General features: G+C 36.8%; 4 protein-coding genes across 6 annotated transcripts; 1 reads left to right on the plus strand and 3 right to left on the minus strand.

The window, feature by feature from the left end:
- Positions 1 to 123: 123 nt before the first annotated feature.
- On the minus strand, positions 124 to 6,477 carry LOC140804247 (autophagy-related protein 18f-like). Of its 2 annotated transcripts, XM_073160136.1 has the most exons (9): positions 5,913 to 6,477; positions 5,538 to 5,827; positions 3,718 to 4,173; positions 3,194 to 3,622; positions 2,656 to 2,892; positions 1,713 to 2,528; positions 1,449 to 1,615; positions 844 to 1,155; positions 124 to 353 (listed from the first exon to the last, which is right to left on the minus strand). In XM_073160136.1, exons 2-8 carry the CDS (start codon positions 5,745 to 5,747, stop codon positions 846 to 848), a joined length of 2,625 nt encoding a protein of 874 aa, XP_073016237.1. In that variant the 5' UTR covers positions 5,748 to 5,827; positions 5,913 to 6,477; the 3' UTR covers positions 124 to 353; positions 844 to 845. The 2 variants fall into 2 exon arrangements, with proteins under 2 accessions (XP_073016237.1, XP_073016238.1); XM_073160137.1 differs by lacking the exons at positions 5,538 to 5,827; positions 5,913 to 6,477 and adding an exon at positions 5,194 to 5,521.
- An 11,220-nt stretch (positions 6,478 to 17,697) lies between these two features.
- Positions 17,698 to 19,514, minus strand: LOC140805283 (uncharacterized). The gene has a single exon (XM_073161538.1). The coding sequence runs from the start codon at positions 19,434 to 19,436 to the stop codon at positions 18,024 to 18,026; it is 1,413 nt and encodes a 470-aa protein (XP_073017639.1). The 5' UTR covers positions 19,437 to 19,514; the 3' UTR covers positions 17,698 to 18,023.
- A 9,280-nt stretch (positions 19,515 to 28,794) lies between these two features.
- Positions 28,795 to 29,936, plus strand: LOC140805347 (uncharacterized). The gene is made up of 3 exons (XM_073161623.1): positions 28,795 to 29,169; positions 29,669 to 29,763; positions 29,900 to 29,936. The coding sequence occupies exons 1-3, from the start codon at positions 28,795 to 28,797 to the stop codon at positions 29,934 to 29,936; spliced, it is 507 nt and encodes a 168-aa protein (XP_073017724.1).
- A 1,435-nt stretch (positions 29,937 to 31,371) lies between these two features.
- Positions 31,372 to 60,735, minus strand: LOC140804893 (uncharacterized). Of its 2 annotated transcripts, none has more exons than XM_073161050.1 (17): positions 60,547 to 60,735; positions 60,355 to 60,418; positions 59,902 to 60,010; positions 59,565 to 59,627; positions 59,332 to 59,432; positions 57,836 to 57,902; positions 57,662 to 57,733; positions 56,864 to 57,025; positions 55,720 to 55,793; positions 55,536 to 55,630; positions 54,934 to 55,041; positions 48,362 to 48,459; positions 47,782 to 47,919; positions 47,330 to 47,377; positions 32,611 to 32,725; positions 32,339 to 32,439; positions 31,372 to 31,673 (listed from the first exon to the last, which is right to left on the minus strand). In XM_073161050.1, the coding sequence occupies exons 1-17, from the start codon at positions 60,614 to 60,616 to the stop codon at positions 31,587 to 31,589; spliced, it is 1,572 nt and encodes a 523-aa protein (XP_073017151.1). In that variant the 5' UTR covers positions 60,617 to 60,735; the 3' UTR covers positions 31,372 to 31,586. The 2 variants fall into 2 exon arrangements, with proteins under 2 accessions (XP_073017151.1, XP_073017150.1); XM_073161049.1 differs by having other exon boundaries at positions 55,536 to 55,633.
- Between the last annotated feature and the right edge of the window lie 4,265 nt (positions 60,736 to 65,000).

The following is a 65,000-nucleotide window of genomic DNA, read 5'->3' on the forward strand; positions in this document are numbered from 1 at the left end:
TAAATTTATCGAAGAAATATAGAGATGAATAAGAAGAATTAGGTCTACAGTATCCATTTGCAAATTTCCCAATTTATTACATAAATTTCCGTGCAGACAAACAAAGGTCACTGCTACATCAGAGACAGATAATTAGTGTAAGATGCTCAGATTATTTACATACATCTGTTCAGTGGATCTTATTAATATTCTCGCCTTTTATTTACAGAATGTCACAGAAGAACCAACAACAAACAAACTAATGCACACTACTGTCAAATCATATTCAAAACCAAAGTTTCACTCACTTCTTTCTCTATACATTCTTCCAAAGAACGACCGACCCTCCAAGAGAATAAAAGAATATCTTCAACCTGCAAAGACATAGGAAACTGGATATCACTCCATTGAACATGAAAAAAGAAGAGATCGACATAAAATTTGGGCGCTGCATGTCTATTTATTATAAGTGAGTGACTGAAAAACCGGGGCACAATAATTCGGTTAAATATATGCCACCTCCCAATCCGCGAAGGGGTCCCTCTATAGTGGTTCCTACGCGGTCTACTCCCTTCTCCAAAGCCACGGGTTTTCTAAAAGTTGGGTCGTGACACATAAGGACATGCAACATTAAGGCCGTGAAGATCTATAATCAACTCGTCTTTTAACCACATTTTATAATCAAGAATCAGCGAGGGAGGGAGTGTAGATTATTAACTTTAAAAACAATTACATTGCCGACAATCTTCTACTATTATACATGGTCAGCCAACCTTCTACTATTATACATGGTCAAGAGAAGCATCATGATGACATATAATGGTTAAAAGTGAACGTTTGAATCAGGGCCCCTGGAGGAATTACCTTTAGTCAAACTCATCATGCTCTAGGCTTGACTTCAGAGAATTCTCCTCAATATTTACAGTATCAAGCTGAGTGTTTGATATTGGGCTACTGTTAGTATTTACAAAGCCGCAGCTTGTATCAGTGATCAAGTGAGGACCAAAGTGCCCTGCTTCATCAGCATCATTGTCCGATTGATTCACAAAATGCCGACCACTGGGCATGGGTTCAAGAGAACAAGAACCCTGGCTGCAGGAAAGTTTGCCATCCTCGGAGGCCTCAAGTCCCTGATAGTGCAAGTGTCCACTGTCGACACTATTCATCAGAGGAATCCTGGATGATCAGAAACACCAACTGTAAGATCAATCTCACACTATTTATCAAAAAATTAAATTATAATCAAGAAGCAACGAAATGATTTAAACAAAAACAAGGAGGGTAGGACATGTTGAGTGCCAAAAACAATCAGATTGTAACAAACTACACTTTCAGCCACAAACAAGTTTCCCCAGTTCTGGGAACGAAAACGCCATAATTCACGTGACAAACATAATGCATGTCCAATCACAAGTAACCACTATAATATATTCTCACCCAGAAAATGTTTGTCAAACATCTCAACATACCTCCCATGTCGAATTTTGGGAGCTTGAAGATAATCGAAAACCGGAACCAAGTTTTTTGACCTTGCTTCAATAATACGAGTGGGAAACTTTTCAAGTTCAATCTCTCCACCACGGGTATTTTCTTCATCAACATAATAGCCATTAGCCACGATTGACAGAAAATTTATCTGTCCAAAGTAGTACAAAAAAAGGAAATCAGAGATCCAAATGATTTTTCAAAAACGCAGTCACAGCATTCTTGACTTCCGATAGATGATTAAATACCTCAGATCTCCCCCACAATGGATTTTGGCTTTGATGCATCTGGAGCTCGGCTTCAGATATATGCATATGGTGCAGATTCCTTTCTTCAGTTGCAAACTTGCTTATGACATTAGAACGTAAACTATTTTCTTGTTTCATTCTTTCCGGGTATACTTTACTGCTACTTGAATTTCCATTTTCACCATAGAAGTCAAAATTATCTTCTCGCTCCTTATGATTCTGCCTTTGACAAATATTCCACTTTTGGATTGCATCAATCACTAATCTTGCATCACAATCAAGACCAGATTCACCAGTGACATTTGATCCAGGTAAAGACATCATACCACTAAAAGCAGGAGAAAGTTGAAGAGCATATTGGATCAACGAACCAGAAGGAGAGAAAACAAGTAGATAATAACACTTCTTCATTGAACTCGCATCTGTACATGTATCATTGCCTTTGCAGTTGTGAAAGGCTGATGCAATTGTTCCAGAGAGAGAGCTCACCCGTCCAGTTGCAACTGCAGCAGCACCACTAACTGTGCTTCTCCAACCATTGTTTCCATTCCGTATTCGGCTAACAGCGGAAAGTGTAACCGGAGATCCAGACACACAAAAGCTCTGTGGAGTTAGCACCTGCAATCCTGAATTTTGCGATCCATGAACGGCAGGCATTGTCATCAGGCTGGAGGCAGTATTTCTGGCACTAAGACAAGCATCAGAAGGTACAGCACAATTGCCCGAAGGTGAGATAGCAAAAAGGTGGCTTGTCCCTCTAGATGAACTGATCATAATCCATTGGCTGTCCATACTAAAACTAATGTCTTGTATAACCTGAAATAGACAACCAAACAAAAGATCTAAATTACTAATAAAAGAAAAAAATATGTGATCTTAGAAATAATTTTTCCCATCGACAACGAAAGTCAGGTAGAGGAAACAGAAAACAATGAAATCATACAGCATTTGTGAAACCGCGCTGCAGCCTGTAAAGATGGGCATAAGATGATTCGTGTGCACATCTTGAGGAACCCCCAGAAAGTCCAGGCAGTATGCGAAACACATTTATGTTGTGCCCCTGAACTGAAGCTGTCACTAAAAGAGTGCCACTGGGATCAAAGCACAATGATAAAATAGGACTCTTATGAGCCCTAAACTGCGTTATCACGGTTTTGCTGACTATGTCTCTGACAATCACCTGATTAACATAGTGACAGAATGAGATCCGCCAAACATTAAACTAAAAGTGTATAGATGTAAAAACAAACGAGAGGACACAGAGACCACTGACCCATTCAAGGTAGTAAAAAGTAAAAACCCATAGCACAAATCAATACCGAGGTTTAGAAGATTAAATGATATAAATTATAGAGTAACAAAACCGTTATCCCATTAAAGTTTTATCAAGGAATAAATTTCAAGTACAATAAATCATAGATATAATAGGGGTCAACAATCTGCAAAATAGTTCACTGAGCATTTGATGAAATACAGCATACCATGCCAACATTGTCAGCATCTGGCATATGTCCATTCGCAATACCATGTAACTTCAGTCTAGAAGCCCCTGATTGGCAATTGTTGCCTTCAGATGACAGTTCAGCATAGTACCTTGATATCTTCTTATAACCCATGTCCCCTAAAGTCATAAAACCAGCAGCAAGTTGCTTGCTTGACTCTTTTGCATAATGTCCAACAAGGCTTCCATTTGAAGCAGAATTAGGGAAAGTAGCCGAGGGAGCAAGTTGTTGTGGACTCACACGACCAGATTCTGAAATCGCAACTTGACTCCCACTATAAGCCATCCACCGGGGACCCACTGCAAGGGGCCCAAATCCTATATTTCCAGCTCCATAACTCCCAGTAACAACAGGATTCGTAAGGATCGTATACTCTCTCTCTAAGGTAGCGGCGTCAAAGCAATGTATCTGCAAGAGAAGTGAACTATTGTCCAAAAAAGGAAGCAAAAAACTTGAAACTGAATAAACTGCCCCCTCAACAACATCGATAGAGGCCTGCATACCTGACTCCACTGTAAAACAGCAACAACTCGAGAGCTGCATCGTACTAAATGAACAACTGATCTAAACCTTAAAAGATGTACATATGACTGAGATCTCAAGGAATAAAACCAAATGACAGTTGGCACAGAACTATCATTAAGCTGCCAATGGACGGCCCCATTAAAAGGAGTAACTGATCCCTCCTGAACACTATTACCGCCAGAAAAGGATCCATCAGCACAAATAATCAGTAGTGGGCGGCTTTCCGTAAACTTATCCACAGATTGCTTTGATGCCACTGGTTGTGGTACCATCTGCAAGAATGAAACTGGGCCATCATTTCTGGAGACTAGGCTGTGTACATTGTCCGCTTTTTCGACATCCCAAACCTGGAAGCCATAACTGTATCCCAGCAAGAGTACTTTCCTCGTGATACCTCTTTCAAATTCTATTTTGTCAAAGCCAGCCCAGGATACCTTTAAAAGGACAGGATGACGCAGTTGAGTCAGCTCAACCAAAAAGATCCGCAATAATTATAAGCAAAGAAACACGAGAATATGAGACAAAAGAATGCTAGGAAAACAGTATTAAAATAGGCTACATCAATCATAGATATGATAGTCATGAGTTTATGATTTAAGGCTAAAAGCTTCAGACCACAAGAGATCCATTTGGCTGCAACACAGTGGTAATGCTAGCGTAAGTTCGCTTAAAATCAGCAGAAAACGTATAACCGGTGTTCCAAAATTGGCCTACACGTCTAGTGCCTAGGCTGATCCGCACCAAAAAAGTGCTACTCGGCCAGCCTAGGCGGCTAGGCAGACTTAGGTGGACTTAGGAGACCTTAGGCGGCCGAAAATTAATTTTTTTGCGGCTTTTTTTGAATTTTTTTTTGTTTAAGAAAATGAAAAGTAACATTTTTATGGACCCTAAACCAAAGTCCAAAAAGAAATGCGATTTGTTGGTTTAACAGTAACACACCAAACTTAATTTTATTATGTTGATACCATGGAATCCGCCTAGCAATAGCTGTAAACTGTTAATAACAACTTTGCAAACAAAACTCCAATAGAAGTTGCAGAATGACGAGAAGTTTATAAATGAAGAAATGAATGAAAGTGCAACCTGAACCAACAACTACGCGAAACAATTCTCTTGGTCACATTAAAACCAAGAATTCCAGTATGTAATTCAGTTGAAGCACAATAGAAAAGACTATATGAACTAGGTCTAAAACTCATATCAATCACGAAAAGAACGAGAATCATTTAAAGATCACAGACCCAAACGAAATCCATTGACTCCAGCAATTGTAGTATGTAATTAATAACCATTTAATCAGCAAGACATTTTTTCATATAAACAAATGTCTACATATGAAAAATCCCTGCTTGTTTAACCAAGGAATGGTCAACGCAACCACCACATGCGAAAACATACAATATACAATTCTGTATTAACTATTAATGTCTCAACAGTGAATCAGTAAAACACACCTGTAAAACGAAACTTCATGCACATTGGTCCATTACCTAGCATTAAGAGGTCTCCAATTGACAAATATAAATGAAAGAATGTACAGAGAGATTATTTTGTTTCTGTTTTCCAGTAGCAGTTAACTCGCTCAATGTGGCTTCAAGAACAAATATAATGCCCTAGTAGTTACGCAGATATTATATATCAGAATCCCATTCTGAAATAGCCCTCAGACATCAACTTCCAGCTAGTCATGCATTCAATTCGACATTCAGAATGCCACCAAACATGAAACGTGTCACAACATCTTTCATCATTAATTCAAATCACAGTTGATGTGAACAGGAGGTATTTACAGCCTCACCTGCTCGGAGTTTGTCTCAAAATCCTTTTCTACAGCAGCAGATGCAGCAGACCTCACGGAGGATGCCATGGTCGATGCACCCGAAGAAACAATCCTCAGGTAGCTTGAAATAGCTTTAAACGAGTTGGGAATAATCCCATTATTCCCTTTTCCCTGACGTGGCACGACTGCTCCACCATCACTACCACTTCTCTGGATATCACTCCTCATTCCGAAACTACAAAGCTATACAGCAATGATCAAAGCCACAAAAGCACCACACCACACTGATCTGATCAGCCTTCTCGCTTCTTCAATAAACATAACCCCAAGATAATATGCCCCTCCTACTATATTAACATTTAATATCCAACAAAATCAAAGCTTTCAACTTACATGTATCCGCAACCTTAGCTTCCAACTCAAAAGCCATCCATAACCACAACGGTTTGATTACACTTGCAACGCTTTAGTCTTCTTTTTTCCCCTATATATTTTCAGTCTTCGCGTTTCCACACTAATCACACCACCACAACTAAAAACGACACGAATAAAAAAAAATGTGTAATTCTCTAGGTTCGGATTATGTGAATCTCATCCAATAGTAATACACATCAACAAAATTCCTCAAAAAAATAACTCCTTTTTTGTATGTATTTCCGTTCGCGGTATCTATTTTCCTATCATAAACAAAAGCGCAAAACCTAACTTCAAAAGAAGGCACGCAAAACAAATTAATGAAAAAAATTTACACAAGCTAAGAACAAATTATTATTATACAAAGTTTACGCTACAAATTGAATCAATCAAGAATCTTAAAGGGTTCCATGAAATTAAAATTTTTAGGGCTCCGATGCTTATACACACCGATTGCTTATATATATAACATGTATAGACAGAGGGAGATGTACGTATCGATGTATGTATAATTATAGAGAGAGAGAGAGATATTGATACATCCCATGATGGATCGGTGCTGGGATATACCCATCATATCTCCTTGCTTCATAACTTTTTAATATTTTTAATTTAATTTTTTTAAATAAAATTAAATTAATTTTAAATAATAATTATATTTATATTTGATCGTAATAGATTATTGAATATGTCTCTTATAAGGCAATCTCAAATACTTATTTTCGTAAGACAAATCAATCTGATCAATCTTAAAGTGAAAATTATTTTTTTAAACAAATTTTTTTTATGAAATTGTTAGAGTTTAAGATTCGTTTTACAAAATTGACCTGTGAAACTATCTTACGCAAATTTTGTCCTAAATGATTATTGTACGATATATATTCGTGATATCAGCATTATTATATAATATGAAATTCTATATATAAAAAATTATCTTGATTACAAAAATATTTATCAAAAAAATATTATGTGATCGTATCCGAACTACTTACTTTTAATTTTTTATACATATGTTACTTAGCATAAAAAAATTAACACATACTAATTTATAATATTACTATTTATTTATTTAAAAAATAGCACAAAATAGGATATTCTTCTGCGCTAAGAAATGCACACCTAATTCCTTTGTGATATAAGTTTTGGGTCTGAGTCCAAGTCTATAAAAAGCAGTGGAGAATGTTCTCAAATCTACTATTATGGTCTTTTTTTGTGGGGACTCGGACGTTAATTCATTTCTTAATCATCTTTCGGAATAAATAGATCAATTAAATAAACTGGTTCTAAATTTTTTTTAAATACATAAGTGAGGAACATTAGATAATCTATTTTATATAAACATCCTGAGTAAAGTACAAGTCTTGTACAATATACATTCATATCAAACTAAGGTTCAACAACTACATATCTAGTGCTGAAACAAATTCTACTTCTGAGCCCGGATCTCCACGCTAATCTCGATCTCTCATCCTTTTCTCGACCCTGATTTTGTCCCACCTGTTGTCATGTACACATACAAACACAACAACAGTCGGATAACTCTGGTGAGAATATAATTCCCAGTATAAACCAAGTATACATGCATTTCATATAAACATATATAAAAGCATATAACAGTTATCAATAACATGTGTCAAAATCTGAAAGACATGAATCGATATAAAGCTGTAAATCAAACTCGATAACTCTTAATCTCTGACTCGACTCAGATCTAGTCTAGGGATCTCGGTTCCCGGACGTTGGCACATTATATCGAATATCTGCAATAAGAGACGATCTACTCCTAAGCACATCGATATAAACCAAACATCCAGTGTCTTGGCACCTCTGCCAAAGACTCGTTCTCGATATCTATCTTCTATTCTCTGCTTTTCTATAATTCAATAGAATAAGGATATTCATTCAAAGAATACAAAGGTATTAAAACAATAACAAGTAAGTATGTGATTTTAGGAAACTTAAGTCGAATCTAACTCGAGTCGTATCTCCCGGTTTAACATTGATTTATACCTTTATTTTTGTCGATCTGACGAAGTTGAAGTCTTGAATTCGAAACTGTCAACACTCAAACTGGCAATAACATTCGAAATATACAATATCAATATTCCATTCAAACAAGACATCTCAATCTTATCAAATTTTGACGGCATAACGGTACAATCTCGAAATACCGGTAATACAATATCAATAGACATCAATCTCAACAACTCATAATCAATAACAAACTCAATCTGATACCAAATCTGTATAATCTCAATCAAATCAAATATGAAAAATCATAACAATTTCATACGGTATCTGTTCCTCGATCCGTATTCGATTATATTCTTATCAGAATCTCAAGAACACCATATCTTAATCATATATGATTTCCCCAACAATATATTTTTGAACCATAACAAAACATAAGGAAACTTAGGTCCTTTTTGTACTGCACGTCTCGCGCATATGCGCGACCCGCAATGGCGCATATGCGCGAGACCTACTGGTCTCGGCATTCATGAGTTCTTCTGCTCGCGCATATGCGCGAGGTCCTCTGTCATACTCGTGCATATGCGCGCTTCGTCTCGCGCATATGCGTGAGGTGTTCTGTCCTCTCACATCACAATACACATGCTAACTCAAATCGTGCCTCAGAGTGGTCCTTCTATAATCGCGACAAGTCATAAATTAATAATCTCAGATTAACAGGATATAAATCTCAGGCATTACATTCCTAGACCCATGGTCCGACCTATTTTTGAGCAAGTCGATAATTAAGTTCACTAAAAAGAGATGGAAATGGCTGCAACTTCCGAGTGGAAAGCTATATTGCAGCATTTGATGAATGAAGTGTAATGTCAAGAGTTGTGGGATATTGATATAGATGAAATAATATTTGAGGAGGAACGTAGGAGGTAACGAGGAAATAGAGTTGCAATTGGCGGATCTAATTTTAGCTCCGGATCATATGAAAGATCGATAGCCGGAGACAAATGGTTCATAAAGCTGGAATAGATTAGAAGTATTGTAAGGTCCAAAATACGATATTGTACTTCAACTGCGTGAAAATCTAGGGAAAATAGAAAATAACTAATTAAATAATTTTAATGGCTTGAATTAATTATGGTGTGCATGATTATATGTTTAAATTATGATTTTCTGTTAGAATTCATAAAACCATGTTTTAAAGGTTATACGAGACGCGATCGAGGAACGGAGACCGGGGCCATACGAGGGAAAATATTTTATTAAATAATTATCTTTAATTTTTTTAAATGTGTGACGTATTTTAAATGAAATTTTCGAAAATGAGTTGTTTTAAGGTATTTTTATACGCAGAGTCGTATTTTAAATGGGAAATCGATTTTCGATAAAAATAGGAACTTTTTGAGAACTCGGCTAATAATTTCACAAAATTTCCTTAACCAAATATTTTAAATATTAACTAATGGACTTAATGAGCCTAATATACAAGGTTAATGACCTAAGCTTGCACCATGTGTTTTAATCAAAATAAAAGCCCTAAAACCCTACACACAACCCCATAACCTCACGCCCCCTTCACCTATTAGCACTAGGACTCTTCCATCAGCACTCACCACACACACCACACGAGATTTTGAAGGAGGAAGTCACATTTTTTAAGGAAAATTCAGCAAGGTTCCATCTTCGCCAACGTTCCTCGCATCGCAAGTTGTTTTTCGTGTGAAAAATATGCAAAGGCACGCCTTAATCTTTTTTCAAATATCTTTCATACCATATTATGTATATTTGATTATCCTTGCATGAAAATTATGATGCACTATTTTTATTTTTGTTTTTATGGCTTTATATGCATAAAATTAGAGTTTTCTTTTTTAAAAACATTTCCTAATGATGCAAAAAGGGGATGACATGGTAGGAGAAAGTGAAGGGATATTTTTCCGCATGTTTAAGGACCCTTAGGAGCATGTTCAAAGGCTGGACAAGGAGGGCAACTAAGTTGAACAAAAATTGTATTTTTGTGGACTAGGGTTTCGGCTAGGGCACCCTTGAGAGCCATGACCTTAGCTGTTGTTAGGGCGTGACCAGGAGACCCAAGGGGTCCCTAGGGTGGCTGCACGATGGTTGGTCTGATAGCTAGGGTGATTGCGTGAGCTTGGGGCCGTGCATGTCTTGGGGGTTGCGGCTTTGGAGGCTGCGTGTGCAAGGGTAGTAGAGGTTGTTCTAGGAGGTTGCTAAGGTCTTGGTCGTGGTCCTAGGATGGGTATCTAGGGGCTGGACATGGTGGCTAAGGGGCTGGAGTCGAGGCAAGCTCGAGACGAACCAATTAGGGCTAGGGTTTTGTGCAGAAAATTCCAAGAGGTTCCTAGGCTGGTATATGGGTCTTAATTGGCTTGATTTGAGTTGCATATGGTGTAGTTAGCTGTTATTAAGATTTTGTTCAAGTTTTGTTAAGTTTTGAGTCAATACGAGTCAGAACCAGGATGTACGTATAAGTTTAAATATGAATTGGGAAATAAGTCGATAAGCTTGAGTTTATGTTTAAGAAATATTTGTGGGTATATTTTAAGGTGTCATGTTAAGTTTGGATGGATTTGGGTCGTCGTTTTAAGTTCTAAGGATAAATTGAGAAAGTTAGGGTTTCAGAGGCAAAACGGTCATTTTATACCTGAAAAATGTTAGACGTCTTGGCAGTGCCTTGAATGTTGTAATAAATGTTAAAATATTTATGGATTTTTATGATAAAATGTTAATGCTAAAAGACATGTTGCATGCTTGGTTTAAAAGAAAAAATGATTTATATGTGAATGAATTTTTATAAGTGATGAAAATATGAAAACTTGAAGGAGGTGAATTGATTATGAATAATACGATGATACGATGATATGTAAGGCCAATGCTCAGTTGATGGGTGAGAGTGTCGCTGATGTCCCCACCGCCCAATACCATGGTAATACATAGATGGATCCATCGACCTACATCTAATATGAAAGTCACAACTAAGGATCTGAATTCAATAAAAAGGGAAAAGTATACGTATATGATGAAATGAAATATGATATGATATGTTGAAAGGAAAATGTTTAAAGTTTATGTTCATGAAAAGATATTTTCTTAAAAGTATTTTCATTGTTGCTTTTGAATGTATATGTAGTACTTATTATCATGATTAAGGTTTGCTGAGTTAATAGACTCACTAAGTGTGATCGATGCAGACGAGCTTGATATTTGATGGAGGTCTTGACGGTTGAACTAGTTGTAATGAAGGTGCACACAACCCGAGGACCGTCGTTAGTTTTCCGCAAATAAAATTATGTTTATGATTTAAGATTGTTTTAAAGATTTTATGTCTTATATGATTTTGAGAGGTTTTTGAGAGGATGTTAGTGGTATGATCATTTTGGAAATAATGTTAGCTTAGGGTTAATTGACATTTATGATTTTATGTTTTGTATACGTTCTTTTGGATTTTCAAATAATAGGATTGGCTGGTTTAATTTAATTGGTGCAAAGGTATTTTTTTTAAAAAAATATTAGTATACATGTGTACATGTTCGGCTGAAGAGCTTTATAGAAAAAAAATCTAGTATATTTTAAAGTAAACGAGTAGTAAACGTTTCAAGTATTGTACGAAGTAGGCTAGATGGCAACTTAGGTTAATTTTTGTCATGTTGACTTATAAGAAGTTTCAGTAAATAAGTGAGGAATAAGCTTTTAACCCATTCTTTGCTGAAATTTGTAAATAATGATGGAGCATTTTTAAATAAATAAAAATGATTGCTCATGAAATCCGTTATAGTTGTGTATTTTAAGAAGAATATTTGTTGTATTGGTTGGCCAAATTGATAATAAAGTGAAGTGGCCAAATTGATAATAAAGTGAAGTTTGTTTATCACATATCTTGAAACTTGGGGAGTATTGTTTGAAAAATGTTGTTTAAATGTTGGTTGGTAACAAACGGTGTTGAACTGCAATGTTTGCATCAATGTTGGAGAAAAAAAGTTTTTTGCCGTTTGTTTAGTTTTTTGAAAATTTTGTCAGAGTTTCCTTTGTAAATGTAATATGCCAAAAATTTAAATACCTGTAAATAAATCCCAAGCAGCATATATAATGTTAACAACATGTTTCCAAGAACAAAGTTTGGCTTTCAAGCAATTTTTCCAAATCTACATATCAAAAAAGACAATTGTCAAATCATGACAAACAAGTGTAAAAAAGTACACCTATGGTCCCTAGCTTACATATTTTATTTTCTTTCAATGTGTATGACAATCCATATGTTTATGTTCAGCCGCTTGCAAATATATTCATCCAAACTTGGTAATTTTCTTTTGGATTGGCAAGCGGCACTATCATGATGATTTTTCATCTCCATTGGTTTTTAAGGTACTTTCTTACATTAGTCTTTAAGATTCTAAAATCCTCGGTTTCTTCAACTATGTTTCCTGCAAAATAAATGAGAACCGAATGAGAAATAATGAAATGTTAATCAACAAAACTATGAATGCTCAAATAGTAATGCAATATAACAAAGTGGAACCAAGATGTAAGATGGCCAAGAGAATAGAAGTTGGGCGATTTGTACGTACCCCCTTTCCATCTTCTGAATCCACCAGAGTATGCCATCTCAATCAAAGCTACTTCACATGGTGCTAGATACTAATTTGGATCAAGGAAGAGTAACTTATGTAGTTGTGTTCCCCATAGGAATTGATTTAGAAAGGTTTTCCGTGCTCTTAAAGTTTTTCAAGTCCAAGAACGAGTCAAATTACTGAAAGAAGAATTTTCTTGAAGAAAATTAATGCTTGGTGTAGATCACCCTGACATGATTAAAGGAATCCCAAAATGATTCTAGTGTATGAAAAGTTTTTGGAAAAGAATCCATATTGGTGAGATAAGGTGGTTTTGCTGCAACTTATAGTGCCAACGAGTATTGACGTTCCGAAATATCTAAAGTTTACAAATCTGGTTCACGAGATGGTCGAGCATATCAACGGTATATTTGGAACTTTGACTACTGTTCCAATTCATCATCTGGACCGATCTCTTGACTTTCATGCTTTGTGTGTGCTACATGTTGTCATTGATGAGGTACTTGTCACTTCTTTGCGAGATGGAATGAATCTTGCAAGTTTTGAGTTTATTGCTTGCCAAAGTTTCAGAAAAGAAGATCTTATCCTCATTAAATTTGTTGGAGCATCACAACCCATTAGTGCTGGTGCATTCTTGTAAGCCCGTGGAATATTACATAAGTTGCACGAGCTATAGGCCAAGTTCTGAATATGCACACCGAGGAAGCATGTAACGTCCCGAAAATTTGAAAATCCACGTGAACCACGTGCATGCAAGTTATTAAATTTCTTAGGTATTTTATTAAATTATATTAAAGCATTAAATGCATGTTTATTTCATGAATTTGTGTGTTAATTCATGATTTATTTAAAATTCATGCATTATGATTTTTAAGTTGCATTTCGCGCTCGAACGAAGAACGGAGATCGGAAAATTATCAAGAAAATTATTTTTATTACATGATTAATTTTATTAATTAATATAAGGTATTTTAAAGGTATTTTTTAAGAAATGAGCTTTGTTGGGTATTTCTACCCGTCAAAGCATAATATTTAACGGTACGTAAATTTTATTGAATCGAGGGACTTTTTGAGGGTTCAGCTAATATTTTCAAAAACTTTCTAACAAAAATATTTTTGAGTGTCTTTGGATTTTATGGGCCTACTTTTAAGTTTATTGAGCTTAAAATCTTTTAATTCTTTTAATTTAAAATAAAGGCCCATTAACATAATTGTTAACTATTTAAATAATACATTGACCCTAAACCCATTATCCCCCTCCCCACTAGCCGACACCTTCCCCCTTCCCCAATCAATCCTCTCGGTTTTTCAGGTCCTTTCTACAGCCAAGCTTCGGTGATCACTTTTTGCAAAGAAGAAAATTCTCCGGCTTTATTCCCGACGCTCGTTCTTCGTTTATCTTGCTGACATATTTACCAGGCACGCCATGTATCATTATTTTTGCATTATTCACGCCATATATCAGCTGTTGTGTGTGCATTAGTCTAAGAAATTCTTTTCTTAATTGCATGTCTTAATTGTTGTGCACGATTTGCATAAAGCTTGTGCTTTTATATGATTGCACACTCACGTTTTTTATTACCAATGTGCAAGGGGCTGCCGAGATTGATTCCTAAGGGGCTGAAAAACGTCATTGCTTAAAAAAAATTAGGCTGGAGTCGAGACTTGGGGAGATCGGTTGTAGGCCGTGAGTTGTTGTCAAGGAAAGGCTCGGGTTTGGCTAGTGTGAAGGCTATGGGTGTGGCAGCCGTACATGGCTCGATCTTGGCCAAGAATCTGACCCACTTAGGCCGTGAGCTTCTGGCCTTGGTTCAGTAGGCGATGGGTGTTTGTTGTAGGATGTGGGGCTCGGCATGGCAAGATCAAAGACATTGTGGTGTGCTGCGATGCATGGGCTCGATCCAAGCTGTGTTTCAGACCTTGTAGAGTCTAGTAAGATGTTAGGAAGGAGCCGTGAGTGTATGGTCGAGGGGGAGGCTCGATCCTTGGAAGCATAACGTGAAACGAGATGGAGGTGTTGGATTTCGGTCGGCTTCTGCACGTGGTTGGTGCAGCAGTTGTAGCCTGTAGGAGTCGTTTTTGCTTAGTTATGAAGGGTCATTAGGGTCCTAATGGTGAGCCTTAAAGGTTGTACTGGTGGTGGTAGAAGGAGGGACCGAAATGTTTGAGAATTGTGACCATGTGTTGCATTATGTTTGTAGAAATGGGAATAGCCGAGGATGATGTCCAGCAGCTTTGTGGTCCTTTAGGAAATGTTTAAGGGTTGGGTCTTGATGTTTTAGGACCTTTTAAGAATTTTTAAGATATGACCAAAAGTTGGGAAAAATTGGGTAAGTTTCGAGTTGATTCAGGTTAAAACTGGGACACCGATGCAAGTTGTAAAACGAATCAGTTAAGTTCTGATTTTGGCTCGAGTTTACGTCTAGGAATGCTTATAAAAATGTTTCGGGACATTTTAAGGAGTTTGATAAGCTTCGGGTCAATTCTAGAGGTCCAGATGTAAAATGGTAATTTGTGGGTTTCTAGGGGCAAAATGGTTATTTTGCATCCAGGGTGAAATTTTGGTATTGGCAGCGCTCTGAGCACAAATTTATGATATTCTAAATGTTTATGCATCATGTTTACGATTTTTACACAATTTTGATAAATACGTCGCATGCTTGGTTTAAAAGAAAAGCTATGCATGTTTTATTAAATGGTGGATATGATGTTATTTTAAGGATGATGATTGGTTGTGACTGACGATGTATATGTATATGTATATGATGACATGAGATATGATAAGCTGATGCTCGGGCTCAGTGGACGGGTAATGCTATCGCTGATGTCCACCGCCGCCCGGTACTGTGGTTATACGTAGATGGATCCATCGATAGAGCTGATACGAAAGTCACAACTAATGAACTGAATTCAATTAAAAAGAAAATTTATACGTTTATGATGACATAAGATGACATGATTTGATACGTTATGATTTTACATGACACATTTATGTTCATGTTTTTAAGTTCATGAAAGTTATATTGAGTAAGATATTTTTCACTGTTGTGTGCCTGTATATGTACTCGTTATTCCTGGTACAGGTGTGTTGAGTCTTTAGACTCACTAGGACTGTGTGATCCAGGTGAGTTCGATTCTGAGGAGACTGGAGGTGCTGAACTCTGAGTAGGCAGCTCTGGTGCGCTTACATGACCCGAGGACCGCGTGTTTTTTTTCATTCGATTATGAGTTTTTGAGAGGAGTTAAACATTTTTATATGTTGATGGTATTACGAATTTTACTAGTTCATGTTTACGTTGATTTTGGAGGATGTTTGTTATTTTTAAAAGTGCGCTATTGTTATTGGAAAATAAATACGATTATTTTAAATTTTATTTTGTAATAGTGATCTTTATAAAAAAAATATTTTCGCTTTCAAAAACGAATAGACGTTTCAAAGCCGCTTTGTTGAGGTGCAAGCAGTGGATATTACAAAGGGAGCTGATATTGAAAGAATATTGAGATAGATAGTTCACAGCAAGAAAATATGAGATATACATGCTTCATTTGCACTCATACAAATCATTGAACACCTTAAATGCAAATGTAAGTGGAGTTTACCAATTTATTGGCGTATATGAGGGAGATCGAATCTAGATATCCTGGGAAGGCAAGGTCGCTCCACGACAAGTAGGAGAAGTTTGATTCTTGCTGGACTTGTAGGCGCAACCACCACCGAGAAACAAGACTATACAAGAGTGTGATAAAGAAAGACGTGAACTCGGGCTTAAAAAAAGAAAAGAAGAAATGTGCAAACAGAGGTTTCTTGGAATAACAGGAAAGAAATTTGAAAATAGATGAAATAAAGAAAGCTAACATATAATGAAGAGTTTAAAGATGGTGACAGAAATATGAGAGTGTTTCGTGAGGAAAAGGGAATTTGAAAAGGACATGGTAAGAAACAAGTATTTCTCACTACAAATGGGTTGCACTGATGAACCTTAGGTTGAGAAACACAAGACGTATAAGGGGGTTTAGGGAATGCACTCGCATTTAATTTGTTGAAGGAAGAACATGTGTTCCAACCATCAACTCATCATCAGGTGAGTCATTCCTCTCAACTATCGAATTTTACTCTGCGCTCATATTTGAATCGTTGAATAATTGAACGCAACAAAACAATTTAAACATAGCCAAATTGGCCCAATGGGCCGAAGTAACCAAATTGCCCAAATGGGCCAAATTGGACAACGGCCCAAATTGGTTAAGGAGGTAGTTGTTTAGCCCGAATCTTTTGAAACTCACTAGCAATGAAAGCTCTTAAAATATGAAGAGCACAGTGGACAAACTCGTGAAAGGATCATTTGATGACCACGATGGGAGAAGTTGATCAACGATCGATGATCCACGATGAACGATCGTGGGAGATGACCAAACTGTTTGGTGGAGTGAAACAAAAGCTGAGATGAAGAATCAGAAAAGTTTCACGATAAGCATTCAACAAAAAGCATCAGCAAAGCTTCTTCAAATTCTCTCAATAGTTTATCTGTTTTTTTTTTCAATTTTCATCATTCTAGTATTTTTAGATTTTGACATATTTCTCCAACTTTTTTGTACAAAACCTATTTCAATTTTTTTTTTCAACTCAAAAAGCTTTGTTTCATAATTTAATAAATGTTATTTTCAGTATATAAACCCATCCGTAAACACCTTAATGTTTTAATTTACTAGAAAAAATTTAATAAATTGTCCCTCAATATATATCATCATCCAAGCTTCTCACTTAATAACAAATCCATTGATTTATTTGACTAAACTTAGTTAATAGTGGATTTTAAATTCTCAACTAGTATTTTCAAATTATTGAGGCTGATTTTAAATACACTTTAATATAAAGTTTTTTCAAATACTTCTTTCAAATATTTTCTCAAATAAAAATCCATTAATCCAAATACGAGCTTAAGTTGATATCCTAAGCCTCTTGGAATATGATTCAGAATCACGAAGATTGATAAAAGATTACATATAAGTTGTAAACATCTTTTAGCTTAATGATGAGTGAATTGGTAGGCATGCCTTGAGCAATTGAGCAACGCACGATCAAGCACCAACCGACCTGAACAAACAGTTCGAGGTCAATATTTCAATTAGAAACTTGAAGTTGGATGGCCATGCACACAATTTCCTCTACGGCAATTAGGCTTCATCCAAGAAATATGGAAGTGAAATTCGGTTGTAGATATCTTTCATTTCTCAGCATAAGCAACCTGGCCAACTATAAAACTAGGCCAGCTCTCTTCGGGGGACAAAAATAACATAAGATGGGCTTAATTTAATTATGTTATGTTCCTCTAGGAGATCACTCCATGCCTTCAAAATTATTGGATCGCATAATTTCTTGTTTTGTTGATCCAGTGACTGAAATTTGGTCACATTTCACATTATTTTGGACCTTTGCAGCCTACAACAAATACCTCTATGATGGTAAGAACCACCATTATCATCAAATTCCAGTTTCGCATGGCTCGAATTCAACAGAAAAGTTCATGTGAAGTTACTCACAAGAACTAACAACATCAGTCAAGATCCCAGTGACACCTTCATGATTAAAACATGATTCCGAAACAAGGATTTCCCATGATTCCGAATTTAATCTCATTTTCCGTCTCTCCATCTCCTCCAAAACAAAGCATGCATCATTCACTTCCCCACAACGGATCAAACCAATAACCAAAGAGCAAAATGTTTCGAGCCGTGGGATATGGTTACTGCACAACATTGCATTCAAAACCTTCAAACCACCAACGAAATCTCCTATTCTGCAGAAACCATCCACCACCATTCTGTAGGTGGCTGCATTAGGTTCGCACCCTTTAATTTGCATATCAACCAAATATTTATAGGCTTCCAAAGCCGCACCTTCTTTACACAAACTATTGATCAAGATGTTATACATAACAACATCCGGTTTGATCCTTCTTTTCTTCATCTCAACAAGTAAACCTTTAGCTTCATTGGTTAATCGTCTTGTGGCAAGATCACTCATCAAAACGCCGTAATTAACTAGCTCTACTTTACATCCTTGGTATTCCATATCGAACATCATTTTCTTTGCCTCCTTGAACTTCCCTGAATTACATAAACCTTCCATTAACAAAGCATAAGTAACCGCGTTACCTCTCTTCCCTTTCCTCACCATATCCTCGAAAAAAATCTGGGCGTCATCAACATCACCCCTTTTGCACAGAAAACCAATCTGAGAGTTGTAAGTCACGACAGTAGGCTCCAACTCTCGTTCAAGCATTTTATCAAACACTTGCCTAGCCTTCTCCCATTCACCCTTCCCCAGCCACAATTTGATCATTATATTGAACGAAACTGGATTCAACTTGAAACCCATCTTTGAACCATCCTTAAAGAAGTCCACAGCTTCACAAACCCGGTCATTCACCACAAAAACATTCAACATCGTATTAAAAGACTGAATTGTACGCACACAATTGAACGACCTTCCCAACTCCCGGAACAAGCCAACGGCTTTATCGACCAACTGGGCTTTCCCATAATGCCGCATCAGCGCGATGAAAAGAGCCTCTTGACATTTTATATCGCGAGCTTGAAGAAAATTCAAAACAGTATCGACAGACTCGAACTTTTTCACGCGAGCAAGCTTGTAGATGATTGAAGCATAAGAAGGGTAGTCGAGACAGTAGCCCATTTCATAGTATCGATGGAACGTGGAAAGCGCTTCGTCCGGATCTTGACATTGCTTGATTTGGTCGAGAAATGGAATGGCTTCACGAAGTTGGTTTCTCGTAGGCTTGTGAGGCCGTGGTTGCTTGAGGAGTTTCTTACGCAAACCGCCATACGCGTGAGAAGATTGAGAATACGGGCAATTGAAGTTTCTGCTGTGGTGATGTATGGAAGTTCGTAATCTGAGCGAGAAAGCTTTTAGACGGGAATTCATTGCAGTATCAATTCCAAGTTTTCGACACGCTCTTCAAATGATAATCAAGAGCCAAAAAGCAAAGTGATTCTTCAATTCTTTTTTTTTTTAAAAAAAAAAAAAAATTCAAAGTGATTCTTTAAAGCTTTTTTTTAATTATTATTTTTAACCCCAAATTCTGATTGTATTCAGTTAAGAAATTATTTATGATTCTTCGAAAATTCTTCGAAAATGGAGAAAATATCATTGACTAATATCCATGAAAAATAAATGAACATTACATCCCTATGTTCTTAAACTTTCATTAAAAAACCTCTCTATGTACCCAAATTTTGTTTAAAAAAGTGAAACAAAAATAAATTTTATTTTTATAAAAATTTAAACTAAATAAAAATTCAAAAAAATTATATTTTGATTATTTATCACTATTCGTTTTTTCGTAAAAATAATTGGTTTGATAAATAATAATTTTTTTTAAAAAAATAAGTCGATTGATGGTTGTAAGACCAAATGCTTGTTGTTTTATCAAATGTTGCAGCTTGTAATAACAATAAAGCTCAAATATTTTAAATTAACACAATAACTCAAACGACAATTCAATTCTTCTCCTAGTAGGGCCAATTATTACACCCCGACAATTTCTTTTCCAACAATTGAACTTCTAACAATCAATTAAAATTGAACATGTGATCTTATCTCTGATATCAATTGTAGAACCAAATGCTTGGCGTTTTACTGAAAATTATAACTTTTGCTAACTGTGCAACTCAGATATTTTAAACTAGTAAAAAAGCTCAAGCTCCATATTTAGATTGTTCTCCCAGTAAGGATGTTAGAATCTCATTCTCTTTTAGATAGCCTTAAAATTCAATACTCAAATAGTTTGCTCCTCTATCATATCGAAGTTTTTGAATATTTTTTTCTTAATTGTTTCTCTATTTATCTCTAAATATTTTTAATCTTTCAAAGCTTTCAAACTTGTATTTCATCACATACACTTACTCATATCTCGAGAAGTCATCGATAAAGATAATGCAGTAAGAATACTCATATTTTGTACAAACACTTAGAGGACCACACACATTTATATGAATCAAGTCCAATATATTATATCCACTTTCTCTAGGAAAATGGTTTTGGTCATTTTTTCTTTCAGACAGTGACTAACATGTTTCAAAAACTTCTATGTCTGACAAATTAAATATTTCATCTCCCACTAGCTTGTGCCTTCTTCTTTGATAAATATGTTTTAGCCTAGCATACAATAATTGCGCTTAGTTGAGAATATTTTGTTTTATTTTTATTTTTTTTGAAATCGTGCTAACTTGGACATCGTTAGATTCGTAAAGATCGTTTTCTAATTCGTCTGTTCCAATAAAAACTTGTTCTTATAATATTGAAAACGTATTTAGTAAAAGAATAAGAAAATATATCTGTATCAATTGGAAATAATGTTTATAACCAAATTTTAAAATTATAAAACATATCTAAAAAATATCTTAAATTATTTTTCACTAATAAGAAAATATATTCTATGGCATTCACATCAAATCTTGCTTCATTGTCTATCCTTAAGAAGATCTCATTATCCCTAAGTTTCATACTTCTTGTAATCACCTACAAATCATTGCAAAGATGATATCCACATCAAGTATCCAATACCCAAGAAGATCAATTCATTTTCAGAACTCTTCTGGGTTAGATATTTCACGTGCTTCCAATGTCCAGACTTTTTTCATTGGAAACAAACTTGTTCTGTCTTATCGGGCTTTATGGGTTCTTTAATAACCTTATTAGCTTGTTTTTTGTTGGGCTTTTTTTGGGAAGGGTTAAAACACTTGTTTCTCTTCCTTTGTGGGCCCTTTATCATCCTAGACGAGGAGTCCGTTAGGAAAACTGGTTTTTCTTTCTTGATGGTGGTATCATAAGTCGCAAGCATATTGACTAGTTTTTCAAGACTAGCATCAATCTTATTCATGTTGAAATTTACCACAAACCCATCAAACGAGGATGTGATCATCATCAGTAATATGTCCGTAGATAACTCGCTCAGGATGATCATTTCAAGCCCATTAGCTTTTCAATTAGACCAATCGTCTTTACACCATGTTCATGGACTGAGTCCCCCACGCTTCATGCTTGTAGTCATGAGCTCCTTGAGCAGCGTGTCTCAATGGGTGTGTCTAAACGCCATAAAACTCTTGTAGGTGTGTGTAAATGTCAAAAACATTTACTACACCTTTGAACCGTCTCTGCAGTGCATTTGAAATAGAAGCCAAATTATAGTTCTTAACTTTCAAATCATGATCCCATCGTTTATCAAACTTTGCTAGTTCCTCAACACTAGCATCGAAAGTTGCCTCTTTTGGAGGAGCCTTAGTGAGTACATATGTTATCCGAATTTAGAACAATTTTCAGATTCCTCGGTCATTATAATTAGATTCGATTAGCTTTTGTTGATCGAGAATAACAGATAATAAATTACATGATGACGTCATAATCATATTGAAAATAGAAATATGATATAAATTACTTACTATTTTAAATATATTATAAAATATAAAATAATTCTTTGTAATTCATTGTATTTGAGAACATTTTGAATATTGTTTCTTCGTTCAGTTTAGTAGATTAATAGTTTCAGTTTTGACAGTATTAAGTCCAAACTGAATTGAATCTTTTGCAAATTACTAAGATCAAAGTCTACTAGTGTGAGCCTTCCCAAAAAGAAAAAATGTGACGTGGGAACTTGAGTTCTCCGAACATCTAGAAACAAACTTGTGTCTATTTACCATTCAGTTTACCAAGTCATGTCTTTTTTGAATTGTTCTAATTTTTAGTTTGGCTTTTTTTCCGCATGTATTTTTGTTAACAAATTGACATTAACATCGAGAATACCAAGTTCAGTTTCTAACTAGACTGAATTATTTTAAAGTTAAGAAATTTGTTGTGAGCGTTTATTCAACGTCACCCTTATAAATACTTCCACCGATCCTCTCCGTGGTCATCTTAACTCCCACAACTTCCAAATGTAATACACTTATAAACATATAAGTAATTTGTTTGATCTCTATCAAACTATAATCAACAAATTCAACTATTTGAATTTGATTATCTTAATAGGAACACATAAATCAATATTTGGTGACCTTCAACGAGGATATTGCTAGATGTAGGTTCAAAACTCATGTTATTCGAGACAACATTATACGGTCTTACCCTTGTTAGCATCAATCTAAGCATCGACCTATTGATCATAAGAATATAAGAACTCGGTTCTGATTGCATCCATCAAATCATGGTAAGAACGTCTAATAGTATTGCTACACAATTCCATATGTATCACTGACAGTGTCTGCAAGAACTGGTAGTTTATGGTTAGCGTACAATATTGTCCCTTTACCTCATGTATCATGATCAAATCTGCAACCATTGGTATATTGAAAGTTGTATATGAATTCGATAATGATATAATATATCTTTGAGTAATATAGTGACATCATATGTGTAACTAGGGAATTGATTTTTCCTAAGCACAAATCATATTCTGGTCAGAGATTCTGTGTACTATTAACTCATCATATCATAGAGGATATTCACAGAGTCGGTAAATGAGTCAAAATATATCACTAGTACGTTAAGCATTTATGTTGTCCTGGGTCAAAGGACTAACGTAGTACAAACATAACAACAAACTAATCTACTCGATAAAGATAACCACTTAGAAAGTCCAAGGAGGGTTGCTTAGTGACTCATCATATGATCACTCATCTGCATGATTGGACATCTCCACACCCTTACCAATTAAACGTGATGTTTAACATCAAAGATGTGAGGCCCAATAACTCTAACTAGGCCCATCCCATTTCCAGATTTAATTTAAATAACCCAACTCATTTGATACAAGAAATCAGATTGTTCAATCCAGAAGCTTTTCCCCTGCCTTGCGTCCCGTCGTTCTCTTCTTTTCTGCAGCAAGCGTGCATCGTCCCAGTGGCCAGATTTTTTGTGCAGAAGGTTAGCAATCTTCTTCCTTCAGTATACTAGAGTATTTCCTGCCATGAATCGGAAGCTATCGAGTTCGGTCGGCTTGATTTCCAGCAATTTTGCCTTAGTTTCGATTCGGTTTTAGGTAAGCTTTTGGCTTCGAATTTTGGTTGTTCTTGGTGTTCTAGTTGTAAAAGTGAAGTATTAATCTTTTCCCCTAATTTCCAGCTCGTTTTTCATATCGTGAATAGTGTTTCCGACGACTTTTCCGACGAGCTATTTTCGCAAGATCACCGTTGTGTATTTAAGCTTCGTTTATTGAGGTATTAAGCTTGAAATTCCAGAATTTGATCGGGTTTTATAGGCTGTCCGGAATTTTATTTTTAACTGCTCCGATATAATTTGTTTTAGTCGGTTAGAATGCAGTATATTGAAGTATATAGTGAATTTATATTGTAGCTTTTATTGTTGGGCGAGTTCATCCGGTATTCCTTAAGATTTACCGTGGTATTCTAAGTTGAAGTTGAGGTACACTCAAACTTATATCATTATGAGGCTTATATTGGCGTGTAAGAATATTCGGTAAATGTTGTTTGCTATTATGTGCCTTGAATTTTTATTCTGTTGCATTCATGCATTAATTGTGTTGGCATAACATATTGAGCCTTGACTCATTTGACGGCTATTTATGTTGATTCTGTTGAGATACATTGAGTCATCAGAGGGACGAGTGGGTTTGGATTAGCCACATTCCCAGATGACAGCTAGGGACGAGCGACTTAGCTACTCGCATTCTCGATGCTACGTGCATGGACGCGCGGCGGTTTGATGCTACATTCCTGGCATTAGTAGTCACTGTTACTGTTGATGATGCTATTCGTTTGGACTCCATTTGGTATCCGTTATTCCATTGTTATCCATTCATGAATCGCATGACATTGCATTTACTTGGTATTATTACATGTCTTTTGTATATGTCGTGATTTTACTGGTTTGTCGTACTGAGGTCCGACCCCCTGTTTTTTTTTATGTTGTGGTTGTTTTTTATCCCATAGCAGGTCATTCCATAGGATTTGACGCGTCTGGTGGAGCGTGCTCGTACCCAGTAGTCAGTCGGTTGGTGCCAGAGTTCCCAAATACTTATATATATTATGCTGGTTTGATACATTTGCCATGGAGATGACCTGTTTAGCTGTATGGTTATGTTTTTATGTTGTTTTGGGATTTTATTTGCGGTATGTTGTGTCTAGTCCTTGCTAGTGCGGGTGTATGATATTTGTTTGGTTGATTGTGAACTTGATGTTATTTTTGAGCATATATTAATGTTGTTGTATTTTGAAATTTTTGGGATGTCCTACTTACGGGGAGGTCATGCCGAAATTTTTGTAGGCCTTAATGTACGTTTTAAATGCGTTTTCGCTGTTTACACCATTAAATCATTGTTATTTGATAATTAAATATTAATTAAGGACACATGCCCTGATAGCTTTGTATCAGAGCTTAACTGGGATAGCTCGAATTAGAGTCTAGGACACTCGAGTTTAGACACAAATAAAATGATTGTGCATGTGTTTGATTATTTGCTCTTATTTGTTTTTATGTTTTGAATTAATTGTATCAGCATGACTAGAGCGTATTAGTTTAAGTTTATGCTCTTATGCTAAGCTTATTATTTTATTTTCTTCTTGTGGATTAAATCATTGTGTCTTGTAGATGGCACCTGGACGTAAGGGCAGAAAAGAAAAGGAAATTGTTCAGGAATCTGAAGCTCCTAACGTGAGAGGACTTAACGAGACTGAATGGGGAAGACGAGGTCGTCGTCCTCGCGGTGAAGCACGAAATGTTAACGTTGAGCATGAAGTGGATCATTTGACTAGAGGAATGGGTGAAATGGAACTAGTGATATCCCGATTTCAGAACATGCGTCCTCCTCGATTCTTTGGAAATGAAGATGGTGAGAAAGCTGTAGCATGTTTATAAAGTATGAACCATTTGCTTAATATGTTGGAGTACAGTCCTGATTTGCAGCTTAAGTTGGCTATTTGTCAATTAAAAGACCGAGCTCAGTTATGGTGGGAGACTACTGAGGAAGCTCTTAAAGAATCAGGTGAAAGAGTTACTTGGGATGTGTTTTGCACACATTTTGCTCGAGAGTATTCAGCGCCTTCATATTATTCGACCAAGGAAGCTGAATTCAATAGATTGACTCAAGGTAACATGACTATTGTGGAGTATGCCTCTCAATTTTCAGCGCTTCTTGCCTATGTTCCTCATGTTGCTAGCAATGATCGGAACAAGCTATCTCATTTTATGCAAGGATCGAATTGAACCATTTGTACTTTAGTAGTAGCTGGAGCGCCTGTTATTTATGCCGATGCTGTAGAGAAAGCCAAGAATGTGGAGGCAAGTCTACTTTTGGCAAACCACAGTCAGTTCAACCATGTTTTTCTCAGAGTTTCGGGGGCAATGTGCCGATGCCAGTGGGTGCACCACTATACCGACCTTTACTGCCATAGCAGCCTTCACAGTCTTATCAGCAACCAAAGCAGCAACACTTTAAGGCCAAAGGGAAACAATTCAAGAAACAGACTCGTAAGTACTTCTTCTAGTTCCGGAAGTCAGCGTGGAGGTTCAGTTGGGTCACCAGGTGGAGTATTTTGTGATCGTTGTGGTGGTAAGCATATCAGTACTCAGTGTACGGGAGTTCATGGATCTTGTAATATTTGTGGGCAAGTTGTACATTATGCTAGAGTATGTCCGAATGCAGTAAGACAATAATTTCAGCAACTTCATTTTGGTCAGGGTTTTAGAGGAGAAGCAACTAGACCTTTTGTTCCGACTCAGTATTTTCAGCAGTATAGCTATCCTCAGCCTAGAGGTTATGCGCAACAACGTTTTCCTAGTGCCACAGCAGGCTCGAGTTCATGCTTTAACCCAGGATCAAGTTCAAGATGCACCAGGCAGAGTTATTGCAGGTATCTGCCTTATTTTTAATCATCCCGCTTGTATACTGATAGACACATGAGCATCTCATTCATTTGTATCTGCTATATTTGTTGATGAGCATGAGATTGCTACTACTCCGTTGATAGACACTGTGTTAGTCTCTACTCCTGCCGGTGTGTGTTTGATGTCTCATGAGATAATTCGGAATTGTGTGATTAGATTCGACGATGATATTATGATAACTAATCTCATCAAGCTAGATATGTCTGACTTCGACTGTATTTTGGGAATAGATACTCTGTCAAATTATCGAGCTACCGTTGATTGTTTCCATGGGCTTGTCAGATTGAGACTGTATTATGGCAGTAAATTAAATTTTTACGATAGTGATTCACAATCACGTATTCCATTTGTGTCAGCAATGGAAATGTTTAGAATCTTGTCAACAGGAAATGAATGATTCATTATCTATGCAGTTGATGCGACTCCGGGAAAAAGATTTGAAGTTTCAGATATTCTTGTTGTCAAGGAATTCCCTGATGTATTTCCGATGAGATTCCTGTATTTCCACCCCAGAGGGAAATCGATTTTAGCATTGAGTTGGTGTCTGGGACAAATCCTATTTCTAGAGCACCATACCAGTTGGCTCCAGCGGAATTGAAAGAACTCAAAGAGCAATTACAAGACTTACTGGTAAAAGGCTATATTAGACCAAGTATGTCACCATGGGGAGCTCCAGTATTGTTTGTGAAGAAGAAAGACGGAACGATGAGAATGTGCATTGATTACAGACAGTTGAACAAAGCTACTGTGAAGAATAAGTATCCTATGCCACGTATCGATGACTTGTTTGATCAGTTGCAGGGTACTTCAGTGTATTCAAATATCGATCTTCGTTCTGGATATCACCAGCTTAGAATTCGAGAGGAAGATGTTCTGATGACAGCATTTCGAATACGTTATGGACATTATGAATTTCTAGTTAAGTCTTTTGGATTGACTAATGCTCCTGCGGTTTTTATGGATTTGATGAATCGTGTTTTTCAAGAATTTATAGACAGATTTGTTATTGTCTTCATAGATGACATTCTGATTTATTCAAAAAACATGAGACAACGTCGATGGATGGATTTGCTTAAATACTTTGATTGTGAGATTCAGTATCAACCAGGTCGAATGAATCTTGTTGCAGATGCTCTCAGTAGGAAAGTTCAGAATGCTATGCTGACATCTTTGAATATTTATAAAGTTCACGAGCACTTGGGAATTTCAGGCTGGACTTACCAGATCAGTGGAGACTACTTTATAATGTCATCTATTCAAGTGGAGCCACATATTTTATCCACCATCAAAGCAGCACATAAGACCGATCCGCACATTCATAGATTAAAAGAATTGTCTCGAACAGGTCAGACAAAAAAGTTAAGTGTTGCCTCAGATGGTAGTCTGCACTTTAATGGTAGACTTGTGGTTTCTAATTTGATAGATCTGAAAGAAGCTATACTACAGGAAGCACATTGTAGTCGACACAGTATTCATCAAGGAATTCGAAAGATGTATCATACCTTGAGAGCTCATTATTGGTGGGAAGGTATGAAGAAAGATATTTCTCATTTTGTGGCTAAATGTTTAACGTGCCAACAATTTAAAGCCGAGAGAATGAGGCCTGGTGGAATGTTGCTAAATGTTTAACGTGCCAACAAGTTAAAGCCGAGAGAATGAGACCTGGTGGAATGTTACATAGTATTGAAATGCTTGCAGTGGAACTCGGAGCATATTGCTATGGATTTTGTGACACATTTACCACGTTCTAATCGTGGTTGTGATACGATTTGGGTGGTTGTCGATAGATCGTCTAAATCAGCTCATTTTATTCCGTATGATCGTACTTGTACTATATGAAAATGGCGAAACTGTACATTGATCATATAGTAAGATTGCATTGTGTGCCAGTAACCATAGTATCCGATCGTGATCCAAGGTTTGCTTCGAAGTTTTGGGGAAGTTTGCAATCAGCTTTGGGTTAAAAGTTGGCTATGAGTACTGCCTATCACACACAGACAGATGGTCAGTCAGAAAGAACCATTCAAACGCTTGAAGACGGGTTATGGGCAGTAGTGATGGATTTCAAAGGTGGTTGGCAAGAAACATTTTTTTGGTTGAATTCTCTTACAATAATAGTTTCCAGGCAACAATCGATATGGCACCATTTGAATCTTTGTATGGAAGAAAGTGTAGATCGCCGATATGTTGGGAAGATGTATAAGAAAGACAGATGTCAAAACCAGAATTTATTCAAGAAATGAAAGATAAAGTTGAATTGATCAGGAAAAGAGTGAAAGCAGCCCAAGATCGTCAAGCCATTTATGCTAATAAAAGGCGTAGACCTTTAGAGTTCCAAGTGGGCGAATATGTTTTCTTGAAAGTATCACCATTCTGAGGTACCATGAGATTCAGACATAAAGGGAAGTTAGCTCCGCGTTATATTGGTCAGTATGTGATTGTTGAGAGGATTGGCACATTGGCTTATCGTTTGGATTTGCCGCCGAGTTTGTCTGTGATACATAATGTGTTTCATGTATCTATGTTGCGGAAGTATGAGCCAGATCCGTCTCATATCTTGAATGTCGAGGATGTGGAATTAAACAGTTCCTTTAGCTATGTTGAACATCCAGCGCAAATTTTGGACTGCAAGGAAAGACAGCTCAGGAGCAAGACGATTCCATTAGTTTTGGTACATTGGAGTAGACATGGAAAAGAAGAATCTACATGGGAATTAGAGGCGAAGATGCGACAAAAATGGTCTCATTTGTTTGAGAATGTAATGAATTACGCGATGTATTCTGAATTTCCTATGTATTATTAATCGTAATGTTTTGGATATCAGTGTTGTATTTGTTAGATTTCGAAGACGAAATTTTTTATTAGTGAGGGAGAATGTGAGGCCCAATAACTCTAACTAGGCCCAGCCATTTCCAGATTTAATTTAAATAACCCAACCCATTTGATACAAGAAATCAGATCGTTCAATCCATAAGCTTTTCCCCTGCCTTGCGTCCCGTCGTTCTCTTCTTTTCTGCAGCAAGCATGCATCGTCCCAGCGGCCAGATTTTGTGCAGTAGGTTAGCAATCTTCTTCCTTCAGTATAGTAGAGTATTTCCTGCCATGAATCGGAAGTTATCGAGTTCGATCGGCTTGATTTCCAGCAACTGTGCGTGAGTTTCGATTCGGTTTTAGGTAAGCTTTTGGCTTCGAATTTTGGTTGTTCTTGGTGTATTAGTTGTAAAAGTGAAGTATTAAGCTTTTCCCCTAATTTCCAGCTCGTTTTTCAGATCGTGAATAGTGTTTCCGGCGACTTTTCCGGCGAGCCATTTTTGCAAGATCACCGTTGTGTCTTTAAGCTTCGTTTCTTGAGGTATTAAGCTTGAAATTCCAGAATTTGATCGGGTTTTATAGGCTGTCCGGAATTTTATTTTTAACCGCTCCGATATAATTTGTTTTAGTCGGTTAGAATGAAGTATATTGAAGTATATAGTGAATTTATATTGTAGGTTTTATTGTTGGGCGAGTTCATCTGATATTCCTTAAGATTTACCGTGGTATTGTAAGTTGAAGTTGAGGTACGCTTAAACCTATATCATTATGACGCTTATATTGGCGTGTAAGAATATTTGGTAAATGTTGTTTGCTATTATGTTCCTTGAATGTTTATTCTGTTGCATTCATGCATTAATTGTGTTGGCATGACATATTGAGCCTTGACTCCTTTGACGACTATTTATGTTGATTCTGTTGAGATACATTGAGTCATCAGAGGGACGAGTGGGTTAGGATTAGCCACATTCCCAGATGACAGCTAGGGACGAGCGACTTAGCTACTCGCATTCTCGATGCTACGTGCATGGACGAGCGGCGATTTGATGCTGCATTCCTGGCACGGGTGGCCACTGTTACTGTTGATGATGCTATTTGTTTGGACTCCATTTGGTATCCGTTATTCCATTGTTACCATTCATGCATCGCATGACATTGCATTTACTTGGTATTATTACATGTCTTTTGTATACGTCGTGATTTTACTGGTTTGTCGTACTGAGGTGCGACCCTTATTTTCTTTTTATGTTGTGGTTGTTTTTTTTTGTCCATAGCAGGTCATTCCATGGGATTTGACGCGTCTGGTGGAGCGTCAGCGAGTGGTACCCAGTAGTCAGTCGGTTGGTGTCAAAGTTCCCAGATACTTATATATATTATGCTGGTTTGATACATTTGCCATGGAGATGCCCTATGTAGCTGTATGGTTATGTTTTTATGTTGTTTTGGGATTTTATTTGTGGTATGTTGTGTCTAGTCCTGACCAGTGCGACTGTATGATATTTGTTTGGTTGATTGTGAACTTGATGTTATTTTCGAGCATATATTAATGTTGTGTTTTAAAATTTTTGGGATGTCTTACTTACGGAGATGTCATGTCGAAATTTCTGTAGACCCTAATGAACATTTTAAACTCGTTTACGCTGTTTACACCATTAAATCATTGTTGTTTGGTAATTAAATATTAATTAAGAGCATGGGCCCTGACAAAAGATATTAATTTTGAGCTCATTGTATCATAGCAAATTTATGGTCTTTATCTTTGCAGTTTACATAAATATACAGATAAAAATAAATGTCATAAGTTGTTAAAACGTAAATATTATTAAATGACACCTACTGTTAACAATATAAATTCTTTAAAAATAATTTCAGGGGATTTAATCATCTTAATAACTAATGAAAACTTAAATTATTTATTTCCATCTTATAAAAGTTTATAGTTTGGATTCTTAAACAACCCGAACTATTTCAATTAGTTATACCTAGAATCTTACTTTTTCACGAACATAATATATACTTTATTGTATGGCCAAAAAAGACGTAATTTTGCCCTCTCAGATGTTAAAATATTTACACCTAAAAATTTCATCTCCTCCGACAAATTTTGGCTCCCCTGTTGGACGCCGTTGTACAAACTACAAATTAGCAATAGACACTTGAATTTCCATTTTTCATTTATTGAGTATGAGTGCTGTAACCATCAGTCTCCTGTGTTGGGAAAATGCTTTTAGTATCCAAAAGCAATTTCACAAAGCATCATGCATACAACATATTCTCCAAAACGTCTACATTCGAAATCGGTCTATAATTTATAATCTCTGATCAAAGATCAATTTGAAATACAATCAAATCACACCGATGCGATCAAAATCTATCGGCTGTCATAACAACTGGTTGAGTTTCAGACTGCTTGGTTGCAAGGTAAGGACCCCTTCTTATTGCTTCCTGTAGCTGCAAGAGTTTTTTTGTAACAGAAATCATTAATAAAACACCGATGGATCATGGCACAAACTACAACATTAACCAATGGATTCAATCAATGATATCATAAATCACACAAGTCGCTGCCTATTGGTGTCAGGCATGAATCCCATAAAACAAAGTGTCTCTTGTTTGGATTCACACAAGCGTGTGATATCTGGTGTTCCTATGTTATCTATAAGAATGTTTTGTTTTAAATGATGCTTCAGTTCCGTGTGTCATGTGTGTGGTAATGATATACTTGTTCATCAAATAATTATCAAAATACTTTCAGTGACACGTGCCATTCATCAATATACGTAGAAAAAATATTGAAACACCGCAAGAGAACCGAGTTCTGAAACCATCATCTGTATAAAATGTTTCTTTTGCACTTGCACATTGGATTTAACACAACTCTCGTTGTTTGACTACGTTTGGAAATTATAAGCTGTGGTAGCTTCATTTTCAGAATTTATGCAATTAGATATGGTCCAGGAGCATCGCGCATACATTTATGCTAGAAGAACATAATTTCAAGTTAAAGGCAGGTAAGTCATGCCATATTAAATCGACATTTTCGAGCCATGATATGCAAAGGTACTGCAATGATAAACATTGAAATATATCTCCACGGAGATAACTTGATATCAAACCTTCCCAGCGATGTCAGCGAAGGCTGGATCGCTTGATAGTGTACCAGATGACGAGAAGGCACTGTATATTGCTTCACAACATCTATGTCTAGACTCCATTCCTGTAAATTCATTGCAAGTGTAGGACAAGTTACTAATTTATATCACTTGGATAGAGAATACTTAATTTATATCACTTGGGTAGAGAAGACTCTTTGTCATTATTATTATATTGAGACCATAAGCAGAATTTACGCTAACAGATATTATGAGAAACCGAAAAAGATATGCACCTATCTTTTTGGTTTCAGTATAAGCGTTGGCCAGTATGGAAATAATTTCCGATCGTGAGATAACTTCAACCAGACACCAGGGTCGAGCCACCAACCCAGTAATCAGTCTATAACCCTGTTTATCAAAAAATATCATCAAGATAGACTCATTCCAAATACTTATATTTACCCAGCGCATAAAAAAAATAATTTTGACATGATATTTTGTCCACCAGAGGAAAACTCATCCTCCTTCAGCTTAAACACGTGATAACATGCTTACTCTCAATGCCTTTTTTTCAGCCAATTTATGATGGTTACTCTTAGCTAGGAGTGTCAATTCGGGTAGGTTGGAAGGGTCTGGATTAGATTGAGGCATGGGCATCATAAAAATTTTCTCAACCCAAACTCGAACTAACCGGAAACCAATGAACCCGAACCAACTCGGCCAACCCGACCAACCTACCAACCCGAAAGTTTTTTTTAAAAAAACTTTAATATTTTTAAAAATATATATGATTTTTTTAATTTGCAAGTATGCAAAAATTATCATTTTATTATTTTAACAAAATAATTAAATAAAAATTCAAAACACATACCAAATATTTTAATTTAAACAAATAATAACAAATATTGCCTAAATATATGATAATTATGTTTTGTACATTCAATATTTAAATTTAAGAATAGAAGATGCGTAAATTATTAATGACTTCATAGACGAAGCAATTGTTAAAAAAAATATTTCACAAAATAAATATTACATGATAAAAATTAATGAGATCAATAGCAATAAAAAAATGTCCAAGCATGTCAATAAATTGTTTCAAAAATCTCATTTATGAATAAATTCATAAATTTGAAAGTCAACTTGTAGAAAATGTAAAATATACTTAATGCAACAAATAAATAATTGTTTAAAAAATCAATATTTTACAAAATAAATATTATATGAAAAATATTTATGATATCGATATACAATTAAAAATTTGAAACATCATAAAAATGTAGCCAAGATTTCTTAATTCTATAAAAAAAAACTAATTTTTTTAGAAAAAAATCGGACCCGACCCAGCTATTTTTTCCGAGTTTGATTTCGGGTCCAACCCGATCAACCCTAGCTTAATTTTGTTTGGGTCGTCTCGTGTTGGGTTCCTAAGTGGGGTTCGTTTTTGCCACCCCTACTCTTAGTTGCCTAGAGGTATATCTGAAGCAATACAAGACTGTTTTTCTTATTCCTCAACCAATAATAACATACAGCTCAAATATATAGTTGATGTGATCCCATCAACTAGGAAACAGAATAACAAACTAAGGACAAAATAACCTAAAGAAACAAGGATAACAAGCTAAGGAAACAGAATAACCTATATCAAATTTAAATCTAATCAAATCTATATAATAAATAATATTCTTCTACACTCTCCCTCAAGCTGAGTTGTATATATTATGCAAACCAAGCTTGGATTTTATAGGGCTAAGGTTTTGAATGAGGTAAGAGGACTGGTGGTTGGCAGGGGTAATGTTGAAATCTCGCATATTCAATTTGCTGATGATACATTGTTTTTAATACAAACGGAAGGACATGTGAGGAAACTTGTGGAAATAATCAATTTATTTGGGCTAAAATCGGGATTGAAGATCAACTTTCACAAAAGTGTGGTGTTGGGGATTAGTTGTGAGGAAGAGGAAGTGGTTTGCTTGGCCCAAACGATTGGGTGCAAAAAAGATGATTGGCCGATTAAGTATCTTGGCTTACCATTGGAAGGGAAACCGACGACTCTTGAGTTTTGGGAACCAGTCCTTACAAAGATGACCAAAAACTCTCAAGCTGGAAGAAATCGTTCTTATCAAGAGGTGGTCGGTTGACCCTGATCAAAGCTGTGTTAAGCGCAATGCCTTCTTATTACATGTCCTATTTCGAGTGCCAACAAAAGTAGCAATAATAATGGAAAAAATGATGAGAGATTTCTTGTGGGATGGAAGCGGACAGGGAGAAGAGTTGTCACGCTGTTGGATGGGAACATGATATGCAGACCGAAGGATAGGGGTGGGCTAGGATTGGGGAACATTGGTTTGAGAAACAACGCGTTGCTAGGGAAATGGTGGTGGCGAGGAATAGAGGAAAAGGAGCAGTTGTGGAAGAACGTAATTAAGAGCATTTATGGTCTTCAAGAGAATGGATAGGATTTGGCATTGGCCTAGAAACACGACTTCTAGAAGCCCTTGGAAATTTATTTCTCGTTCTTTCCCGACAATTCAACTGTTGAGTGGATTGGTTTTGAGAGGAGGTAATTCATTAGGTTTTGGGAGGATGTTTGGGGGGGGGGAGGAGGGTCCTTGTTTCAAAGATCGATTTCCTTCTTTGTTTTCGATTTGCACCGTCATCAATAAACCAATCCGTAATTTTATTGAGGTTTTTGAGTTAGGAGAGAGTCGTAATTATCGTTGGGACGTGAGTTTTAGGAGATACCTTAATGACGTAGAGTTGGGGGAGTTTGGTAATTTAATGGGTGTCCTTCATTCGGTCAGTATCGAGTTGGGTTCGGAGGATAGTAGGGTGTGGTTGGGAGATTCTTCGGGTCTGTTCTCAGTCCGCTCTTTTTACGAGTCATTCTTCCATTTCCATAACTTTCCTGTTTTCCAACCATATAATCATATTTTGAAAGTTCCTATCCCACAAAAGATTCAAATTTTCTCGTGGATTGTCGCTTTGGGCAAGTTACAGACCTCTGATTCAGTGCAAAGAAGATGGCCATCATGTGCTTTACGGCCACAGTGGTGCTGCTTATGTCAAAACCACGAAGAGGATCAGGATCATTTATTGGTGCATTGTTCTTTCTCAAGAAGTATTTGGATTAAGGTGATGCAATGAGATTCTTTTGGATGTTTCCGATGAGGGCCAAAGATATGTTTATCATAGATCCGGGATTTCAAAAGGGGGCTATCGTGAATACCTTCTGGTATACGGTCGTTCATTTCACGTTTTGGACATTATGGCTCGAGAGAAACAACAGAATTTTCAATGACTAGTCTAACTCGGAGGACAAAGTTTGGGAATTGCTGAAATTCAGGGTGGCGCAGTCAACAAGAAATATCAAAGAACTAGGTCATCTAGCTTTTTCAGATGTGATTAGGGATTGGAAGTTTGTAACATTTTAATTTGATTGTTGTACTCTCTTTTTTTGTGGAAAACTCTTCCGCTTCCAATGTAATGGATTTTTATTATTGAATAAAATATATGTTTCCTATCAAAAAAAATTTCCTAGTGCCAAGACACGGTACTCTGATTCAGAACTACTGCGAGAAAAAATAGCTTGCTTTTTGCTTCTCCACGTCACAAGGTTACCCCAAACATATGAACAATAACCAGTGATTGATCTTCTATCTGTTAGTTCTTCTGCCCAACTAGTATCAGTGTAGATTTCTACAACCCGATTTTTAGACTCTCTGAATAGAAGACCGTGTCCTGGAGTCATCTACAAGTATTTCAAATTCGAATCACTGCTTCCATATGATCCTCATTTGGATCATTCATGTGTTGACTGACTACACTGACAGAGTATGCAATATCAGGTCTAGTATGAGATAGATAGATGAGCTTACCAACTAGTCTCTGATACCTTCCTTTATCCACATGGTCATTGTCCCCACTCCTGATCATCTTCTTATTAGGATCCATAGGCGTGTCCGCAGATTTGCATCCAAGTAAACCCGTTTCGCTTAACAAATCTAGTATATATTTTCTTTGGGATATGATAATTCCTTCTTTGGACCGAGCCACTTCCATTCCTAGAAATTACTTTATGTTCCCAAGGTCCTTGATTTCAAACTCCGCAGCCAAAATATTTTTTAGACTGATAATTTCCTTTGAATCATCTCCTGTCAGTATGATATCATCAACATATACTATGAGAATGGCAATTTTCCCTCCTAGTTTGCTTATTACGAACAATGTATGATCTGCCTAACACTGGAGATACTCATTAGCGATCACAGCCTTAGCAAACCTATCAAACCAAGCTCGTGGTGACTGTTTCAGGCCATACAGGGACTTCTTAAGTTTACATACTAACCTGCTGTTTGGCTTGGTTTCCATTCCTGGAGGGATAGTCATATAAAATTCTTCTTCTAAATCCCCATTCAGGAAGGTATTTTTTACATCAAGTTGGTGAAGAGGCTAATCTAGATTCACTGCAAGAGAGAGTAAAACTCGAACTGTGTTGAGTTTGGCAACTGGAGCAAATGTCTCTTGGTAGTCAATCCCATATGACTGCGTGAAACCTTTGGCCACAAGTCTAGCCTTGAATCTTTCAACACTACCATCTGCTTTGTATTTTACTGTGAATACCCACTTACAACCAACTGGGTTTTTGCCATGTGGCAGCTCTACAAGAGTCCATGTATTGTTCGTTTCTTAAGCCTGAAACTCCTCTTCAGCTGCTTTCTTCCATGCTGGAATCCTTAGAGCTTCCTGTACAGAATTAGGCACTTGCATGCTGGCAAGAGTTGAAATAAATGTTCTGTATGTAGAAGCAACTTCCCATAGGCTACATGCTTCTCAATAGGATGATTTATGCACCCTCTAACACCTTTTTGGTGGGCGATTGGCTGATCCAAATCATCAATCATATAATCATCATGGGCAAGAGAGTCTGGTGCTGATGATTGAGAATTCTGAGTTGGATTGATGTCCTGTATATGCTCGATGGGTTTTCTCCTTCTATGGACACGTAATTCGGAGTTGTGAGTGTCGACTTGTGGTTGTTTTAAATCAAGTGGAGCAGTTTCAGTAGTAGGAGTAGCCAAGGTTGGAACTATTTCAGGCCTGGGTATAGACACAGAAGTGGACATTTGTTGGGCTGGTGCTGGAACTATTTCAGGCTCGAGAAGATACACAGGAGCGGGTATTTGTTGGGCTGGTATATCGTTGGTATCTAGGAGAGGATCCGAAGTCCAGGTTTCCCCCTGAAAGTCGGATTTGGAGAAGTAGGGCTGATGTTCAAAGAATGTTACGTTCATGGTGCTGTATACTCTTCGAGTGATTGGAGGGTAATACTTGTAATCTTTTTGGTTGGAGGAATACACACTTCAGAGATCTTGGATCGAATTTAGTGTGATGATGTTGGTGAATGCGAACAAAAGACGAACATCCAAAAACTTTGAGTGGTAGATCTGAAGAAAACGAGGGAATGTGAGGATAGGTATTGAGAAGTGTCTTACGGAGGGTTTGAAATTTTAAGACTCGGCTTGGCATCCTATTGATGAGGTAAGTTGCAGTAAGAATGGCTTCTCCCATAAATACTTGGGGACATTGTTGGTGAATATGATAGCACGGGCAACTTCGAGTAAGTGTCTATTTTTTCTTTCTGTAACTCCATTTTGTTGTTGGGTAACTACACAAGAACTTATGTGAATGATACCATGTTTGGAAAAATAAGATCCAAGGACAGAGTTGAAGTAATCCTTAGCATTATCAGTCTTAAGAACTTTGATATTGCTCTGCAATTGGGTGGATATCATGGAGTGAAAGATTTGGAAGATTATGGATGTTTCTGATTTTTCCTTCATGAGAAAGGTCCAAGTAATTCTTGTGTGATCATCTATGAATGTAACAAACCACCTAGCCCCATTAATATTCTTGATGTGTGTTGGTCCCCAGATATCACTATGAATTATAGAAAATGGAGATGAAGGTTTGTATAGTAAACTCGGATAGATACTTTTTGTATGTTTGGCAAGTTGACAAATTTCTTTTTTTTTTTTGATAAAAGACTAAATTTTATTATAATATGTAGAAATTACAATAGGATGCGGATGAGTAATCCGCAATAATTGCACTGTTACAGTAATGACTTGAGCTATATGGCTTATAGAACTACTATCCCGACAGCAAAAATTTCCAATCCCTGACTAAATCAGAAATACTTAAGTGTCCAAAATCTTTGAAGCTCACAGTCCATGATGCAATTCTGAATTTCATTTTATCCCATATCTGATCAACTGATTCGTGCGCATCTTCAAAGATTCTTCTATTCCTTTCCAACCATAGGGACCATAGTACTCCGTGTAGAATCATATACCAGAAATCATTATATTTCGGTGCCACTGGGCATTAGAAATCGAAATAGAAAAACTCTTTAACCTGGTTTGGAAGGGCCCATTGAACTACCATTTCTCTTTGAACTCTAATCCAAATGCTTCTGGAGTATGAGCAATGCAGTAGGATGTGGTCCTGAAACTCTTCATCTTGTCTACATAAACAACACCACTGTGGCCTTAGAACGCAGTCCCGCCACCTTTTTTGCACCCGATCACACGTAGGCAACTTTCCCAATGCCACAATCCACGAGAAAATTTTAACCTTTTGCGGGACATGCACTTTCCAGATTTTATGGAAGCAATTGAATTGAGGAAAATCCGATGTAGGGAAGAATGAATTATAAAAAGATTTTACAGAGAAAAGCCCCGACGAATCCCCCAACCAAACTCTAACATCCTGCGAGCCCAACTGCAATCTAACTCTATCTAAGACTCCTAGCAGAGTGGTGAACTCTCCTAACTCCTCCTCCGATAAATCTCTCCTAAACCTCAAATCCCAAGTGAATGAAGAAAATCCACCAGAGTTGACGACATGAAGAAAATGACAAATAGGTTTGTTTCTTAAAATAGAAACACGGAACAAAGCAGGAAATCTAGAATTAAACGACTCCCCTCCCTCCCAGACATCCTCCCAAAAACGAATAATGTTTCCCTGATTAGGCACCACCCTAATAAGTTGATGAAAAGCCTGGTAAGACCGAGATATAAATTTCCAAGGACTCCTAAATGTGTTTCTCTCCGCCAACCCCATGTCCCACCCGTTTTCCTGTAGCCCATAAATGCTTTTGATGACTTTTTTCCACAGCGTCCCCCTCTCCACCGAACATCTCCACCACCATTTTCCAAGAAGAGCCTTATTTCTAAGGCAAATATTCCCCAATCCCAAGCCACCTTTTTCGTTTGGTTTGCACACTTGCTTCCAACCGACGACGTGGCAATGTTTCTCCCCTTCTTCACCGTCCCACAAGAAATCTCTCATTATTTTTTCCATTTTTGCAGCCTCTTTGTTAGGTACTTTGAAAAGGGACATGAAATATGAAGGCATCGCACAAAGTACAGCCCTTATCAAAATTAAGCGACCACCTCTAGATAGAAAAGATTTTTTCCAACTAGCTAATTTCTTAGCCATTTTCGAAATGACTGGTTCCCAAAACTCAGTCTTGGTGGGGTTCCCTCCCAATGGTAACCCCAAGTATTTGATGGGCCACGATTCTTTTTTTCCCCCCAATGCGATTGCCATTGCATCTACTTCTTCTTCTGGATAATTCAATCCCAGCACAACACTCTTCCCCATATTGATTTTCAGCCCTGAGTGTGTAGCAAAATGTTTGAATATATCCACTAATATCATCACATCATTCTTTGATTTCGTGAAGAACAGAGCATCGTCTGCAAATTGTAAGTGTGTGATTTGTAGCTTATCTTTTCCTATTTCCAGCCCCATCGGCTCGTTTGCTTGCCTTGCCTTGTCCACCATTCTCCCCAACACGTCCACTACTAGATTGAAAAGGAAAGGTGATAAAGGATCACCTTGTCTTAGCCCTCTTTCTCCTCTTATTTTCCCACATGTTCTTCCATTTAGAAATATTGAGAAAGACACGTTAGAAACGCATCCTCTAATCCACCTCCTCCATCTCTCACCGAAACCTTTTTTTTGTAGCACTTTGTCTAAAAATTTCCAGTCCACCTTATCATAAGCCTTTTCCATGTCAATTTTCAGCACCCATCCCTTTTTTTTCTTCATGCGATACTCTTCCACAATCTCATTCGCAATGAGGCAACAATCCAATATCTGTCTACCCTTGATAAATGCACACTTGTTCTCCGCAATTGTGTTACCCAAAGCCTTTTGCAATCTGTTAACCAACACCTTTGCCAAAATCTTATACAAACTCGTAACCAAGCTAATTGGTCGAAAGTCGGTTATCTTTTGCGCGTCATTTTTCTTTGGGATGAGGCAGATGTAGGTTTCGTTTGTAATTCCATTGACGATCCCATCCTAATAAAATTCAGCGAACACCTTTAACAAATCCCCTCGCAATGTATCCCAGTTCTTTTGAAAGAATGCCAAAGTGAACCCATCCGGCCCTGGCGCTTTTGTCCCATCGCAATCAAACACAGCCTTTTTAATCTCTTCCTCCTCAAAATTATTTTCCAAGTCCTCTGCATCTTCTCTCTTGATCGGAGCCCAATCCAACCCATTAAACTCCCTCTCCGTCTCAGCCGAACCCCCCCTTCTCCCACTGCCTTCGTAAACAAGTTCTTGTAGAAATTGATAATTTCGTGCTCAATTTCTTTCTCCTCGGTAACCACTCTTCCATCGTCCAATTCCACTCTTTCAATCAATGCTCTATTTCTCCTGTTATTCAACAGTGCGTGGAAGAACTTTGTATTTTGATCCCCCTTTTGTAACCATTTGATTTTTGCTTTTTGGCTTTGGATTTGAAATTTTGCAAAGGATATTTTTTCCAGTTCGCACCTTACAGCCCTTCTCTCTTCATTCATCAATTTTGACCATTGCCCAACAGCCTCAATCTCATCCAACTGCCTAAGCTTATTGTTCAGCTAGTAGAAGCTGACACGGACATCACCAAACACTTCTTTGTTCCATTCCGATACATCATTTTTGATACTTTTCAACTTATGCATAAATTTGTATCCTTCCCACCCCTGGACAGCCCCTTTGTTCCACCATGTCCGCACTAGGTCTTTGAATGTGTGGTGTGACAACCAAACATTTTCGAATCTGAAGGGAGCTGGACCCCATCTCAACTTGGATGTATCAAGCAAAACAGGGCCGTGGTCAGATGTAATTCTTGGAAGCACAGTTTGTCTGAAAGAAGGAAATAAGATTCTCCATCCCGTCGAAAACAAGAATCTGTCCAACCGACAGCAAATTGGCACCAATCTAAAATTGGACCAAGTGAATTTAGCATTCAAAAGTGGTGGGTCAAAGAGCTCCAATTCCTCTATTAAAGCATCGAAACAGGACATGCTAATAGTTAAGGATTGGCTGTTTATTTTTTCTCCCAAATTCCGCACAACATTGAAGTCACCTCCAAGACACCAAGCCTCCCCACAGATTACCTTCAACACCGCTAATTCGTCCCAAAATAAATCTCTCAATCTCGGTTTCACGGGCCCGTAAATGGCTGAGAACCACCAATTTTTGTTGTCATTCCCGACAATCTCAATGGAAACCGTGAATTCCCCAATCAGATTATTATTAACTTGCACCACTCGGGGGTCCCACATGACCAGTATTCCCCCAGACCTACCAACCGATGGTAAAAAAACCCAATCAACAAATCTTGATTTCCACACACTTGCCACAAAATTTTTCTCTACTTTTTCACGTTTTGTTTCCAAGAAGACCACAATGTCTGGTTTTTCGTTTTGAATTATTGTCCGGACCAAATTTCTTTTCCTCGCCGCCCCACCACCTCTTATATTCCATGCACAAATCTTCATGTAAACTGATTGGGACCCCTCGAAGTGGAACCTCGGTCATATCTGATTCCACACTGTAATCTGTACATCTCCCTCTTCAAGGGAGTTTTTATTCCCTTAGCCTTATCCGCATTTCTGTCATTTATGCCCATCCCTGTCATTTTCTTTTCATAAATTTCCTTAACCTCCCCCACTTTTCTTGGTGGTATATCTCTCTCATTACAAGACTTTTCATCAACTATACTTAACCCTCCTCCAAAAAAACCACTAGACATACCCAAGACAATGAAAGAGGACGGTAAAATCGAAGTTAACGAGAAAGAATGGTTTAAAAAGGGTGAATGAAATCCGTTAAGTAACTGTCCCGCAGAAGGTTTTAGATTTTCTCGAAGTTCGGCGTTTGTATTGTCCTTTGTATTCGTTACTGGCGAGAACAACCCATTCAAAGGTGGGACTTCATCTTCAACCTTATCAGAAATTTCAGAACCAATATAGCCAACACTTTCTGAATCAGCTGAATCACTTTTCACTTCTCTCATTTCATCTTGTGAATCTTCAATCTCGACCTCATCTTAGTCTTGCTTCTCGATCTCTCCTTCGTTGATGTGCAACCTTCTGTCATGAATGTTGTAATCCCTTTTTTCCCGTATAGGTTGATCCTCTTCTCCCAAAAAGTTATCAGTTTTACATCTTCGGTAGTATGTTTTCCAAAGATGTTTCGTTGTGGTGTTGACTCTGTCACTTCCCGCCTGATTATCTTGAACCTCATTCTGCTTGCTATTCATGGATCCAACTGTTGAACTTGTGAAATCTGATGGATGCTTAGGATTGATGTTCCTCAAAATCTTCAGCACCTTTGCGTCAGTCGACTTTTTCGATGATCAGTCTTCCTGTCAGAATTTTTTGGTATTTCTCTTGATTCTACTGGGCCCTGACTCTCTTCCAATCTACCCTCCCCACTTTGTGATCCGCAAAAGTCTTTTGATCCTGCCGAATGTTGAACTTGGACGGGTAGATCCCCCTGTACTGATTTTCCTTTCTTGTGGCTGTTTAAGGCTTCCTCATCTTGTTTCCCCAGCCCGCCAATATCTTCTTTCCATTCACAACTGCTTGAGCATAGATTTGCTTTGCATATTTTTCGTAACCCTGAGAATCGAATGTTTCTACTCTGATTCTGATCTCTATAGCTCTCCCTTCCAGTGAAATGCTCATATTTGTTTTAAGAAAGCCTCCTTCAGTTCCCTTAACCTTTCTTTAAATTGATATAGAAGGAAAAATCTTCCTGATTTGAGGGCCACCAAAGAGCTTTGTTAGCTTGAAAAGGAAATAGTTCTATCTTTCTGTTCGTTGCGTTCCCAAGAACTCCTTCAATTAGCTCCCATGAAAATGTTACACTGCCTCTGGTAATGATTATGGATTCACTCCATTTCCTGTTTATCCGCAGCTTGTTACTCTCGTCCGTCGATGACATAAGCCCTCCTTTGCTTCTCCTTTCCCCGAATCCTTTATGCTGAGGAATTTCTCTAAATCTGTATTGAAATCTTCCGTGAGATGGCAACTGATGTGAAGATTCCCTCTGATAACTCCCCGATATCAGCTTGTCCACTGCCTCGGATATCTTAGTCACCCAATTGCGTTGACTCCGCTAGGCACGATAGTAATCTGCTTTTTACCCTGTTTATTGAATTTAGACAGTTCTAGATATCTTCCTCGCTTGTTTTCGAAGCTCTGCATTGTGAACACTGAATTAATGCCTCTGTAAAGTCGAAAAGTCGATCTTGATTGGGGTGAATGAATGTAATCTCTGATCGTCAGGTTAATCCAATGTGCCTCCTCGCGGTTGAAATCCAACATATAACATGATGTCCTTGTTTTTTCCGACCACCATATCGACCTGCCGTTGGTACCCAATCTCAAGGTGAACGTTTTAAATTCAATCCTAACCGTCTCGTCCCTAACAGCTAACCCAGGTTTGTACAATCCACCCCGATAATCTGTGTTTCTAAATGCGTACATGACGGTAGCACTGGTGACGTACTGAAGAGAACTGAAGAAAGGTTAAGAGGCTAAAATGCACTCGGAAAGTAGCGGAAAAAGGAGAGAATGGAAGGGGAAAAGGAAAAAATATAGATGGTCGGCGATCGGCGACGAGGAATGAGGAAACGAAATGGTCAGCAGAGCTCGGAATATGAAGATGGTGAAGGAAGGTTGAGCCGAGAAGACGAAGAAGGAAAAAGGGGGGAGAACATTTCGAAAAATTCTCTCACTAGGGTTTTTTCTCACTGAGACACAGCTGTGAAAGTTAGATTCATAGAAATTTAATCCTTTCCCTGATGTACATGCAAGTTAACAAATTTCACATTGGTAAACGCTTGAACTTTTATTAATGAATAGATGAAAAAACAACTTTCCTATATAATCAAAGTTAGGATGACCAAGGCGAAGAAGCCATAACATAACTTGGCTTTCAATAGACGCTAAATTAGAAAAAGACACAAAATTTGGGAAACAATTAACTGAATTTGATGTAGGACCAAGGCCCGGTGAGTGAACTTGTCTACTGAAGAGATTATTTCCTTTGAGCAAATACATGCCATCTTGCATCTCAGCACTGCCAATCACCTTCCTTGAATCCACTTCCTGAAAATCACAAAGATGGGAATAGATCTTAGTCACACATTTAAGATCCCGGTTAGTCGACCGATAGAAATCAAATTACAATTCAATTTTGGAACATAAAGAACAGAAGAAAGTTGAAGGTCCTTTTGTCAACTGAATTGATCCTATTCCTGTCACAGGTGATAAAGAGTCCTCAGCTATTCGAACTCCAGAATTATTCGTGCACGGCTAATAATTTTTTAGGAGGCTGGAGTCTCCAGTCATGTGATCTGAGGCCCCTGAGTCGATTATCCATGGCTGTACGGATTTATTTTTGACAATATGAGCGTAGGACATGATACCTTGGTGTGCAAGAAGCATCGTGTGTGACTCGGCAGGTGCGTGGAATGGTTGTCCAGAGCTCGATGTTTGATTTAGCATTTTCTGCAATGCCTCTATTTGCTCTCTGGTGAAAGGACTACCCTCGGTACTAATCTCTGTGATAGTGGCATTATTTGCATGGATTTCTCTCTCAACTCGAGTGTTGGATGGCTTCCAATCTACTGGTTTGCCGTGTAATTTCTACCAAGTAGCCTTGACATGACCCAGTTTCTTACAATGGTCACACCAGGGCCGTTCCTTGCCAGACCTATTGGGCTGAGAGGAATTGTGGGTGAATAAAGCCGAGCCTTCCACTCCAAGTTTACTTTCTGTTAACATCAACCTTTTTCCTACTTTCCTCTCTCCTAACTTCTGCAGAGGCCTCTCTAAGGTTAGGAAAGGGCTTGATTACCATGGCTCTCCCCCTGACTTCATCTAGGTTTCTATTTAGGTCAAAGAGAAATCGAACTGTCCTTTTCTGCTCAACAATCTTCTTATATAATGCAGAATCATCAACACACTTCCAAGAATATACTTCGTATAGGTCTAGTTGCAGCCAGTAGCGTGTGAGAGTGTTATAGTATTGAGTAACGCTCATATCCCCTTGTTTAAGATCATATAGTCTCGTCTCAACCCCAAGTAGTTCAGAGGTATTTTATGTGCCCGAGTATGTTTCAAGTGCCGCTTCCCATGTCCCTGGGTGTCTTGTGAAGTAGGAAACTGTCTCCAACTTAGTAGTCATGGAATTTATCAAGCCAAGATATAACAAGGCGACCATCAATCTTCCAAGATCAGTGTTTGGGATCCGTAGTTTGCGGAGCCGCAGTTTTACCCATGAGATGTCCATCTTTCCCTCTACCGCAAATATACATGAACACAAATTGTGACCAATGAAGATAATTCTGGCCATAGAGTTTGCTGTTTGTAACAATATTAGAGGAGAAGTCGGGGATGGAGGAGATTGGGGAATTGACTTCGGAAAAAGTGACTTCCGAGGAAGATGTATTTGATGTCATGCCATAGTCGGTGCCGTATTTAGTCATGAGTATGGCTGGACGAATAAGGATGAAGCAGGGATGAGGACTGCCAGATGAATAAGAGTGAAAAGAGGCGGCTGGGGAGGGCTCTGCCGGACGAATAAGAGAGAAAAGAGGTGGCTAGGGTACCAGATCGGCTCTGATACCATTAAGCAATACAGCCTGTTTTTCTTATTCCTCAACCAATAATAATATACCGTCCAAATATATAGTTGATGTGATCCCATCAACTAAGGAAACAGAATAATAAACTCAAGAAACATAATAACAAACTAAGGAAACAGAATATCCTAAATCAAATTTAAATATAATCAAATCTAAATAATAAATAATATTCTTCTACAATAACTAGACCATATATAACATAAAGGCTGCAGACAAACCAGAAATCAACTGATTGTGAAGGGATGTCGTTTCATTTATGTCCTCTAAAGTACAAAAATAAGAAAAATATGCAACACATGTTCAACAAATTCAAGGTTGTTTCTTGTTTTTCATAAAATAAAGAAACAAAGAATGGTAATACCAAACAATCGGTCATGATCAGGCTCAAAAAAGGGAGAGATAATTATTTTTTGGGAAAAAAAATATAAAGGCAACAGGTTCACAACAGACACAAGATAAAGAGACTAAAAATCTGGTTTTAGCTTCTACTGTTCCATAGCCAATATATTATTTATGTCCTTTAAAGTACAGAAACAAGAAAAATATGCAACACATATGTTCAACAAATTCAAGATGGTTTCTTGTTTTTCTTAACATAAAGAACAAAGAATGGTAATACCAAACAATCGGTCATGATCGGGCTCAAGAAAGAGGAAGATAATTATTTTTTGGGGAAAAAAATGAAGGCACCAGGTTCTCAACACACAAGATAAAGAGACTAAAAGTCTGGTTTCAGCTTCTACTATTTCATAGCCAATAGTATTAAGCACAAGGAGACTGACCATGGCAACATGGTGCCTGAGAAATGAGAGATGTGGAAAAGTTCATTATTAAAGCAAACGAAGTTTTTGAAAACGGAGTTTATCCTTTAATAAACTTCATGCTTACTTCATTAACTAGGATAATTTTAGAATTAGACATATTGAATCACTGGAAATTAAATAGAGTTTCAACTCTGATGCTCTTTAAAGAATAGAAGTTTGATAGTCATGCAAATGCTTTCTCACCGCCGTACGAATTTCAGAATCCTGTTGAAGAATTGATAGGAGTAGTCCCTGCAACATATATCACCATCATATCAAGTACAGGATGCAGAAAAGAGAACATTCAGGATAACCAAGAAAGCATTCAAAATAAACTTCAAGATGCGTCGTTAGCAGAGTAAATAACCAAGTTCATTCAAAGTAGTACAAATGTAGCTTAAAGAATAAGTTCATCACCGATTCGGTGGCTATGGAGTACAAACAATGATATTGGAGTATACTGAGGGATTCATATATTTTATTTCATTATTTGTTCTCTCCTGCGTATCAATATATATTTTCTGATCCCACCAAATAACTACAACACAGTAAACAAATAATATAAAAGCCAAACCTATCACAGTGAAGCAATAACAAAGGGAAAGTTAAATGGTGTGAATTAACAATCAAAAGGAGGTCAAGAAGAATCAACTTACTGACGGAGTCAGTTTAGCTGTGTTGGATGCTTTTTCATAAATTAAGAGCTTAAGATTTTCCTCTGCAGTGTTATTTAGCACAATATTGCTTCCCACGCGTGTTTCACCAGCAATGTTTCCAAGAGCATGCAAGGCAGCCTGTGCCCATAAAAGAACCAGTCTCGGTCATAAAAGGTGATACTGTGAATTGATATACCAACATAAAACATTTCTATTCTTATACGGTCCTACACACTCCCGTAAAAAGATCACAAAATATAAAAGATACACATCTACATCTACGATGCTTGAACCTTCCAATAATTTTATTTATGTGTTATTTGTACTTCCCACTTCCAGAAAGGGGCAAAAGTTTGCCAGAAATGGTGAACAAGTCCCAGAAAGCTTCTATAAAATCCTTTATTCTAGATTTTGTTGTGATGAATGATAGGAGTGGGTCCTCATGTGCATGTGTACCCATTTCAAACAAACAATCAGGGGAGAGAGGTATTGCAAACTGGTGTTAACAAAACAAGTACTAAGTTCGCTTACTGATATTTTTACCAAAAAAACCATGAAGCAGTGGGGCAAGTCTGCTCACCAACTGTTTACCATGATGCTGACGGTCAAAAGCAGCATCTACAACATGTCTGGCAGCAGGAGGTGAAGTTATCAGAAGTAATGTTGCTCCATTAAATGCTGCATCATGATTACGTGTATAATGAGATAGTTATCATATATTCCAGGAAGGGCTTAAAGTCAATACAAGCAAAGAAAATTATTTTCTCTTTAATCTATTTACTTATTGTTGGAGATTAATATATACTAAATATATTATGATTATGTTTGATTGTATTATTCCTTTGTTGGCTTAGTCAGTATCGGAAAGAATATTAGAAGGATTTGCGCATATCAATTAGGGATTTCTCAATAAAGAGTTTTCCTTAATTAGTCAGTCTAGTGTATGGCAGAATGTGTATATATTAAGCAAGAAAAATTATTTCCACTCTTGTTTCAAGGTATCAGAGACACGAATACCCGTGCCGCGTTCTTCTTCATTTTCTTGTAAAACAGCCAACAAAAATGGGCTCCAAGGAATCTTCTACTGTCGCAAACCAAGTCCCTCAAGCACCTAAATCAAAATCCACCCCAACACCTTCATTTAACAGCCGCTCTCGGCAAATCACGCAGCACAAATGAAATGGACTGAATTGTCGAGAATGGTTTCAGTCCGTTATTCTTGTCATCAAAGGGAGAGGTGAATCGGGTACTTGACAGGAGCAATACAGCCCCTACGACAACAGCGGCTGATTATAGTACTTGGGAGGCAGAAAAATTGATCATCATGGCTTCGCTCATAAATTCTATGGAGCCAGGTATTGGACGGACATATTTATTCTACAGGACAGCAACGGAAGATTTGGGATGCAGTCCAAGAAATTTATTCCGATCTAGAAAAGACATATCAATCCATTGAGATTTGGTCAAAAATTCGCAACACCAAACAAGGAAGACTTAAAGGAAATGTGGCAGTAAATAGATCTCTTTTACGAGATTGGATGGGCATGCCCTACTGATGCAGAAAAATAGAAAAATATGCTTGAAACAGAGCGCACACTTGATTTTTTGAATGAGCTGAATCCGGAGTTGGATGAAGTGCGTGGTGGAAGGCTGCTCGGTGTGAAGCCATTCCCTACTTTTCGTGAATCCTTTGCTGAAGTAAGACGGGAAGAAAGCAGGAAGCGAGGGATGATGAATCATTCCAGCCAATATCCACATCCCTTGGAAACACAAGGCTATGCTCCCGTAACAAATAAACCAGACAAAGGACGAGGATTTCGGCAAACTGACAAGATTCAGTGTGATTATTGTAACAAACCAAATCACACTCATGAAACCTATTTGGGACATACACTGCAAATCCCCTGATTTGAAACCTAGGAAACAACACTGACAACCAAGATCGGCCCATGTGGCTGAATCAAATTCAAGCACTACTGCTAGTTTGAAGAATGCTACGGCAATTTCCCAGCGAAAGTAAGATTTCCGCAGAAGATGATGGTCAGAGCTCTAAGAATCACACAGCAGCCATGGCACAAACAGGTACAGTAAGTCACACTTTTCTGTCAACATCACAGCAACCCTATTGTTCGATTGTCGATACAGGGGCATCGGACAATATGATTGGGTCTATGGTGGTATTTGAAAATTACACCAAATGCAAGACAAGATCAACGTGTGCGTCGCAGATTGAAAAAAAACAAATGTCACGGGACAGGGCACGGTTTTCCTACCAAATATGATACTGAAATCAATCTTTTTGCGCCTAAATTGCCGTATAATATTGCTGCCAGTTAGTAGGTTAACAGAAGACATGAACGGTGTTGTGACATGTTTCCCCTTTCATTGCAAATTTCTGGATCATTCTTTGGGGAAGATGATTGGGCATTGCTGAAGAAAGATGGTATGTACTACCTTTCGAGAGTCAAGGGTCTCAATTGCGTCAAATTCTGAAATTTTGTTACGGCATCAACGTTTAGGAAATCCAAGTTTTTCTTATATGCAGATTTTGTATCCAAATATTTTTATCAAAAAAGAAAAACTTCTGTTTCACTGTGAACGTTGTGTCCTTGCCAAACAATCTAGAGTAAATTACCCACCTCATATATACAAACCCTCTAGACCTTTCCAGTTGGATCATAATGACATTTGGGGTCCGTCTCGAACATTCAATTTGAATAAAACTCAGTGTTTATCACTTTCATTGATGACCATACCAGGGTTTGTTAGGTGAATTTGACGAAAGATAAATATGAGGCATTTTATTAGTTTAAACAATTCCACAAATTTGTCCTCAATGTGTTTTCAGTCCACAATCCAAATTCTTCGAACAGATAACAGTCGGGAATATTTTTCAAATGAATTATGTCAATATTTAGGGGATCATGGGATACATCATCAAAGTTCTTGTGTCGACATACCTAAGAAAAATGGGACTGTTGAGAGAAAAAATCGTCATTTGTTGGAAGTAGCTTGATCAATGATGTTCACGAGCTCTGTTCCTAATTCCTATTGGCGAGCTCTGTTCCTAATTCCTATTGGCGAGCTCTGTTCCTAATTCCTATTGGCGGAAAGCTATTCTTACATCAACCTATTTGATTAATCATCTACCTTCAAAAACACTTCAATTCAGACCTTCCTTGAATGTTCTTGTTGATTACTTCCCAAATGTCAACCTATTTAATTTGTTGTCCCCAAAAAACGTCTTTGGTTGCACATTGTGTGTCCTTAATAAACAACCACATAGAAGCAAACTCGACCCTAGAGCATTTAAATGGGTCTTTGTTGAATTCGCTCTAACCCGAATGGGATACAAATTTTATTCTCCCCTTCTCAAGAAATGCCTTGTCTCGTGCGATGTGACCTTTTTCGAAAATATGATGTTCTATCATCACATCCATATCCAGGGGAGAATATTGATGAAGACAATCATTGGGATCCCACTGTGTCACTTCCTACATCACATGATCTATCTCCTCCCAAGCCACAAGATGTTTTAGATGTCTCCTTTCTACCCAAGAATTCTACCTTGTCAAACCAGAAAATGATCATGTCTCTACACCATCCACACACACTCGCATACAAGCCTCGTCCCTACTCTTATTCCCGTTCAAAGTACCTAAAGTCCACATCACAATCCAAGGGGGTCTTATGGAACCTCTTCACACCTATTGTCGAAGGCCAGAAGCTTCTCGGCAAGATCAATCATTACCAAGGATCAGATCCTGATGTTAAAAATGACTTGGAGCTACCAATTGCAATACGGAAAAGGGGTAATACTTAAGAGTGTGTATAAACATCCTACATCAAATTTTCTAACAACAAAAAGTTTTCTCCTGCTTTTAAAGCCATTACAACAAAAATCGATGGCATTAAAATTCCATGAGATAACATGAGGCTCTTAAGGAACCAAAGTGGAAGGATGCTGTGTAGGAAGAAATGTGGGCCCTGTTTGAAATGGAACATGGGGGTGGTTGACTTACCAAAGGATAAGAAAGTGGCAGGAAGCAAATGGGTCTTCATAGTGGAGTACACGGCAGATGGAGAAGTAGAAAGGTATAAGGCTCGTTTAGTGGCTCAAGGTTTCACAGACATATGGGATATATTTTTTTTATAGGAAACATTATTTTATTAATGATATAATAATTAGGATTACATCAGTGGACTGGACTAGCAGTTCACTGTCCTAAATCAAAACACTAAAGCAATAGTAAATCAGTGATAAACATAATCCCACTGTCTTATCAAATCGAAGACAGAAACATTGTCGAATTCTCTGTGATTTCCAATCCAAAGGGCCACGCTAATCTTTATCTTCTCCCAGCATTTTTCAACATTTGTCTCTTTTCCTTCGAAGATTCTCTTGTTTCTTTCCAACCAAATTGTCCAGCATAGGCAATGAACCACGACTCTCCAAAATATTCCCCCTCTTTTACCGGTTGGTTGTCCCAAATCCATGCTGTACAATTGTTTTGTTGATTTTGGTATCACCCAAACCAACCTCATTTCTTGCAGCGCTCTAATCCACAGCTTAGACGTGAACGGACAGTGTATGAGTAAATGTTCCTGGGTCTCAAGATCACTTCTGCATAGAACACACCAATTCGGTGACAATGCAATCCCAGAGCATCTTTTTTGAATCATCTCCGAGGTTGGCAGCTTACCCAGAGTGGCTGACCAAGAAAAGAACTGAATTTTGGTAGGAACCGGTGTTTTCCATATAGCATCGAAAAGATTGAATTTTGGGTTTATGTTATTTGAGAAGAATGACTCGTAGAAAGAACTGACAGAGAAAATACCCGATGAGTCCCCGCTCCACTGTATGAAATCTTCCGCTCCCTCAACTAAACTAGCCGATTCTAAGACTTCTAATAGCCCTGACAACTCTTCAATCTCCACGTCTCTCACCCCCCGTTTGAAATGAAAATCCCAAGAAAGATTGCGATTTAAATTATCAAATGTTGCAAAATATGAAATGGGCAGATTGTGTAAAGAAGACAGCTGAAATAAAGCTGGGAAACAAACTTTGAAGGAACCTTCACCCACCCAATTATCTTCCCAGAATCTTACCTTGTCCCCTCCCCTCACCTTAACTAAAATTTTCAGTTTGAAAGCTGGGTGTATCCGGAAAATAAATTTCCAAGGACATCTGTACGTTACATTTCTCACCAAACCCGCATCCCACCCATTTTCTTGCAATCTGTACTTGCTAACAATGATTTTTTTCCATAAGGTCCCCTCTTCTTTGAAAAATCTCCACCACCATTTCCCAATCAAGGCTGCATTTTTGAGGCTGATATTGGCGATGCCCAGTCCACCTCTTTCCTTTGGCTTACAAACCTGATCCCATGCGGCCAAGTGAATATGTGTGTCTCCATCCGCTCCATCCCATAGGAAATTCCGCGATATCTTGTCCATCGACTCCTCCAACACTTTTTGGAACCTTGAATAACGACATGTAATATATCGGCACTGAATTCAAGACTGAAAGAATCAATGTTAATCTTCCACCTTTAGACAGAAATCCTTTCTTCCATGCAGCGAGTTTTCTGGACAATTTATTAAGTACCGACTGCCAGAACAATGCTTTCAATAGGTTACCTCCCAAAGGTACCCCCAAATATTGAATCGGTCATGACTCTTTGCCACATCCCAATTGTGTTGCCAACCTTTGAACTTCTGATTCTTCACGATTAATTCCTAACAACGTAGTCTTTTCCCAATTAATTTTCAAGCCCGACATTTTACAGAAAGATCTTACCACTTGTACCATGATTCTTATGTGTTCCTCGTTTTGTGCGAAAAAGAGTGTATCGTCCGCAAACTGTATGTGGGATATCTCAATCATTTCTCTTCCAACCTCGATTCCTTTTACCAGTTTCGATTCCTTAGCTTTTTCTATCAATCTTCCCAACACATCTACAACCAAGTTGAAAAGAAAAGGGGATAATGGATCTCCTTGTCGTAGTCCTTTGAAAGCTTTGATTTATTTATCTCTTACACAACCAGGCATTGCATATGCTGTGAGTGTGGTGAGGCAATACATACATTCACCTACTCTGAGACATCTCATTTTGAGATACTTAGAAGGAACTCCTGGAAGAGGATTGATGTTCCAAAAGAATGAAAAACGAAGTATTGAAGGATATGTCATTGCTGATTCGGCAGGAGGTGAAGATTGCAAATCGACTTTTGAATATTGCGCCAAGTTGTGGGGCAACTTGGTCAGATGTAAGAGTAAGAAACAGGCAGTTGTGGCAAAGAGCCAAGGAGTAGTGCCGAAGTAGAGTTCCGGACTACTGCTCGAATAGTATGTTAGGTTATATGGCTTGAGCAAGACTTGCAAATTCCTATTCACAAACCCACCAAGTTGCATAGTGACAACAAATATGTCATTAGCATTGTGAAAATCCAGTTCAACATGATCAAATGAAACATGTGAGGATTGATCGAAGTTTAATCAAGAACGAAATTGAGGAAGTAGGCATCAATTTATGCTACATCCCCACTCTTAAACAAGAAGCAGACATCCTCACAAAAGGTCTCGCTATACCAAGTCATGAAGGTCTAATTAGCAAGCTTGGAATGAAAAATATTTATTCCTAAACTTGAGGGGTAGTGTTGGAGATTACTGAAGATATACTAAATAAATTGTGATTATGTTTGACTGTATTATTACTTAGTTGGTTTAGTTAGTATAGGAAATAATATTAGCAGTATTTGTGCATATCAATTAGGGATTTCTTAATTACAGTTTTTCCTTAATTAGTTACTCTTGTATATGATAGAATGTACATATCTTGTATGAAGGTAGATGAATAATTAAGCGAGAAAATTTCTTTCTACTTTTGTTTCACTTGTTTAAATGGTTTAATAGAGCAAAACAAAAGTTTTTAGAGAAAGAAATGTATGGATATCACTCGATCAATATAGAGATGATAAAGCACATCAATGAAAGAGTAGTTAGTTTGGGGAAGCAAAACAGGTGCATACTTAGGAAAAATGCATAAAACATGGAATAAATATGACTAGATGACAAAGAAGAATGTGGAAAAGGTAAAAAGGTACAAGTTGTCGATTTTTACAACAGATATAATATAGATGCATACTCACATGATCCAATTTGACCCAATGCTTCAAGGGCACATTCACATGCATCTGAATCTTGGCTTTCCAGGAACTCAAACTTTCCATCAATAGCTGAAATAATACTTGTAAAACCTGTATTCAAGAGCGAACATTAGCAAGCATGAATTTCTCTTCATTTGTCCCAAATCATTTTCTGATGGATGCAATTGTTTGAAATGAAAATTACTAATATTCTATCTGTAAAACCCTACAGCATAAGACAGGAAAAACAGAATGTTGCAGCTAACACAATTGTTCAAGAGATAAAGTTCGCTATTGCACTTGACTCATGCCATCAAGTTTGTTTATGCTTGGAGGAGTAATAATAAACTACAGGAGCTTTTTTCCTCATGTTTTCCACATACAGTGCTTCAAAAAAAGCATGTTGGTACGGCAGAGATAGTGTTTAAATGACAATAACAATTTTAGCCTTCAAATGCTATAGCAAAGAACAACCATTGCAGGTTTCATTTTGAGCATGGAACATCAAACTGCTAAATGACACATATTGATAAAATATCAAACATGCCGATATACTACATAAATTTAGCTACTAAATAAAATAGAAAAAAGAACATTAAGCTTACTGGAGTCATCAATGAATTCAAAGGCATTTTCCTTGGACAAAAGCCTTCCTGCTATCACCATTGCCCGTGATCTTAAGATCATTTCTGCAGCTTCACTGCTAAGTAAAGATCAAAATTTAACTGAATAAGGCATGAAAAAACAGAAGAAACAAATACTAAAAGAGAATAGAAATTTTCCAAGAACCTGATAATAGAACATAGTAGTTGAAAGAGGCTGGTTCTTGACACAAACTCTGCACTATGCTGAACTTCCGCCAACTTCATTATCAAGAAAAGATAGCATTCATTAAGATTATAGTATTTATGCCTTCTACTAAACAATAAAGACCCATAAAAATATTTCTGCCTCAAATAGAGAGATTCAGAGAAATAGTATATGAAAGATTATGACTAAGGATAAGCAACCTCTGGATGACAACTTTCACCATCTTGTCCACGCCTTCACCCTTTTCGAGTTAAAAATGTTGCAACTTTAGCAGTCCAGGAATTTTCTCAATTAATAAATAAGAAATGAGCTAGCTTCCATACTTGAAATAAACAGGTCTAGTTCAACAAATTTTGAAAAGATATGATAACAATTCAGATAAAAGTATCAAGCCACAGCAAGCAGAAAACAAAATGTGGGTATTGTGCTAACAACTAGCAAATGCTCTCCAGTGAATGCTCAGCATTAACATATACATTCTGTTAAGACCATATTTTCTTGGCCATTTCTGTTATGGTACACTGCGGTTACTAAGGGATTATATTGTTATTATGATTAGATAGCCATTCAAGCTGGCTCAGTTACTTCATTTATATTCAAAATTATCAAACTTGAGCGGAACTTGAATATGTTCGAATATATTTTCAGGTCAAATTCGATCCCCAATTAATTTGTTTGATAGATCAGGAGCCGCTTGTGAACTTTAACAATTATTAACTTTTATAAATATTTTCAAAATGAACGAAAGAATAACCTCGGGCTAGTTTGAACTTCTGCTTGAGAGAGCTTGATAATTAAGTTCAAACCAAATGAACTGAGCTACAATTCAAATCCTTAGTCTAGCAAAATTGAGCCCAAAACAGTTCATTTTTCAAGCTTTCAGCCTATGCACCGGAAAAAAAATTTGAGCTTAATCTCGATGAAAGAATAACTAGCATTCAACTCAATTAGGTTCCTTTGCACTCCTAATTATGATCTTTTATAATTACACCCAAATGCATAACAAAGAGGAATTTGTGATGTCATGTTCAATATAAAACAGCAAACAAGATAAACATAGATGACTATTAGATTTCATGGTGAAGTAATGTGTGGTGCAAAATAAACAAGATTAAAAACAAACCTCAGATAGAAGTTCCAGCACACTCAAAATAACTAGACTATCATCAGTATTTCTCACTTCTGCCTCCAATAGATTTAGAAGATTTGACTTTGAGATTTCTGATGCCACGGAGCTTGAAATAGAGAAGAGACTCACTATCAAGGCTAAAAGCCGAACTCTTACCTTGACACATTTAAAAAAATTAGAAAGAATAAAAGAACTTGAATTAAACTAATGCCAGATTACCCATGAAAGTAATAAGCATAAGGTATAGTCAGGTTAACAACACTCTTTCAGATACGAAATGACAAATAACAAATTTTCACAAAACTAGTTGGTGTGCTTTAAATTGCAAATCCCATAACAACCAACCATTAACGACTAAAATTTGCTTGAATTTTTATTCAGCAAAAAATATTTGGCTATTTTGCACCAAAAATCAAATTCAATTAACAGAAACAGCAAATCAGACATGCACAAGCCACGACGAAGAAATCTTGCCCAAACTTGATTTACTTGGTCTCTAGTCGTTTATTCAAAAGTTCAATGAGTTGATACAAAGCAGATATCACTAAAAATTAGTAATCAATTTATTTAGAACCAGATTCTATAATTAAACTGATTGGATCAATTCACTTGAAAAAGTAGTAAGACTAAAAGCACAATTTTTCTCTTATTTGTCATGTGAATATACACACATGCACATACATATATACTAAATATGTACTAATGAAATTAAAAGTGACGCGATGAGCTACTTTTGGGAATACAAGTAACATTCAGTGCACAAATTACAAGTGATGTTTATCGAGAATTTACCAATGGTGAACACTTTTGAGCCAAATTTTCAAGATGTGTAGCTTCATTAGTACTTGTCGGAAAGACAATCCCCTTTAGAAAACATTATGCAATTATTAATCAGTAAAATGTCATTAAATTATTCAAGAGGAAAGTAGAAAAATCATTGATCATAATATCTCATCTGGCACATACAATTCCTTCAGGATAGCTGGCTAAAGTTTTGATTGCATTGGCTGAGGCAGCAGCCACTTGATCATCTCTATAAGAAAACAAGGAGTTTGATAAACAGTGTTTAATATTACGAAAAGAAAGTCTTGTAGAGCATATTCCAGATACACATAATTGCATAAACCACGCTTGACCAATATACAGCACAAACCGTATCGCAACTTGATATTTTTGTAGAAGCAAGATTGCTAACCACAACATTTAGTGCAGGGTACAAGATTTGGCACAGTAACACAAAATCAAGGACAGTTTTCCAATATATTGAGGTAATGGGTAAATTGATTTGGGTTCATATACGTACTATGGTGTTTTTGCATCCAATTGGCAATGCCATCACAAGCATATATATATTTTAAGTAATTAGTCATTATGCAATTTTCCTCTCCACGAGAAAAAGATAGGGGTTCCAGCGGTCAAAGCAATGTTGAGCACACATGTACTTCATTTTGTACCAAAACATTGAAGGAAGTAGGAGATTTAAAGGAGTTTGTCTGTAAGATGCATTGAATAGCAAAATTATACAATCAACCGCAGGCAAAATTGTGGACATTTATCAATCTTGGAATGGCATCAGAATAATGGGACAGTTAAGTGACAATAATTTCTTTAGGCCTTCTCATGTGTATAATTTCTTTAGGCCTTCTTACGTGTAAAATCATTGATTATGAAGAAAATATGGAAAAAATGTGATCAATCAAACATTTCCGCCGATTTTTTTGTAATTAGTAACTTAAATCAAGAAATATTTCTGTACATAGACGAGTCATAAAATCGTACAGAAGCCTAAAATCTAGACTGCCACCATGGTCACTGTGAGATTTGAAAGCTGTCTCAGTTTCTTAACCATCTAATTTAACTAAATTTTCAAAGAGCGGTGATGAGCAATGTTAGTTAATTTTTTTTAGATTGATAAATACTATTGATTGTGTAATTGATGTTAATATCACAAAGTTTTATTTATCGAGATTAACAAAACATGAAACTAATCTAGTAACAATAAATAGCTTGGCTTCACGCATATCACATTGAGTGTTCCTTTTAAGACAAGTGGAGTATATCTTAGACCACTTTGAACTTTTTCCTTTAGAAGTTCAAGAATATAGTCTAACAGAAAGAGTTCAGGTTAAGCTTTAAGCATGCGCCACATCAAACTTGACAAATGACCTATAATCATATAAGAATAATAGGTAGCAAAAAACCATGATCATCAGCAGAACAGCTTTCATGCAGAACAGCTAACAAACAAACATAAAAATCATGGATTCCGTTCCTAACAAACTTCGGGAAATTATACCAAGAAGTAACACTTTCTTTTCTCACAGAAGCACTTACTGGTTAGCATCCCATAAAAGAGATAAAATCTTGTTAAAAACACCGTGCAGACAGGTATTAATTTTAGCATAATACAATCCTTGTTTTGCAAGAACATATTAATGACAACAGTAAAAATGCAAGGTTACCCATCAACCAGGCAACTCAGCAGGAGTGGATAAACACCATACTGACGAATTAGTTGAACGGAAATTCTCCCATCAGAACTCTCTGATAATAAACAAGATACCTGAAACATTGATGGATGTGTTTTATTAGAATGATTGCATTTAATAATTCAAAATGGAAATGAGAGTAGGTGTACAAGATTTGCACGATTAGAATTTCCTATAACGTCTGAAAAACTAGACCAGACACATACCGTTACGCAGGCCAGATGTCTCACATTTTGAGAATCCGCTCCAAGACCAACTAAAACAATGGGCTGAATTATTAAAAAAATTATAAGAACTCAAATAGAAAGGAAACAAAGATGATATCCTAGGCAGACAGATTTTGACTGCTAGGTAAAAGTGGAATTGTAACTAAAATATCATAATAAAGAGAAAAATAATTCCTGTCTTATTCTGAAGATGAAGGCCACATAACAAACCTTACTCATAAGTCATGTGTACCCTTCACACTAGCAGTGATTGAAATTCTAATAATCCATGAAACATTACTTTGACAAATTGCATGCTTCAAGATTGCTAGCATACCATAAAATGAGGGATAAGAGATGCTCCATGTTTAGTTTTGAAAATCCTTTCCAAACAAGGGACCACAGCATTTTCCAGACCAGGATAATCCGCACTAGTTTGCAGAGCACTGTCAAAAAATTTCAGATTCAAATTAACAGACACAAAAGAGTTAAACTCGTGAACCAAATTCTATTACATGGAAACGCAATAAACATAAACAATTGGCTTATCTCAATATCTGACCACTAATCCCAAAGTGTAGAGCCCATAGAAAGTAAGCCAATGAACCAAACTAGTAAAGACACAAACTTATTGAACTATGAAAGCAAATTGCATCTGCGGCATTTGAACTTGGGATCTCATGCTTTGATACTATGTTACAACTTACAATACAGAATGCTCAATAGCAATTGCACCCAACAGTAGTTTTACATTTTTAGAATTACAGAATATATAAAAATTCAAAATTACCTAATAACGGCAGGGAGAGGGAAGCGAGCGAGAAATTCCTGAGCTGAACTGTCGGAGAGGGAACCTGAAAATTTTAATTGCATTAAATATGCATACAACCTGCGTGTGTACACAGAATACACACAAATCCTACACACACACACACACACACACACATATATATATAATATGCAGAGAGAGGTATGAGTTAACCAGGGCGGTTGGCGACGTCGAAAGCGGCTTCGAGCAGCAGAGCGGGATCAACGGAATATTCTTCTTCCATTACTTGTCGCCAAAGTCTACAGAGCCCAACGGTGGAGGAAGCAGACCAGTCTAGGCTATTGTTCCTGAAGCTTTTCGGAAATGACTCATTATTACTTTTTATTGGTTAATATTAATATTATATGTGTGTGTGTGTGTGTAAAATTACATTTTAACCTTAATATATATATATATATATATATATATATATATATATTTGAAATTAAATTTATATAATAAAGTATTAATATTTCTGCTGATAGTTTCAATTTGGTGTAATTTGATATATTTAAACTTTTATAAATACGATTTTTTTTTTTTTTTGCAAAAACTTAATAATATATACTTAGTGATCATTTGTACGCATACATGAAATATTTTTTGTATTGATTTTTTTTAAATTTAGAGTTTTTTATACTAATATTTTATATTAGGAATGATATAATTATTTAAAAGTTCAAATTTTTTTATAGAGATTAAATAATAATATTTTAGTAGCTTTAAAACTTTTGGAAAGTGGATATTATAATGATGAGATAATATATAAATTTATTAAAATATATTTTATATATTAAAAAATAATATTTTTAACGTAAACAATAATTTTTTCATTATTCGTGTCAAATAAAAAATTTATTTCACAAAATTGACTTGTAAAATCGTCTCATAAGATTTTTGTGTTTATTATATTAATAGGAAATGACACATGAGTTGTGCGTGTGTAACTTAATAAACAATCTTATGATTATTAATATGGGTATTATTTTGTTTCCTAAAAAAAATTTGAAATCTTCTAGACAATCAATAATAAAACAATACTATTTTTATGATTATAACTTTAAGCATAAATACAATCAACCACAATATCACTTTTTCTATAAAATTAATTTGAACAATTTTCTTTATTAATTCAAATTTAATTATTCGAATAAAATGAATATATCATTTGGTCCACGCACCGTTAACACAAACAAAAGCCTCAAATAAAAATATTATCAAACATGTTAGGATCGAAAATAACAGTTTAGAGGGAGGTGAATTAATTATCTGCAAACTATGTCAAATAATAATAAGCTTAAGCCATTATTCCAATTAGACTGAGAAATTTGAGCTACTAGAAACATGTTTTAAGTGCGGAAACTGCTCAGGTTACTTAATGAATATATGATATAAAACGCAACAGCTCAATTTACTTTAGTTCACTTATCAGCGCACAGATAGAGTTAACAACTCAAATAAATAGTAGTAAATAAAGAGGTAAGAAATTGTTGATGGAGGTTCAAAAGATAAGCTTCAACGTCTCACGTTCTTTTGTTTCCAAAATGATTCTGCTAGAAGAATTGATCGATATAACGACTTGTACAAACTCACTTCATCTTGGTTCCACAAACCTAATGAGCTGAAACTCCTAGTACTCTTTTCTTCAATTTGATCTGTTTAGAAATAGGCTTCTGACAGTTACAATTGATCCTCACAAAACAACAACGCTCATGTGTAAAAGATATGTGAGAATACAAAGTGTACAATATTGATCCTTAATCGATCTGATGAGAATTGAGTGTATGCAAGAACAGCTTAAAGATGAGTCTGTTGAGAGATGTTGTGCGATTTGAATGCTTGATAAAGATTGAAAAAGCAATAGTATTTTTTCTGACATTCAGTCTGTTATAGTAGGTGCCCGTCGAGCCAAGTGTTGGCCGAGTGTTCACAATGAAACTCTATGTATAAGCAATCTTTATTTTAGTAATATTTGATATTATTATTTTGGCACATCTTTATCTGTATACACATGCTAGTTGCATAGATAAAGCCCTTGAATATACAAATAGTATAAAGAATATGAGATGCTTATATGATGAGTATCATGAAACTCATATTTGTAATACTGTATATTCTAAACGGTTCCTAGTCGATTCAGCCGCCACTAAGAAGGATATAGGCCGCTCGAGTTAGAGACTAGTATCTGCGATGTGAGTACCATGTTTCATTGGTAGGGGACATTGTGATGTCCGAGCATGCAGATAGGTGCTCCTGGTAGAGTGCACTGAACAACCCTCCATAAAAGGACTTTCCAAGTGGTTCTCACTTATCGAGTGGAAAAGTCCTGGTTTATGGTTGTACACCATTAGTCCTTATGACCCGGGACAACATTGAGACTCTATGTGCTAGAATTACACTTTGACTTGTTTACCGACTCTCATGGGGTCATCAGGTGGCAAGGTTGGGTGTTCTGTCGAAACACATAGGAGTCGATGCATTGTAGTCGGGGATTCACCGCTTACCTTCGGGTATGGATATCCTATGTGTTATCATGTGTATGTAGGTTGAAATCTCTGGCCAGAGTATGGTTGTAATTATGAAAGGGGTTTCATAGATTACACAATCGATGCAACTACGACATGACACATAGTATCGATTCATTGACAACTCTCGATAAACCAATGGTTGTCGAATCGGTCGGGATATATGAGTTGAAGGGACCGTACTGTACGCTAACCATAATAGAATGGTTCTTGCAGGCACTATCATTTGATACTTAGGGAATCATGTAACCGATGCTGCTAGGCGTTTAACATGATTGGTTGGGTACTATCAGACTTGAGTTCTGACGTTCTTGTTATCAAGGAGTTGATAAGTAAGAATGGAGCAATTGGGGTATGCTCATATAAGGACATGTTTAGTCCGAATCACATGGAGATGTGAACCCACGGCTAGTTGTATCAATGAACCATTGAGGGCCACACAAGTACTAGCTTTCTAGATCCCGTTGAGAAGTAAAAATAGTTCAATGTGTTGAACGGCTTATAAAGGAGTTTATAAGCGTAAGGAAGAATTAAAAGTATGACTTCTATAAAGGAGAAAATAGTTCAATGTGTTGAACGACTTATAAATGAGTTTATAAGTGTAAAGAAAAATAAAAGTATGACTTCTATGAGAGAAATGTAAATTTTAATTAATGGAAGTGTTCCTAAATTAAAATTTGGCCAAGTGAATAATGTATTTGAAAATTGTGATTTTCATAAACATTATTATGGACTAAATTAAATTAATTCAAGTGTTGAATTAATTAAACACTAGTGGGCCTAGTAGAGTCCAAATAATTAAATTAATTCAAGTGTTGGATTAATTAAATAACATTGGGTCTTGTAGAGCCCAATTGGAAATAATTATTTAACTAGTGGGCTTGAGTAAAATCAAGTAAAGTCTAATTGGGCTCAAATGGGTTTGAGACAATTTAAATAAAAGTCCATGGGCCCTTGTAAATTGTTACAAGCCCACATGCAAAACATGCATGGGAGGTGAAGAGTTGTGAATACTTTTTATTAAAATATTGCAAAGGCATGCAACTTTTTCTCCCAACTTTTCCCACAACCAAAAAAATGTCTCTCCTTCTCTCCTAGCATGAATAGTGCCGAAAATATTATTCATCCTCTCCAATATTTTTGTTCTTCAATTGTTGAGGAAACAATACACTTCTCAAAGAAAAATGCTCTAATTTTTCTAGTGCAAAATTAGAGTGGTTCTAGCTAGTTGGTGGTGGGCTTAATATTTGAGCAAGGTGGGCTCAAAGGAAGCTTGAAGATTGTCTTGCCATTGAAGAGCTTAGTTGTATATTAACTAAGTTGGAGCCATCATCAATCTTTTAAGATTGATAGGTACAATTCTAAACACACTATGAATGTCATTTTTGGTGTTTATTGTATTTGCTACACATTATCATGAGGTGGCCGAATTTTTGATGAAAAATTAAAAATTTTAAACTTCCGTTGCGCTTCCGGTCACCGTAACCGATCCCCTTTCACAGTCTTGATGCATTCCTTAGTTATAGGTGTTGGTCCGCAATGACAATAAATATATCTAGTACTCGCAGATGTATTAGGTAGCCGACATTTATGAGGATATAACCATGTGTCCTTATTTATTTGTCAGATATAGTGTCATTTTTTTCAAATTCTTTGGATATTAGCTGAATGAGTAACTAATCAGAACAGAGAATGCCTGAAATACTAGTCTTCAAATTGATATGTTTTGTTCGAGCAACTTGGTTCAAGTCTTGCTGATGAGGATAATCATGAGGATAGTTGACTGTTCTTGTTAGTTTGCAAATGGGTAACTTGCTGACCGATAAGAGCTACAAGATAAAGTCAAGCTTATCACCAGTTGTCGGATAACTCAAATTGGCAGATCATTTAATTTTATGACATCGACTGTTGTTTTATCAACTTAATCTAAAAGTTCCCCTTAAGATCATGCATAATCAATTTAAATCTACCAGTCCTAAAATATTTCTAATGTTCGAAAAATTAGTCTCGAATAATGGCTTTGTGAAGATGTCTGCAACTTGTTGTTTAGTTGAGACCTGATATGATCTCGTATGAAGTGGTGTCATATGTCAATGTGCTTGG

This window comes from Primulina eburnea, chromosome 11 (genome assembly GCF_022965805.1).
Source record: "Primulina eburnea isolate SZY01 chromosome 11, ASM2296580v1, whole genome shotgun sequence".
NCBI lineage: Eukaryota > Viridiplantae > Streptophyta > Magnoliopsida > Lamiales > Gesneriaceae > Primulina > Primulina eburnea.

Excerpts from the sequence above, each read along its gene's own strand:
- LOC140805283 (XM_073161538.1), bottom strand. The coding sequence starts at position 19,436 with ATGAATTCCCGTCTAAAAGCTTTCTCGCTCAGATTACGAACTTCCATA.
- LOC140804893 (XM_073161049.1), bottom strand. The coding sequence starts at position 60,616 with ATGGAAGAAGAATATTCCGTTGATCCCGCTCTGCTGCTCGAAGCCGCT. Across the intron at positions 48,460-54,933 it reads ATTGGGTCAAATTGGATCAT|CATTTAATGGAGCAACATTA; the intron begins GTGAGTATGCAT and ends ATCATGATGCAG. Across the intron at positions 31,674-32,338 it reads TCGCTGACATCGCTGGGAAG|CTACAGGAAGCAATAAGAAG; the intron begins GTTTGATATCAA and ends AAACTCTTGCAG.
- LOC140805347 (XM_073161623.1), top strand. The coding sequence starts at position 28,795 with ATGAGATTCAGACATAAAGGGAAGTTAGCTCCGCGTTATATTGGTCAG. Across the intron at positions 29,170-29,668 it reads GGTCTCATTTGTTTGAGAAT|CTCGTTTTTCAGATCGTGAA; the intron begins GTAATGAATTAC and ends CCTAATTTCCAG. Across the intron at positions 29,764-29,899 it reads TTTAAGCTTCGTTTCTTGAG|GTTTTATTGTTGGGCGAGTT; the intron begins GTATTAAGCTTG and ends TTTATATTGTAG.
- LOC140804247 (XM_073160136.1), bottom strand. The coding sequence starts at position 5,747 with ATGAGGAGTGATATCCAGAGAAGTGGTAGTGATGGTGGAGCAGTCGTG. Across the intron at positions 4,174-5,537 it reads TTGAGACAAACTCCGAGCAG|GTATCCTGGGCTGGCTTTGA; the intron begins GTGAGGCTGTAA and ends GTCCTTTTAAAG. Across the intron at positions 1,616-1,712 it reads CATTGTGGGGGAGATCTGAG|ATAAATTTTCTGTCAATCGT; the intron begins GTATTTAATCAT and ends TACTTTGGACAG.